General features: G+C 30.4%; 1 protein-coding gene across 1 annotated transcript; it reads right to left on the bottom strand.

Annotated features, from left to right (window-relative positions):
- Nucleotides 1-40,686: 40,686 nt before the first annotated feature.
- On the bottom strand, nt 40,687-47,386 carry LOC112293851 (two-component response regulator-like PRR37). The gene is made up of 9 exons (XM_024543769.3): nt 46,817-47,386; nt 45,666-46,493; nt 45,193-45,354; nt 44,842-44,975; nt 44,409-44,594; nt 44,153-44,258; nt 42,497-42,950; nt 41,320-42,292; nt 40,687-41,057 (listed from the first exon to the last, which is right to left on the bottom strand). Exons 2-9 carry the CDS (start codon nt 46,297-46,299, stop codon nt 40,953-40,955), a joined length of 2,754 nt encoding a protein of 917 aa, XP_024399537.1. The 5' UTR covers nt 46,300-46,493; nt 46,817-47,386; the 3' UTR covers nt 40,687-40,952.
- Between the last annotated feature and the right edge of the window lie 24,703 nt (nt 47,387-72,089).

The following is a 72,089-nucleotide window of genomic DNA, read 5'->3' as shown; positions in this document are numbered from 1 at the left end:
AACTCATCCTATAAAAGTAACAATAGACGGTCATGATAGCTACATAGCTTTTAACATAATTAAATCCCCATCCAATCCAGTTATTTTAGGTTTATCCTGGCTAGAAAAATATAACCCTCGAATAGATTGGAATTCGCGTAAACTTAACTTTTCCCAGAGCGTTATTAATAGTTCTACTAACCAAGTAAAAAATTATAAGTCTAGTATAGTAAAACCCGTACTGATAGGTGCAAAAGTATTTATACACGTAGGAAAAGAAGGATCAACTTTTGCTATTTATGCTGCACCTATTTCTGAAAACGTAAAGACTTCAAGTGGCATTCCAAGTCAATATCAGAAGTATCAAGACGTTTTTGAGAAAAAGAATGCAGATATTCTTCCTAAGCATCGTCCATATGATTGTTCAATCGACCTCAAGGAAGGAACTCAGCCACCATTTGGACCAATTTACAGTTTATCGCAAGATGAGATGGCTGAACTCAAGACATATATTGACGAGAATTTAGCGAAGAATTTCATACGCCATTCAAAATCTCCAGCAGGAGCTCCAATTCTATTCGTAAAGAAAAAAGATAGATCTTTACGAATGTGTGTTGATTATCGAGGACTCAACAAGATCACAATCAAGAACAGGTATCCATTACCTTTGATATCAGGACTCCTTGACCAGTTGAATCAAGCTAAGATCTATACAAAAATAGATCTAAGAGGAGCATATAATCTAGTACGGATCAAAGAAGGAGATGAATGGAAGACTGCGTTTCGAACCAGGTATGGACATTTCAAATATAATGTCATGCCCTTTGGACTCACAAATGCACCAGCTGCTTTTCAACATCTCATGAATGATGTATTTCGTGAATTCTTAGACAATTTTGTCGTCTGCTATCTAGACGATATCCTGATCTATTCTAAGAATGTCGAAGAACATGAAATACATGTTCGTCAAGTATTACAAAAACTTAGAGATGTAGGATTGTACGCCAAGATGGAAAAGTGTGTATTTCATACTACTCAAGTTGACTTTTTAGGATACATCATTTCAAATGATGGTCTCATGATGGATTCTAAGAAAGTCCAAACAATCATGGATTGGAAGATTCCAAGGACAATAAGAGATGTCCAATGTTTCTTGAGATTTGCCAATTACTATCGGATCTTCATCAAAGATTTCTCATGAGTTGTAGCTCCACTTACACGCTTGACTAGTAAAGATAAATTTCAATGGAATAAAGAAGCGGAAGCAGCATTTGAAGCCTTGAAGACATCGTTTGTCTCTGCACTAGTCTTATATCGTGTTGACTTTTCCGAGGCATTTTTTATGGAAACAGATGCATCAGATTTTGCCTTGGGTGCAATTTTATCATAAATAGGAACATATGACAAACTTCATCTGATAGCTTTTCATTCAAGAAAATTCTCAGCAGCCGAGATCAATTATGAGATCCACGATAAAGAACTTCTTGCGATCGTGGATTCCTTTCAAGAATGGCGTCATTATCTAGAAGGTGCTTCTAGTCCAGTCACTGTGTATACAGATCACAAGAACCTCGAGTATTTCATGTCAACACGCGTGTTGAATCGTCGTCAAGCTCGTTGGAGTATGTCTTTGTCAAGATTCGAGTTCATTATCACTTATCGGCCAGGAAAACAACAAGGTTTGTCCGATGCCCTATCTAGACGTTCTTATTTTGCACCAAAAGAAGGAGATGCAGCTTTTGAGCAACAAAGAATGGTCCTCTTGAAACCAGAGCAATTTCATCTCCGAGCAATGAAATCAACATTGACTGTTGATTCAACTTTTCTCAAGCAAATCCAGTCCAGTATGTCCTTAGACCCTCTTGTTCATGATATCGAGAATAATTCTTCCAAGTCTCATGATCCTTCTAAGTTCGAGTTCAAGAATAATCTATTATATTTTGAAGGACACCCATATGTTCCAGAAGGAGAAGCACGTTTACGTGTTCTTCAAGCATGTCATGACTTTCCAGCAGCAGGGCACTTTGGATATAATAAGACTTTGGAACTCATATCAAGAGATTTTTGGTGGCCACAAATGTGGAAGTCAGTCAAAGACTTTGTACAATCATGTGATATTTGTTCAAGATCAAAAATTCCTCGTCATCGACCTTATGGACTTCTTCAGCCATTACCTATACCAGAACAACCATGGTCTTCTGTTTCTATGGATTTCATCACAGATCTTTCAAGCTCAAGATCTTATGATTCTATATTTGTGATAGTAGATCGTTTCACCAAGATGGCACACTTTGTGCCATGTACAAAATCTATCACAGGTGAAGAAACAGCTAAGCTTTTCATTGATAATATCTATCGCTATCATGGATTACCTAAAGATATCATATCGGATAGGAGAACTCAATTTGTGTCAAGATTCTAGAGGACCCTTTTCAAGTTTTTAAAAGTGGACATAAAGCTATCTTCGGCTTTCCATCCTCAAACTGATGGACAAACAGAGCGCGTAAACCAAGTCTTGGAGCAATATTTAAGGTAAACTATCAACTACCAACAAGATGATTGGACAACCCTTCTACCATTGGCAGAGTTTGCTTATAATAATATGGTACATTCTTCCACGCAACAAACACCTTTCTTTGCCAATTATGGCTATCATCCACGACTTGATACTTTTGATTTTTCAAAAGTTGATAATCCTGCAGCAGAAGATATGGCAAATCGGTTGTCAGAGTTACATGCAATAATGAAGACGCAATTGAAGGAAGCTCAAGAACGACAAAAGATAAACGCAGATCTATATCGTAAGGAGCAACCACAACTCATCGTGGGTGATAAGGTATAGCTACTTCATCGCAATATCAAGACTACTCGACCTTGTGACAAGTTGGACTATCGTAGGCTTGGCCCCTTTTCTGTTTCTGAACAGATCAACCCAATTGCATATCGATTACATCTACCGGAGTCAATGAAGATCCATCCTGTATTCCACGTATCTCTTCTTGAACCATATAAGACAGTGGATATACAAGGAAGAAGACAAATGCCATCGCCTCCTATAGAAGTAGATAATAATGAAGAATTTGAGGTGGAAGAGATATTAGACTCAAGGCGGCGCCGAAATAAGCTGGAATATCTTGTTCATTGGCGTGGATATGATATTAGTGAACGCACATGGGAGCCATCCAGGAATCTAGTAAATGCATCAACTAAAGTCAAAGTTTTTCATCAACAACATCCATCAAAACCAAGATGAAAATCTCTCTTATAAAAGAGACAAGATTGAGGCAAGATAACATTCAATTTCCTATCCTTGTTTGTAACTTCTTTGCATTTGTGACGCTAATTAGATGGAGAGCCAACAACCAGCGGATTCAACTCAAGAACCTTCGTTTGCTGACCTGTCGGACGAGACATTACGATTGTCACAACCTTCAAGACGACGCAATCGAGATGAAGATCTTCAAGAACGACATATTTTTCCTCGAATAGATGGTGAGATACAACACGTTTGGTATTATGATTTGGGAAGGGACTCCCGATATTTGGTGATTTTGTTAGAGGTAGGAACAACTCCTGATGGTGTTCCAAATATTCTATTCGAAGGAAGTTACGAAGGCCTCAATAATGATCAAATAACTGGGTGGTCTTCCCGCCTTGGTATGGGACACTATCGATGGTTGAGAGGCCCTATCAATCATCTTCGAAGAGAATAGAGATCAGAGTATGTAGCAAACACAATTCGTTGCATCATAGATTTCCTCAACATATGATGACCACTCCTCGTGGAACTCGTCTCTAGAAGGGGGGGTAATGTCACTGCCATAATCATGTAAGCTAATAATTACATATAGAAATAGATAGAAATAAGTAAAAGTAGATAAAAGTAAATTAATTCTATAATATTTAATATAAAAGCTTCCTAGAAACTTCCTAGACGCTGCTTTGACTTCATAGGTGTCTTTAATTGACTTTTTGGATTAGAAACGTGGTCAACAAGTTGGCCATGTGCCACACATGTTGTTAGCTTGAAGATCAAGCTAACTATATGGCCCACACGTAGAAAAACTTGCCTTATAAGTCAAGGCATGTGTCCTACAAAGTCAACACATATTGGAGGTCCTATAGAACGTCGCCACGTAGCCCCTAGTTAGATAGTATATATAGAGACAAGAGTGAAGGCTTCTTCACTCTTGTCAACTCCTTTCTTGCTTCTGGTCCAGGTTCAAGAGTCTTTAGTTTCTTGTCTTGTGGCAATAGCCATTCCAATTTCCTTTTAATATACCTACTTGTTTACATTTTGACTTATTATATCGAGATAGCCTTTTTGTGTATATTTTCCCTCATCGAGTCTTTGTCTTTGACAGTAGCAGAGATCCAAATCTTATCTTTACGATAAGGATCACGATCAATTATTATATATGCTGCTGAATTCTAAAACCTTGATTGCGATGTGGACTGAAATGACAAAGAACTCATCAATCAATTTTGATATGGATTAAAGGATAGTGCTGAAGATTTGTTATTAAGAATATTAAAAGCAAAATCTTTAGAACGATTTATTGCTCAAGCCATTGCATGCAACAGTCGATTATTTGAAAGGTATCAAGAACAAAGACTTGGCTGGAGAAGAACAAGTCAAGTAATGGTGGTAGCTCCTAAGTTTTCAAAAACATATTCATGAAGGCCGAAATCAATGCAAATTGATATGATACGTTTTAAACCTCTCACGAAGCAGAAAAAGATTTGAAGTTGCTTAGAGGGTTTATATTTATATTATGGAGAAGCTAAGTACATTGTTCAACATTATCCAAAGAAGCAACACAATTATAAATTGAGGAACACAATTACGAAAAAAGATAATGTGTCGGAAAATGAGTTTTTTCAACTATGATAGGGATAGTGTGATTAGAATCATATGCAACATCTAGTAAAGGTCCTATTCTCTCCACAGACCTCTCACCTTATTTTATGATAGATGTGTGTTTAGGACCTAAAAATCACAAAGTCTTTGCCTTATTAGATTCAAGAGCCTCAGCTTCTTTTATAGATGAAGGTTTTGTCAAAAATCAAAAAATAGCTTTAGTCAAGAAAACAAATTCCTTACATATATAAGTCATAGATGGTCGTTTGTTGTCTTCTAGAAATATTATTTATGAAACTGTTATTTTAGATGGAACAATAAAAGATCATAACAATATAGTAGTATTTAATATAATAAGATCTCCTTCTAATCTAATTATTTTAGGATTATCGTGGCTAAAAAAATATAACCCTCAAATAGATTGGATTTCTTGTAATCTTAATTTTTCTAGAAGTATAATCCAAAATCAAGTTAGCAAAGTAGAAATACAAAAATCTAATACTTTTAAATCTTTATCGGTAGGTACGAGAGCTTTCATATGTGCTGCAAAAAAAAAGATCATCTTTAGCAATATATGCTATGTCCATTTCTAATGGTGAAAAAATGTCAAGTGTTATTCTTAGCCAATATGAAGAATTCAAAGACATTTTTGAAAAGAAAAATGCACATATTTTCCTAGAGCATCGATCTTATGATTGTTCAATTGATTTGCAAGAAAGAGCTCAACCACCATTCAGTCCAATCTATAACTTATCGCAAAATGAATTCGTTGTGTTAAAGAAATATATTGTTGAAAACTTCACAAAGAACTTCATACATTTTTCTAAATCCCCAGCTGCAACTCCTATCTTATTTATAAAGAAGAAAGATAGATCTCTTTGAATGTGTGTGGATTATCAAAGACTCAATAAAATCATCATCAATAATAGGTATCCTCTACCTTTGATTTCAAGACTTTTTGACCAACTCAATCAAGCAAAGATCTATACTAAAATAGATCTACGAGGAGCATATAATTTAGTTCGTATCAAAGAAGTAGATGAATCCAAGACTGCTTTTCAAACTAATTATGGACATTTTGAATATAATGTCATGTCTTTTGGACTCACGAATATATCGACTACTTTTCAACATCTTATGAATGATATTTTTTATTAGTTTTTGGATGATTTTATTATTTACTATTTAGAGAATATTTTAACCTATTTTAAGAATACAAAAAAATATGAACTTCATATTCGATGTGTATTACAAAAACTTAAAGATGCAGGATTATATGCCAAATTGAAAAAGTGTATATTCTACACTACTCAAGTTGACTTTTTAGAATACATCATTTTCAGTGAAGACCTTATGATGGATCTAAAGAAGGTCCAAACTATCATAGATTAGAAGATTTCAAAAACAGTACAAGATGTGTTATACTTTTTTAGCTTTGCTAATTACTATCAAATCTTCATCAAGAACTTTTTTCAAATTATAATTCTTTTTACATGTTTGACTTGTAAAGACAAACTTGAGTAGAATAAATAAGCAAAAATATCATTTGGTGCTTTAAAAAAGAGGTATACTTCTACACCAATCTTATACTATATTAATTTTTCTAAGACATTTTTCGTAGAAACAGATGTGTCAGACTTTGCTTTGGATGTTTTATTTTCACAAATGAGAACAGATGATAAATTCTATCAAATAGCTTTCTAGTCCAAGAAATTTTCAACAGTCAAGATTAATTATAAGATCTATGACAAAGAATTCTTTTTAATCATAGATTTATTTTAAGAATGGCATCATTATTTAGAAGGTACCTCAAGTCTAGTCACCATATGTATGGATCATAAGAACCTCGAGTACTCCATGTCAACACATATTTTGAATTGTCATTAAGTCCATTAGAGCATGTCTTTATCTAGATTCAATTTGAAGATTACTTATCAGTCTGAAAAATAATAAGATCTATCAAACACCCTTTCTAAACATTCTTATCTTGCACCAAAAGAAGGAGATGCATCTTTTGATCAAAAAAGAACAATCTTCTTGAAGCCTAAGTATTTTCATCTTCAAGCAATAAAATCAACATTGACTATTGATTCAACTTTTATCAAGCAAATTCAATCAAGTATGTCCTTTGATCTTTTTATTCATGATATCAAGAATACTTCTTCTAAGTCTTATGACACTATAAAATTTGAGTTCAAGAATAACCTACTATATTTTAAGATTGCGTACATATTCCAGAAGGTGAGGCATGATTATGTGTCCTTCAAGCTTGTCATGATTTTCTAGCAGCCAGATATTTTAGATACAACAAGATTTTAGAGCTAATATTAAGAGATTTTTAGTGGCCTCAAATATAAAAAGCAATCAAAGACTTTGTAAAATCATGCGATACTTCTTCAAGATTCAAAACTCCTCACCATCAACCTAATAGACTGCTTCAAGAATTATCAATTCCACAACAACCATGGTCTTCTGTTTCTATAGATTTTATCATGGATCTTTCAGTCTCAAGTTCATAGGATTCCATATTTGTAATCATATATCACTTCACAAAAATGGCACATTTTGTATCATGTACAAAATCTATTTCAAGTGAAAAAACAACTAAGCTTTTTATCAATAATATCTATGTCTATCATGGATTGTCAAAGGATAATATATCAGATAGGGAGACTCAATTTATATTAAGATTCTAGAAAATCTTATTGAAGATTCTAAAGATGGATATAAAGCTTTCTTCGGCTTTTCATCCTCAAACTAATGGACAAATGGAATCGGTGAATCAAATTTTGGAACAGTATTTGAGGTGTACCATCAACTATCATTAAGATGATTAAACTCTTTTGCCATTGATAAAGTTTACATACAATAATTTGATACATTCTTATATTCAATAAATACTTTTTTTTGTTAATTATGATTATCATCAATAACTCCATATTTTTGACTTTACAAAAGTTATTAATCTTATTGCGGAAGATTTAACAAATCATTTATTAAAGCTACATGCAACAATGAAGATACAATTAGATGCCTATTGCAAAGAGCAACCATAATTCAACATAGGTGACAAGGTATGGTTACTTCATCGCAATATCAAGGCTACTTCTCATTGTGATAAGTTGAACTATTGTAGGCTGGGACCTTTATCTATTTGTGAACAAATCAATCTTGTTGCTTATCGATTACATCTACCAAAGTATATGAAGATCTACCATGTATTTCACGTGTCCCTTCTTGAGCCATATAAGATAGTGAATATCTTGGAAAAAAGACAAATGCCACTTCCACCTATAGAACTAGATAATAATCAAGAGTTTGAGGTAGAAGAAGTCTAAGATTTAAGGCGGTGCCAAAATAGGTTGGAATATCTTATTTATTGATATGGATATAATATTAATAAATATACATAGGAGCCATCAAAAAATCTTGTAAATGCAACAAAGAAAGTTGAGGCTTTTCATCAACGAAATCCATCAAAATCAAGATGAAAAATAGCAAATCTTTGCTTTAAAAGAAAAAAGATCAAAAGAAGATAACATTCTACTTTCTATCTTTTTTAGTAGCTTATGAGTATTTGTGATGCTAAAGAGATAGAGAACCAACAACCAATAGATTCAACTCAAGAGCATTTATTTGCAGACTTACCAAATAAGACATTGCGATTGTCACAACCTTCAAGACAATGAAATCAAGATGAAGATCCTCAAGAACAACATGTCTTTCCTCAATTAGATAGCAAGATATAACATGTTTGGTATCACGACCTTGGAAGAGACTCCCACTATTTATTGATTTTATTAGAGGTAGGAACAACTCTTGACAATGTTTCAAATGTTTTATTTGGAAGTTATAAAGGCCTCAACAATGATCAAATTAGAGGGTGGTCTTCTTACCCTAGTATGAGAGACTATCGATGGTTGAGAAGGCCTATCAACTATCTTCAAAGAGAGCAAAGATCAAAGTATGTGACAAATATAATTTGCCGCATCTTAGACTTCATGAACATATAAAGATCGCTCCTCGTGGAACTCGTCCCTAAAAAGAAAGGTAATGTCATAGATATATACATTTACTTCAATAATTACTTATATGATTAGATAAAAGTAGATAAATATAGATTAATTTTATAAAGTCTTTTAGTGAAGCAGCCTAGAAGCTTCATAAAGATGGTTTTGATTTTAGATGTATTTATAGGTTGAAAACTTGGCCAACAAGTTTACCATGTATTGATAGCTTGTAGAACAAGCTAATTCCACATATTAACTTGTAGAATAAGCTAACCATATGGCGCATACATAGATAACTTGCCTTCCAAGTTAAGTCATGTGGCTAGCAAAGTCAACATATTTTGAAGGTCTTATATGACATCGCCACGTAGTTCTTAGTTAAGAGTATATATGGAGGTAAGAGTGAGGCCTTCTTTACTCTTATCAATGTTGTTCTAGTCCATAGTCTTATTTCAAGATTTTCTAATCTTTTTATTTTTGGCAGTAGCCATTCTAATTAATATTGCATTACCTTTTGAGTGACTTTCTTGTTCTCTTTAGTGATACAAGAATATATCAAAGATTCTCTTTTTTTGAGATTCATGTCCATAACAAAAATTGGCTTAATTTTGGAGTAATAATTTTGAAGTTTCACAAAACATTCAATAGAAGATTTTTAAAGTTTATGAGAGCAAGGAAAAAGAATTTTTAATCTTCTAATAGAATATTATTTTTTCTTAATAAATCTATGAAAGATCCTTTAATAGACATGTTCTTTTAAGAGGATTCTTTATATAAAAGTGTGTAAATTAAAAACAAATATTTACTAAAAGTTTCTTGTAATAAAAATTCTATTAAAATATACCTTGATTAAGACCAAAAAATTATATATGATATAATCAATTCAATATATAAATGATGAATATCCAAAAAAAAAAAATCAAATATATTTATTTATTTAAATAATAGTATAAATATATATCAAAATTAATTAAAATATGGATAGCCTCCTTGTAAAATGTATAATTCTATTTAACATAAGAATACTATTAAGTTTTAGATTTCAATGATAATATGCTTAATATGCCAAAATTTTAAAAATCTATATTTAAATTTACAATCCATCTCATTTTTAAAAATAAAAGATCTTAAAAATTTGTAGTACCAAAGGCTTAGATTTGTTTAAATTTCTTAAAAAATTAGATTAAAAGATTCTTTAATTAAGATCTATAGGTGATTGTAATTGCAATTATATTATATTGTAAGATCTTCTAATGGGATCTACTTTAATGATTAAAGTTGCATAATTTTTCTATAGAAGAATCCTCTAATATATTTTTTTTTATGGTAATATAAATATCTTATGATGTTGAGGCTTTTCAATATTTCTAAAGAAGAAATAAAAAATAAATAAAAAAATCCAAAAAATTAAGATAGAAAATAGTAGAATTAAAATCAATAAATAGATAAATATAAAATATTTTAAGTAATAATTTTTTATTATATAGAAGTCTTATATTATTCTTTTTTAATATTTTTAAGAAAAAAAAATACTTAAAAAAATTACAACACAACTTGGTTGTATTGGAATATATGGAACTTTATGAAATGCCTTGATGGTTTTGTAATAAAGCCATGATTGAAGTATTGATTAAAAAGATAATACCTCCAAAGATGGAAAAATCCATTTGATAAAAATCCAACAAGTGAGATCATTTCTCATCTTGTTGGTATATTAATTGAAGAACAAATGAAATAATCAGTTCTCAAGGACCAAAATTTTTTTTTCAAAATAACAACAATCTTTGGAAGAATAATAATGGCCATGTTTCTAATTGGTTATACAAATTATAATAAAAATAATATTTAAAAATTTAGAAGTTGATAAAAATATTAAATTTAAAATACATAAAACTTAAGATTAAAGAATACTGAAAATGTATTAAACATACATTAAAATTCATATTTTTCAATTTATTAAGATATGTGATAATTATAAATATTATTTATCAACCACTTCTAGTATTAAATATATGATTATTTTATAATTATATAAATATTTCTTTAATATGATTTTTTAATTTATATTTTTATTTTATAATAAATTCTATATTAAAAAAAATAATGAAGATTTGTTAGTAAGATAAATCACAAAAGACAAAGTTTTTTCTTTGTAATTAGTTAAAAATTTATTTAAAACAACTAAAAGATATATGTTTTCAATCAAAAAATTTATTGAAGAAATATGATAAATATTTATTTAAGTAATTTATTTATTTAAATTTTAAAAATTATTATAAAAATATATTTTAATTACTATTTTTATAAAAAGATTTATTCATTTTATACATATTATTATATGCATGGGCCAAAAACTCATCAAGAAAAATTTAAACACTATTCATTGAAAGAAATTTAATCATTCTATTTTCTTGAATATACATACTTTCTTATTTTCTTTATGTTATCTTTCTTTGAAACACATTTTATCAATTTAATTATATTTTTTAAGCTCTTGTCCTTGATACATAGCCAAGATACATGTTTAGTGCCAAAGTCAAAACTAAGAGGTTTCTAAGATAATGACTAGATATTAAATTAGTATATATTTATTATTATATTATTTTATTATTTTTTAATCATGTTTTTATTAACCTTCATCTTTTCAACTCTAGTGATAATTTTAGACAAAATTTCTCTTTGACCAACTTAAAACCAAGATATCTACATATATATATATATATATATATATATATATATATATTATAAATTCTTAATTTATAGCTTTAATAATTAATTTTTAAAAGTCACAATTTACACCATTGAGTAATTTAGACTTACAAAAGTCACTTTAATATGTTTTTACAAAAAATTAATGAATATATTTTTTAAAAAATATATTATTTTTTACTATTTTAAAATTATTTCATTTTTACTGCAAGTAGAATAAAAAATTAAACTAAAATAAAGAAAAAAAGAAAGAATGGAAAAAGTTAAAAAGTAATAGAAAAATATTAGAACTTTAGAAATTTTAAATATAGATATATATATACACATATATAGATATGTATACATATATATATATATATATATATATATATATATATATTTCAATTTGCAAACAATTGTAATCAAATAGATAGAAGGTAATATATATTAATTAAAGTTATTATATAAAACATCCAAAATCTTTTTATTATCAAGAGTAAATAAAAATTATATTTGAATTTTAATAAGCTAAAGCTATCTTAGTATAAACACATAACTTCAATAAAATACAAAACATATTAATTTTTATAGTCTATATAAATCTTTTTAAGTTTCTATAAAATTAAGCAACAAAAATTTTAAAAAATAAAATAAAGAGATATTAAATATTTCTAATTATTAGCCAAGATTTAATAAAATATGTATAAATACTATTGAATTGATTTTTTATTTTTTATTTTTAAAATTAATAAAAATAAATTTAGGAATAAAACAAAGTATAAATATTTAAAATTTTATATAATTTTTTTCTGTTTAAATACTATTTGGACTTTTATTAACAAAGATGTGATTCTGTAAAAATAATAGGATGTATTTTTATTTGAGGTACCGAAATATTTTTTTAGAATTAGAAGATATAGGTACTTTTCTCAGAAATTGACACTAAATAAAATATGCATAATGATACTAAATAAAATAAAATTTATCATGGTCTAAAACAAATCACACAAATAAATGGATACTAAATAAATTACCATTTTATTTCAAGGTATACTTAGAAAGTCTTTAAATGAAGGAGAGAAGATGAGAAGTCACATCTTTTATATCCTTCAATTAATTGAAATTATAAAGCCTTGCTTAGTTGACTTTCTTCATAGAAAAATGAAAAAAATGAATTAGAATGTATATTTTTTTATATATCACAAATAAAATTGTTCCCAAAATTTATAATTTTCTCACCTGCAGAGGTAATTTTACAAAAAATTGAGAAATTATTAAAAAAATGCTAAAAATTACTAATAAAATTAAAAGTATTTTAATTTTTAATATTTATAACATATGTTAGAATCGAAGTACGGGTTAAAATGTTTAGGTGTGTAATAGAAGAAAAACTTGGCCTATTTTAATGCTGCATACCTCATAATCCTAATTCTACCACCCCCGAATCTCTTCATTTAATCTGTTTCATCGCAGGCCACCCACAAGTAGTCCATGGTCAGCAGTCTAATAAGGGGAGACTCGAAAGCATGCAGCGATTCTCTTCTCCACCCGAAGGAAGTTGACAAATGTGAGGTGCGTGTTTTTTATTGTCTGTTTTGTGGTGGTGAGTATTTACAACAGTTCCTATCCACAAGTTCTGACGAAGCACATTTTGCAGCTGTCCATCGGACGAGCTACAAAATAGGTTACGCCCAGTACAATCCAGGCACACCTATACCACACTGGCAAGGTGGGGACTTCTAACCCGCATCTTGGAATCAACGACATTTTTATGCGACAAAAAAACAAAAAAAAACTGTAGTCTTGGTGATACAGTGAATGTGAACTTCTTCAGACGCGTTCATGCGCTGTGGTCTTGAACGGATCATCTCGGCATCCAATCCATCACCCAGATTTAGGCCAATTTATGCAAAAGTAATGTTTGAGTTGCTTCTTGTTGTGGGCTTCTCCAGAGCAGATCTCAACTTCTTAAGCCGCACTTTGTTCCTGCCCTGGGCGGTAAAGTCAGTTTCCTGCGTTCGTTTACAAGCATTGACGCTGCCTTAGGAGGTTATTTTGTTGTGCAAGCATCTCGGATACGCTCGCCGGTACCTTTGCAAGGAGGGAGAGAAGCAGCATCACCAATGGCGAGTTTAAAGATGTTTCTACTGGTTTTTATCTTGTTGTCGGTGTTTGTTGCTTTGAGTTCCCAGGGAACTATAAGCAAATCTACATTGAGTAAAGATAAAACCCTTTGCCGTGTAGCAGGTTCATCATATGCCACGTGCTCTTCGACCTCCAGCGTTTACTCAGGGGGATGCTATACTGGCTGTGCAAAAACCGCATGAATCTTCAACATGGAATTGTGTGATCTGCAGGTGTTTGGTCTGTAGATATGCATGTCAGGTTAGTAGACCTGAGGTACGTGCGTGATAGTTCTTGAAACTCAAGATGTGGTTGTGTAAGCACATCGTCCTCGTCACTTGAGGATACTAGTATCGCAGTCCTTGGGTACAGGCGATTGTGATGAAATTGTGACCTCTCTTGAAAGCCATAATGTCAACTTATTCTTATTAGATAAACTCCTGGTTTTAACTTTTGATGGGAAAACTTGTTTCTGGAATACATTTACTTGAGAGTCGTGGAATTTGATAGACTGTGAGGTTTAGTTCGATCCTTCCTGGCATCTGTGATGATGCCAAGTTGATGATCGGATCAGGTGGCCATTAAGCGTGCAAGAGCTCCTGGTAATCTGGAGATAGCGTGCGTGGAAATGAATTGACATTAATCAAAGCCATTGATACACGCAGTTGTTAGTGTATTGTCACAAACCCAAATTATCTTTGAACGCATCCTGTTGATTTAAGTTGATACATGATTTGAAGTCGACTTCAACATCAGTCACCGCAACCTACGAGGTGTAGCCTTCAGAAGTAGGAGCATGTGTAGTCGTGAGTTGCCGTCATGGAACTGGGTTTTGGTTCTTGCTGGCTCTCCTTGCATGTACATCAAAATTACTAAATCATTTTTTTCTTATCTTTATTTTAATTCCATTTCTTAATAAACTATCCTCTTTCAATTTTCTTACAATTTATCAATTAACACTTGTACTTAAAGTGAATAGCATCGTATGCAAAACCCTAATAATGTTTTTAGAATTTTTGAAATAATAGTCTCAACTATCTTCTTATTATCTTTTTTTTTTTTTGACTTTTTACATAAAAAAATGTTTATAGTACAATAACATTCTTTAATTGTCTTATTAAAAATTTGTTGCTTCAAATGAGAGTAATTTAGAAGTAACTACATGCCTGAAAAAGATTAAGATGATATTTTAATGTTGTCACATGTTACATAGTAAAAATTATAATATGTTGAAAGATTTAAATTACAATATTAAAAGAGTTTTTTAAAAAATAATCTAGCTTATAAATTGAGTTTATCTAAAAATGAATGTTCAATAATATTATTTATATTAATAAAACTTTTATTTCCTAAGTAGGGCTTAAAATAAATAAAAATAAATGATATAGGTAGTAAAAAAAATATAATTATCCTAATTACAAAGTAAAGAAAAGGTTTTTTCAAATTTTAAAATTAAATGATTAGATTGATACCAAAAAGTTGACCACTTGTGATATACAATCAAAATCAAATTCTAAATACAAAATCAATAATTTACTATAATCAAAGTTATTTTTACACTGTAAGAAGATGAAGTTTATTAGCTAGTTTTAAGAACATTCACAGAAGATAAAGGATGTTAGATTATAACTAAATTAGGCCTTCAACAAAATAAATAAATCCAAGATTTATGTGTAATAAATGTTTAAACATAAATATATATTAGCCTGAATTTTAGATAGATTTTTCATATTTTAAGCTTAATTTTTATATTTTTATAATTTTATGAGCAAAAAGTGTAATTTATAATTTTTTGTTTCATTTTATCAACGCAATAATAAGATATCAAATTGCATATAAAAGTAATTGCCAATATTGGATAAATTCTTAATTATCTAAAGATTTTTTCAATGTATAACAAAAAATCTTAAAATATTAAAATAAGACATATTAAATTATCAAGGCACAAATAGGAAGAAGATGCATAAAGTCATGGACTCTATATCAAAAAGAAAGTGACAAAATAGAAGAAAGTATGTATATTCAAAGAAGAACTAAAATGGCTATTGCCAAAGACTAGAAAATATAAGACTCTTGAAACTAGACTAAAAACCAAGAAAGGAGTTGACAAGAGTGAAGAAGGCCTCAATCTTGCCTCTATGTATACTACTTAATTAAATAATACGTGGTGACATGCTATATAACCTCTAGTATGCGACCAACTTACAAAATACATGTCTAATTTTTAAAGCAAGTTTCCTAGGTGTGTACCATATGTCCAACTTGTACTACAAGTGGTCAATATGTTGACACATGGCTTCTTTGTTGACCTAGTTTTCAACATATCAATCACATATAGATATTTATAAAAGCAAAGCAGCATCTATGAAGCTTCAGGAAAGCTTTCTATAAGATATTATCATATTTATCTACTTTGATTTACTTCTATCTATTCTTATTATCTAGATAATTATCAGGATAAACATGTATGTCCATGATATTACCTTCTCTTTTAGGAACGAGTTCCATGAAGAGTAGTGATTATATGTAAATAAAGTCGAAGATGCACCAAACTATATTTGTTATGTACTCTAATCTTTGTTTCCTTCAAAGGTAGTTGATAGGTCCCTTCAACCATCAATAATGTTCCATATCAGGGCAAGAAGACCATTCTAATATTTGATCATTATTGAGGCCTTCACAACTTCCTTCAAACAAAATATTAGTAATACCATCAAGAGTGGTTCCTATCTCCAAAAGTATTACTAAACACCAAGAGTTCCTTCCAAAGTCGTGATATCAAATGCATTGTATCTCACCATCTATTCGAGGAAGAATAAGTCGTTCTTGAGGATCTTCATCTCAATTTTGATGTCTCAAAGGTTGTGATAGTCGCAATGTCTCGTCTGGTAGTTCAAAAAATGATAGCTCTTGAATTGAATTTGCTGGTTATTGGTTTTCCATCTCCTAAGTACTAAAAAATCTAAAAAAATTATGACAAAAGATAAAATGAAATTTCCATTGGACTTGCTTTACTTTATAGCAAAGAATTTCTTGACCCTTCATCTTGATTTTGATAGAAGTCTTTAATGAAAAGCTTTAACTTTTGCTGATGTATTTATTAGATTCTTAGATGGCTCCCATGTGCATTCATTAATATCATATCCATGCCAATGTACTAGATATTCTAACCTATTTCGATGCCGCCTTGAATCTAAGTCTTCTTCCACCTTAAATTCTTTATTATTGTCCACTTCTATAGGAGGTAGTAGAATTTGTCTCTTTTCTTATATATCTATTGTCTTGTATGGCTCAAGTAAAGTCACATAGAACATATGATGGATTTTCATAGACTTTGGTAGGTGTAATCGATAAGCAACTGGATTGATCTATTTACAAATGAGAAATGGTCCAAGCCTATGATAATCTAGCTTGTCATAAGAACAAATAGTTTTAATATTATGACAAAGTAATCATATCATATCTTCCATGTAGAATTAAAGTTCTTCCTTGCAATAAACATCTGTGTTGGCTTTTTGTTGTTCTTGAATTTCTTTTAATTATGCCTTTATTGTTGCATGTAGCTTTGACAATCAATTTGCCATATCTTTCGCCATAGGATTATCAACATTTGAAAAGTCAAAAGTGTCAAATCGTAGAAGATAACCGTAATTGGTAAAAAAAAGTATTTGTTGAATAGAAGAATGTACCGAATTATTGTAAGAAAACTTTGCCAATGGCAAAAAAGTTTTCCAATCATCTTATTGATAGTTGATGGTACACCTCAAATAAAACATGATTTATCTGTTCTGTTTGTTGATCAGTTTGAGGGTAGAAAGCCAAAGATTGTTTTATATCCACCTTCAATATCTTGAAAAGAATTTTTCAAAATCTCAAAAAAAACTGTGTTCCTCTGTTAGATATAATATCCTTTAATAATCCATGATAGCAATAAATATTGTCAAAAAAGAGTTTAGTTATTCTTTCACTTGTGATAGATTTTGTACATAGTACAAAATATGCCATCTTAATGAAACAATTTACAATCACGAGTATAGAATTATATGAATTTGAAATTAAAAGATTTGTGATAAAATCCATAGAGACAAAAGACTATGGTTGTTCTGGTATGGATAATGGTTGGAGGAGTGTATAAGGTCGATGACAAGGAGTTTTTGATCTTGAACAAACATCATATGTCTGTACAAATTCTTTAACAACCTTTCACATTTGAAGCCACCAAAAATCTCTAGTTATAAGCTCCAAAGTCTTATTATATCCAAAATATCTTGCTATATGGAAATTGTGATGAGCTTCAAGAGCACGTAATTGTGCTTCTCTTTTTGGAACATATAAGCATCCTTCAAAATAGAATAAGTTCTTCTTAAACTCAAATTTGGAAGTATCTTGAGACTTAGAGGAATTATTTTTAATATCATGAATAAAAAGGTCTGAGGACATACTTGCTTGAATCTGCTTGAAAAAAGTCAAATCAATAGTCAATGTTGATTTCATTGCTCGGAGATGAAATTATTTTGGCTTTAGTAAAATTATCTTTTGTTGGTCAAAAGTTGCTTCTTTTTCTTTTGGTGTAAAATAAGAACGTCTAGAAAGGGCATCAAACAAACATTGTTGTTTTTTTGGCCAATAAGTGATATTAAACTCAAATCCTCATAAAAACATATTCCAACGAGCTTGACAATAATTTGAAACATGTGTTGATATGAAATACTTGAGATTCTTATGATCCATATACATGGTGACTGAACTTGAAGCTCTTTCTAAACAATGATGCTATTCTTAAAAAGAATCCACAATTGCAAGAAGTTCCTTGTCGTGGATTTCATAATTAATCTTGACTACTAAAAATTTTCTAGAATGAAAAGCTACTAGATAAAGTTTGCCATCTACTCCTATTTGTGATAAGATTGCATTCAAGGCAAAGTCAGATGCATTTGTCTCCATAAAAAATATTTTGAAAAAGTCAACGCGATGCAAGATTGCTGCAAAAATAAAAGTTTTCTTCAAAACTTCAAATGATGCTTTTGCTTCTTTATTCTACTTGAGCTTGTCTTTATAAGTTAAACATGTAAGTGACACTACAACTTAAGAAAATTTCTTAATGAAGATCCAATAGTAATTGGTAAATTCCAAAAAGCATTATACATCTCTTATTATTTTTGGAGTCTTCCAGTCCATGATTGTCTGAACTTTTTTAAGATCCATCATAAGACCATTGTTTGAAATGATGTATCCTAAGAAGTCAACTTAGATAGTGTGGAATACACACTTTTCTATCTTGGCATACAATCATGTGTCTCTAAGTTTTTATAACACATGAAGAACATAAACTTCATGTTTTTTTGCATCCTTAGAATAGATTAAAATGTTGTCGAAATAACAGATAACAAAATCATCTAAAAACTCATGAAAAATATCATTCATAAGATGTTAGAAAGTATTTGGTGCATTCGTGAGTCCAAAAGACATGACGCTATATTCAAAGTATCCATACCTTGTTCAAAATATAATCTTCCATTCATCTCCTTCTTTAATGCAGACCAGATTATACACTCTTTATAGATCTATTTTTGTATAGTTCTTAGCTTGATTTAAATGATCAAGAAGTCTAGATATCAAAGGCAAAGGATACTTATTCTTGATAGTAATCTTATTGAATCCTTGATAATCCACACACATTCACAATGATCCATCTTTTTTCTTCACAAATAAGGTAGGAGCTCCTACAAGAGATTTTGAATGGTGTATGAAATTCTTAGCCAAGTTCTCATCAATGTATTTCTTGAGTTCAACCAACTTATTTTGTAATAAACTATAGATTGGACCAAATGGCGACTGAGTTCTTTCTTTAAGATTAATTGAAAAATCATATAAACGATGCTTTGGGAGAATATCTATATATTTTTTTTGAAAAACATCTTAAGAATCTTGATATTGATTTGGAATTTTACTTGAAATCTTTCCATCATTTAAAATGGATGTGGCGTAAATAACAAAAGACAATCCTTTTTTTGCAACATGCAAAAAAGCTTTTGCACCTACAAGTACATGTTTGGCTATACTAGATTCATGGCTTTCTATTGGATTAGAAAAACTCTTAGTAATATTTGAAAAAAAATCAAGTTTACGAGAAATCTAATCTATTACAAGATTATACTTTTTTAGCCACGATGAACCTAAAATGACTAGATTAGAAGGAGATCTAATTATATTAAAAATTATGCAACTATTATGACCATTTATTACTACATCTATAGGAAGTGTTTCATGAGTAACATCTCCAAAAGATAACAGACGACCATCTATGACTTCTACGTGTATTGATTTAGTTTTTTGTAGTAATTATATATTATGTTTTTTAACAAATTCTTCATCTAAAAAACAAGCAGAGGCTTGTGAATCTATTAAGGCAAAGGCTTTGTGGTTATTAGATCTTAAACGCACATCTATTGTAAAACAAGGAGAGGATTTTGAAGAAAGAATAGGGCCTTCATTAGGAATTTTATAAGATTTCAATTGCACGATCCCTATTGTAGTTAGAAAAATTTATTTTTTGACATGTTTTCATCTTTGACAATAATACTCCTTATTTTGTAGTTGTCATTTCTTTAGATAATATTGAGTAGTGTGCTTAGCTTTTCTATAATATAAACATAGTCTTTTTTAACAACGACGAGTCTTTTCTTGTTTGATAAGATGTTTAAAATATATTACATTAATTTACATGTCTTCTACTTTCAAATGCTTAGATTGAAAAGTCGTTGGAGTTATCATTGAATTATAATAACATTGAGGTTTTCTTGTATAATTCTCAGATTGAAGCTCAAAAATCCGATTGTCACATTTCACAACAAAGTCAATTGCTTGATTCAATGTATGAGGATTATATAAATTAAGCATCAATTTCTTTATTTCATATTGTAATCCGTAGAAAAATTGACTGATGAGTACTGCATCATCCTATTTAATATCTATCACTAATTGTTAAAATTATAAAGCGTATAATGTCACTGATCAATTGCTTTGTTACAAGACACGAATCTTGTTGATTGTAATATGGATTGCATCATATTCTCCATGCATAGATCAAAACTCTACTAAGAATGCTTCCAAATTATCCAATATTGGATCACATCATTCATAAAATGATAAAAATCATGATAAAACAGAACCTTAAAATAATATTTCAATAAACTTGACTTGTGATCCTTGAATTGGATAACTTTGAGGTTGTAGTTCAATCACCAATTATACTTGATTGATGAATCCTTGAAACTTAGATCTTGTGCCATCAAACTTCTCAAGTAATCTAATTTTTGGTTCCTTGAAACTTGAACAATGTTCAATTGTAGGAGCAGTAGTATGGCTTAGTGTAGATATTGAAGTACCTCCAATCATCTCTATATCTTCATTGCCTGATAATGTTGTTGCTCCTTGTGGTGGTAGAGTAAGTTGATGCATTGTAAGCATTAATTCTCTCATTTGCTCTTGTATTTGAGCCATTGCATTCTTCATTTCAGCAAGCTCTGCCATGTTAGTATAATAAAAAATAAAAGTGTTTATTTTCACAAAATACAATACTCAAGAATCAAAAAAAAAAAGTTTCTAGAAACAATATCAATTTAGAAGAAGATAATCCGTTACTTCTAATATGCTTATGTTTGGTTAAGAAAAAGAAATAATCCACTCTTAATCAAGAAAAGACAAAGCTTTGATATTGTATGTGTACTCTTGGCAATCTATCAAGCATACAAACTGGAAGAAGATGCATAAAGTTATAGAATCTGTGTAAAAATGAAAGTGAAAAAATAAAAGAAAGTATGTATATTCAAAAAAGAATAGAAATGGCTATTGCCAAAGATTAGAAAACATAAGTATCTTGAAACTAAACTAAAAACCAAGAAAAGAGTTGATAAGAGTGAGTAAGGCCCCACTCTTGCCTCTATGTATACTACTTAACTAAGGAATATGTGGCGACATGCTATAGGACCTCCAAAATGTATCCAACTTCTAGAGCCTATGTCTAATTTGCAAGACAAGTTTCCTAGGTGTGCGCCATATGTCCAACTTGTACTACAAGTGGTCAATATGTCGACATGTGGCCTCCTTGTTGGCCAAGTTTTCAACCTATCAATCACCTATAGACATGTATAAAGGCAAAGTAGTGTCTATAAAGCTTCTAGGAAGCTTTCTATAAGATATTATCATATTTATCTACTTTGATTTACTTCTACATATTCTCATTATCTAGATAATTATTAAGATGAATATTTTTGTCTCTGACATAAATATATCATAAGAATTTTTTTTAATTAAATTAATAGATGAGCTATGAGAATTTGTTATTTTTTTTATTTATATATAACTGAAAAACCATCATGCATTAGTAAATATTTTATAAAAATAAATATTATTTAATAAGTTGGTTTTTTTGTTAAAATAGTTTATTTCATGAATAATCTAGATAGAATATATATAATTTAATATTTTAAGTTAATCCATTAAATTAATAAAAAATTAGATATCTATTAAATTTTATATATTAGAATTTAGAGTTTACTTATGGTCTGTTAGAATTTATTAAGATATATTAAGATTTTTTGAATTTAAGATTTAATAGAATATAGGATTTAGAGTTTAAAAAGATTAAAAATAAAAGATTTTTAAGATGTGGATTTTAGACTTTATAAGATATAGAATATAGGATGTGGGGTTTTTAGATTTAGGATTTTTAAAAAGATCAAAGTTGCTTAGATTTTTCTAAACAACTTATTTTTTTGATTATAAGATAATTATAGGATATAGAAAAATTCATCTACATGTAGATATTTAGTGCAATGTAATATTTAGAATATATTCTAAATCATCAATTATTAGTGCTACTCATTCATGCAGCTTTTGACAGCTTACATTATGCCTTGTTAATAAGATTAATTTAAATAGTAGACTTGGAAGATGGATATTTCTATTAGAAGAATTTAAATATATAATAGAATACAAGCGTAGAAGGATGCATATACAAGCAAAACATCTATTTAGGTTATTAGAACAAATTGGCGAAGCTCCAATCAATAACATGTTGATAAATAAAAGCTTATTTATTTTTTCAAATCACTCCTTTTTGGTATGAATAAATTATCAAGTTTTTGATAATCCAAGCCTTGCCTTCTTATATTTTTAAAATAGAATATAGGACGATAAGAATTAATAATAGATACTTTGCCATAATTGGTGGAAAATTATATAAATATAAAATTGACAGAATATTAAAGATATGTGTAATAGAAGAAAAAGTCCCTACCATTCTATCACCATATTACAATAGTGCATGCGAGGATCATTTTTTAGGAACCTTAATTAACCAAAAAATCCTTAGATTTGAATATTATTGGCCATATTATTCTATAATGAACATAGATATACCATGACATATAATATATGCTAATAATATGCTAAAAATGACTTAAAGATGAATATATCTCTTTATATACCTTTATCTTAGGTTTTTTTTGAAAAATAATGAATTGACTATATCATAGAGGTTTATCTCAATTCCACTAGTGGAATGAAATACATAGTAGGTAAAGAAAAGGTAGTTAAAGCCAATAATGCCAAGTAGGCTGTAAAATTCTTTTATAAGTAAATTATCATTAGATTTGGATATCTAAAGTTCTTGATTAGTGATAAGAGCAAGCAATTTTTAAACAAAGTAATAGAAGATTTAATCTCAAAATTTAAAATTTATCATAGAAAAATTATCTCTTATCACCTTCAAACTAATGGACATACAAAAAGGATAAATTAAACCTCGGTTAATATCCTTAGAAAAACTATAATAATATCTAAGAAAGATTTGAATATCAAGCTTTATGCAGCCTTGTAGACTTATAGATCCACATTTAGGGTGACAATCCAAGCAACTCCATTTTCCTTAGTTTATAGCATAGAAGCCATTTTATCAATTATTTTTGAAATTCCTTCTCTTTAAATTGCATTGACAAAAATAATTTCAAGTAAATAATCTCTAATTGATAGACTAAAATGATTAAAAGGTATAGATGAGGTTAGAAGACAAAGTGCTCAACTTAAAAAAAATTATACAAAGAAGAAAAAAAAAATCCTTTGATAGCTAACATAAGGTTAGAACCTTTAGGCCTTATACGTTGATCTTCTTACAAGATATTAAGAGATTTCATTTTTTGAGCAAATTTAATACTATATAGTTGAGGCCTTATTTAATAAAAGAATTCTTTTCAAATAATTGAGTTTTTATAAGTCATTGAATTGATTCACTTAGATATTTAGTATAAAAAATATACTTGTGGTGCTTAAAATCATAGAGTTTGTGAATTAGTAGTAGATTTTTTAAAAAAAATAGAAAATAGATTTTCAATAGCTGATATGCTGTTTAGAATAGAATTTATTAAGACAAATTTTCATGATGAATAGATTTTTTATAGCTAATATTAGACAATGGCTAATGGAAATAGCCTTCATTTTTAAAAGAAAAAAAATCTATTTTATTAATAATTCTTAAAACATATATGTATATATATATATAATTAAAAAAAATCATAAGAAGTAAAAAAAAGAATAGAAAAGAAGAGAGAAGGAGGAAGAAGAAAAAAAGACAAAAGAAGAAAAGAAAGACAAAAGAAAAGATAAAAAAAAGGAAGGTCGGATTTATTAGCAAGGATGTTGCCACCATTTAGGGAAAACCTCTTGCCTTCTTAATCACCCTTCTATTTTTATTTTATACAATATATATATATATATTGTTTTCTTTTCTATTGTCCTTGTTTTCTTCTTTTGTCATCTTTTTTCTTTCTTCTTCCTTCTTTTCTCTTCTTCCCTATTCTTCTTTTAATTTCTTTTTATCTTTTTATTTTATTTTTAATTATATGTATATATATATATATATATCTTTATATATAGATATATATATATATTAAAGAATTATTAATAAAATATTTTTTTTAAAAAAATGAGGACTATTTCTATTTGCCATCATTAAATGTTAGCTACAAAAAACCTATTTATCATAGAAATTTGTCTTAATAAATTCTATCTTATGTTGTATATCTGCTACTAGCAATCTATTTTCTATTTTTCCTAAATATTCTACTACTAATTCACAAAATTTGTGATTTTAAATACCATAAGTGTATTCATTATATTAAATATTTAAATGAATCAATTTAATGACTCACAATTTGATTGCAAATCTTTAATGGAGAAGATTTTTCTACTAAAACTTCTTATGATTTTTATCAATGCAAGAAATATTAAGTGTGACTTTTATCACATATATGGTCAAATTTTCCATCTATATATTCACTCTTATTTAATTCCTTAAAATGTCAAAATTATCAATATTGGATGGAGTTTAAGAAGTTAAACATAAGAAATCAAGACATGCAATAAAAATATTCTTTAATCTTATCATCTTTTTAATTTAGTTCTCCTCACCAAAAAATCATAAAAAATTCTCTCAACTAGATTTATTCAACATATAAAGATTATAGATTGAATTTCATCCATGTTTCTAATAAAAAAGAAGAATGGAAATCTTTGAGTATACACGGATTATAAGAATTTCAATAATTGCACTCAAAAGGTTCATTTTTCTTTTCTCTTTATTAATACCATTTCAAAAGAAGTAGCTAGTTATAAATTATATACATTCATGGATGGATATTTGGAGTATAATCAAATATCCATAGTCCTAAAGAACTACCATAAAACCACTTTCATTATATATTAGAGCACCTTCATTTATAGAGTGATGCCTTTTAGACTTTGTAATGTTCTTGTGGCATTTCTAAAGGCCATATCATATGCCTTCTCTGACCTTATATACTAGTCAATGACAATGTTCATTGACAACTTTAGCATCTAATCTTCTAAGTCAATACATTTGGAATGTATCTGAACTAGTCTTGAACAGTGTAAGAAGCTGGAATTGCACTAAATCTTAAAAAAAGATTTCTAGAAATTCTAAAAAGAATTCTATTAGAATATGTCGTTTCAAAAAAGAATATGGAACTTGATCCAAAGACGCTCAAAGTTATAATAGAATTAAAGTCTCTTTCAATGGTCAAAGGAGTGTAAAGAATCTTAGAATATATATGATAGTATTAAAAAGTCATATAAGATTATATTACACTATTTATGTCTATAATTCAACTAATACAGAAAGAAGTGAAGTTTGAGTAGAATAAAAAATACTAAGAGGCATTTGATATTCTTAAAAAAAAATTAGTACTTTTTCAATCTTAAGACCATCCAATTGGTCTTTGTCCCTCCATATGCTTTTTGATACTTTATTTGTTGTAGTAGAAAGTGCATTGTATCAAGCAAATATAAAAAAAAAAAAAAAAAAAAAAAAAAAACAAAGATTATCTTATAATATTTGTCAATAGGCAATTAAATCCTACAGAGAAAAATTATACAACCACAAAAAGGGACTATCTTGCAATGGTTTTTTTTGTTAAGAAGTTTGGACACTACTTCCTTTTGAATCTAGTAGTATTTTTTGTAGACAACGTGGTAATTAAGTACCTTATGAATAAGGCTGATTTGAGTAGTAGATTAGAAGGTGGATGCTTCTACTAAAAGAATTTGATTATATGATAGAATATAAGCCTAGAAAGATATACAAGCAAGCAAATCATTGATGTAGTTTATCAAAATAAATTGATGAAGCTCCAATTAACAATATCTTAATAGATAAAAGTTTATTTCTTGTTAATTATCAATTTTTTGACAATCCATGCCTTACCTTCTCACCTTTGTAAAATAATACATAGAAAGGTGAGAATTTATACTAGATACTTTGCCATAATTGATAGAAAATTAAATAGAAAATGAGTCAATGGAATGTCCATAAATATACCAAAACATGTAATGCATGTCAACAATATATTAGGAATGACATAAGAATGAGTTTGCCTCTTCATGTGTCTTTACTTTTAGTCCTCTTTAAAAAGTAGAAAATTGATTATATTAAGAAGATTCATTATAATTCCACTAGTAGCTTGAAACATATAATAGTAGTGACTAAATATTTAACAAAGAGGGCTGACAAATATTTAATAAAGTGATGAAGTACAAAGGCAATTAAAGCAAATGATGCCAAGCAAGCTTCTAAATTCTTTTACAAATAAATCATCACTAGGTTTGAATGCCTAAAAATCTTGATTAGTAACAAGGATCAATATTTTTTTAATGAGATAATAGAAGACTTAATCTCATAATTTAAAATTGATCATAGAAAGATTTTTCTTTATTACTTTCAAATCAATGGACATACAAAGAGGATCAACTAAACTTTGATAAATATTCTTAAGAAAATAGTGACAACATCCAAACAAAATTGAGATGCAAAGCTCTTTGAAATCTTGTGGGCTTACAAGACAAAACTTAAAGTAAAAACCAAAGCAATTTCATTTTTTTTTTTTTTTTTATGGCATAAAAGCCATTTTAGAAATTATGTTTGAAATTTTATTCTTTCATATTACCTTGATAGAAAGATTATCAAAATGATATATTTTGATATATTTTAGATTATCAAGTGATTTTTATTACATACAAAGCTAAACTTTTTATTTTAAAATTTATCTTTATTTAATTACTTAACCTTAAAAATCAAGATAAGCAATAGAATTATTCATTAGTCTTATTGTCTTTTCAATTTTTTTTTCTTTTCCTAACAATATTAGAAATTCTAAGTATAAAAGTAGAGGTCTAAAAAAATAAAAATAAAAATAAAAAAAATTTCTTATATATATTAGGAATTATCTATATAGGTCTTATTTAACCATCTAATAAGTATAGAAATGTTGGTGAAATGAGAGATTGTTAATTAGGTGTATTAGATTTGAATCCTATTGAAAAAAATGGACTATCTCAATGACCTAGTATTTGTATAGAAAACACCAACATTAAACATCCAATAGAAATGTAAGCCTTATAAGGCTTGATGTCATAATCTTTTCAAGTTCAAACGATTCCAAAGTCTAGTCTTTTGAAAGTTTTTAATTTTTTTCTTTTATTTAAAATCTTAGTCAAGATAAATTTTATTATTCTTTGTCTTCTTTGCATAGTGCTTCAAAATAAAAAAAACCTCAATTTCTTATATTAAATAGCAATAACTCACTTAGTCTAGACTAACAAAAATTTGATAATTTTATAATCAAGTTATTTTTTAATCAATAGCTTTTAGATAGTCAATATTAGATTCTTCTCCTTTATAAGTTATATTACATCATCACCATATATAAGTCACTAAATCAACTCACATCTAGTATTAGAACAAAAACTTGTAATAGAAGTATCAATTGTCAAGTATTAGTTGAAGAAAAATGGAGAAAATAATAAATACAAAGATAAATGCCTTACAAAAAATCTCAGAACTAAGTCATGTTTCATAACTTTGGACTTTTTTAGGAATGACAAAATATTTTTGAAGGTTTGTCAAAAACTTCAATTTATTTTTTAAGCCTTTATTTGTTCTTACAAGTAAGGATCAACTATAGATTTAGGATCATGAAAAAAAAATATGCATTTGACATGTTGAAGCAAAAGTTGGATTCAATTCTAATGCTTTTATATTCAGATACCATTAAACCTTTCCAACTATACATAGATTGAAGTATAATAGGAGTGGAAGTAGTTTTAATATAAAAAGTTGGTGTAAAATAAGAATATATCATTGTATTTTCTTCTAGAAGCAACAATAATACAAAGTCTAATTACTCATCTTATAAAGAAGAAGCTTTGGTAGTAGTTTAAGTCATTATTCAGTTCTGACCTTATTTATATGGTCAATGATTACATTAAAAATTGACCATCAATATTTGAAATGGCTTATAGAATTGGACAAGCTAATTGATAAGCTTAAAAAATGGACTTTGTTGCTTCAAACATACAATTTTGAGGGTGTATATTGAACAAGAAATATCAATTAGTATGCCAACAAATTTTCTTATAATCCAAGTCTTTTGAAAGAAGACTTAATCAGAGCTTGGTGGCATAGAAATTACAATAGAGAGGTAATTCTTAGATGGCATGCAACCACATACATGACTTTGATGTCAAGTTCTAGAACTATGGTTTTTGATTAAAATTCATCTGAAGAATTGGAGAAGAATAAAAAAAATTAGCAATACATAGAAAGATCTTATAGTCTTACATAATATTCAACAAGGAACATTTCTTTTAGCTATCTCTAATATAGAAAGAAATAAGAATAATTACCGAATAATAAGATTTTATTGGAAGAACAATTTGTTATTTTGTATATGGCTTAATAGAGCTAGAAGCATAGTTCAAAGACCAAATCAAAGAACATCATTGATACATCAAGTATATAAGAAGCTTTGATATTTTAGGATGTACAAAACATATTCTATATTGTCTAGCCAATATTGGTAGAGTAGTATGTATCAATAAGTGGCTATATGTGTTTCTTGGTGTAAAGTGTGTAATTGGGTCAGATCAAGCTTTAACACCTTATTACCTAAGTTGAAGCTTTTATTTATTATAGATTTGGATTATTATTGATTTTTGGACTTTTGTAGATTACTTATTATTATTTCATATGGAGCTATATATATATTGATAATAATATGGCATTTTAGAAAGTAAATTAAACTTATGGCTTTACTACAAAATTCTTGAAAATTGGCAATTATGGCTTTTTTTCATCGTATATTAACATGTTTTGGAACACTTGCTAAAGTCTTAATGGATGAAGGGAGAGAATTTTTTGAAGTATTTTAAACTTTATATATTAAAGCTTTGATAGATTATTATACAATCTCTAGATATCATCTTAAATGAGATAGCTTAGTTGAACAATTTTTTTAGATTGTCAAACATGGTTTATAGAAGTATGGATTATTTCATAGCAAGCATTATAATTGAGATTTGATATTGCCATGGATTATTATAGATTATTGCTTGAATGGACAAACAACTTTGGCATCTTATAATTCTTATTAATTGTTATATACAAATGAGCCAATCCTATTAAGCTCAATATGTAAAAATCTAGCTCCAATTATAGACTTAAATGATCCTAATATTTGAGCTTAATGTCTATATGACCAAGTAAAGTTTTTAAACTAAGATATAAATATAACTATAGAAAAGTTAATTATTGCTTAACATTGTGATATCTTATAATATACTTACATTTGTAGTGGAGCTTATCAACCTCAATTGATGAGATTTTTTAGAAGAGATTTTTCATATTTGTAACATAAGATATCTACAATACTTGATGTAAAAACAAGGCACACAATTATATATGTAAAGGATTTATTGTCTAGAGATATTTGTTATAAGAAGGCAAGAATAGATAAAAGTATGAAAAGCATTTAAAGAAATGAGCTCCTTGTCATCTTCCTATTGATGATTCGATATATCTTGAATTGGCAATTATGAAAATTCATCTTCATTCAATTATATATAAATTAATAAATAAAAAAAACAACTATTATGCTTTAATGTGACCAATGCCAATGTGCATGGCATAAGGCATGTTGACACCATTTCATCAACTCTCTCTTCAAAAAATTAGATTTGTATTTTTTGTAAGAAGTCCATTTGTCATGCATCACCTATTCATAATCATTCAAGATTTCTTCAACCATATTTGTATCACAAACATGCATATTTGTCTTGATAATTATCAAGATAATAAGAAAAGGTAGAAATGAGTCAAAGTAGATAAATATGATAATATCTTATAGAAAGCTTCCTAAAAGCTTCATAGACACTACTTTGCCTTTATACATGTCTATAGGTGATTGATAGGTTGAAAACTTGGCCAACAAGGAGGCCACATGTCGACATATTGACCACTTGTAGTACAAGTTGGACATATGGCGCACACCTAGGAAACTTGTCTTGCAAATTAGACATAGGCTCTAGAAGTTAGATACATTTTGGAGGTCCTATAGCATGTCGCCACATATTCCTTAGTTAAGTAGTATACATAGAGGCAAGAGTGGGGCCTTACTCACTCTTATCAACTCTTTTCTTGGTTTTTAGTTTAGTTTCAAGAGACTTATGTTTTCTAGTCTTTGGCAATAGCCATTTCTATTCTTTTTTGAATATACATACTTTCTTTTATTTTTTCGCTTTCATTTTTACACAGATTCTATAACTTTATGCATCTTCTTCCAGTTTGTATGCTTGATAGATTGCCAAGAGTACACATACAATATCAAAGCTTTGTCTTTTCTTGATTAAGAGTGAATTATTTCTTTTTCTTAACCAAACATAAGCATATTAGAAGTAACGGATTATCTTCTTCTAAATTGATATTGTTTCTAGAAACTTTTTTTTTTTGATTCTTGAGTATTGTATTTTGTGAAAATAAACACTTTTATTTTTTATTATACTAACATGGCAGAGCTTGCTGAAATGAAGAATGCAATGGCTCAAATACAAGAGCAAATGAGAGAATTAATGCTTACAATGCATCAACTTACTCTACCACCACAAGGAGCAACAACATTATCAGGCAATGAAGATATAGAGATGATTGGAGGTACTTCAATATCTACACTAAGCCATACTACTGCTCCTACAATTGAACATTGTTCAAGTTTCAAAGAACCAAAAATTAGATTACTTGAGAAGTTTGATGGCACAAGATCTAAGTTTCAAGGATTCATCAATCAAGTATAATTGGTGATTGAACTACAACCTCAAAGTTATCCAATTCAAGGATCACAAGTCAAGTTTATTGAAATATTATTTTAAGGTTCTGTTTTATCATGATTTTTATCATTTTATGAATGATGTGATCCAATATTGGATAATTTGGAAGCATTCTTAGTAGAGTTTTGATCTATGCATGGAGAATATGATGCAATCCATATTACAATCAACAAGATTCGTGTCTTGTAACAAAGCAATTGATCAGTGACATTATACGCTTTATAATTTTAACAATTAGTGATAGATATTAAATAGGATGATGCAGTACTCATCAGTCAATTTTTCTACGGATTACAATATGAAATAAAGAAATTGATGCTTAATTTATATAATCCTCATACATTGAATCAAGCAATTGACTTTGTTGTGAAATGTGACAATCGGATTTTTGAGCTTCAATCTGAGAATTATACAAGAAAACCTCAATGTTATTATAATTCAATGATAACTCCAACGACTTTTCAATCTAAGCATTTGAAAGTAGAAGACATGCAAATTAATGTAATATATTTTAAACATCTTATCAAACAAGAAAAGACTCGTCGTTGTTAAAAAAGACTATGTTTATATTATAGAAAAGCTAAGCACACTACTCAATATTATCTAAAGAAATGACAACTACAAAATAAGGAGTATTATTGTCAAAGATGAAAACATGTCAAAAAATAAATTTTTCTAACTACAATAGGGATCGTGCAATTGAAATCTTATAAAATTCCTAATGAAGGCCCTATTCTTTCTTCAAAATCCTCTCCTTGTTTTACAATAGATGTGCGTTTAAGATCTAATAACCACAAAGCCTTTGCCTTAATAGATTCACAAGCCTCTGCTTGTTTTTTAGATGAAGAATTTGTTAAAAAACATAATATATAATTACTACAAAAAACTAAATCAATACACGTAGAAGTCATAGATGGTCGTCTGTTATCTTTTGGAGATGTTACTCATGAAACACTTCCTATAGATGTAGTAATAAATGGTCATAATAGTTGCATAATTTTTAATATAATTAGATCTCCTTCTAATCTAGTCATTTTAGGTTCATCGTGGCTAAAAAAGTATAATCTTGTAATAGATTAGATTTCTCGTAAACTTGATTTTTTTTCAAATATTACTAAGAGTTTTTCTAATCCAATAGAAAGCCATGAATCTAGTATAGCCAAACATGTACTTGTAGGTGCAAAAGCTTTTTTGCATGTTGCAAAAAAAGGATTGTCTTTTGTTATTTACGCCACATCCATTTTAAATGATGGAAAGATTTCAAGTAAAATTCCAAATCAATATCAAGATTCTTAAGATGTTTTTCAAAAAAAATATATAGATATTCTCCCAAAGCATCGTTTATATGATTTTTCAATTAATCTTAAAGAAAGAACTCAGTCGCCATTTGGTCCAATCTATAGTTTATTACAAAATAAGTTGGTTGAACTCAAGAAATACATTGATGAGAACTTGGCTAAGAATTTCATACACCATTCAAAATCTCTTGTAGGAGCTCCTACCTTATTTGTGAAGAAAAAAGATGGATCATTGTGAATGTGTGTGGATTATCAAGGATTCAATAAGATTACTATCAAGAATAAGTATCCTTTGCCTTTGATATCTAGACTTCTTGATCATTTAAATCAAGCTAAGAACTATACAAAAATAGATCTATAAAGAGTGTATAATCTGGTCTGCATTAAAGAAGGAGATGAATGGAAGATTATATTTTGAACAAGGTATGGATACTTTGAATATAGCGTCATGTCTTTTGGACTCACGAATGCACCAAATACTTTCTAACATCTTATGAATGATATTTTTCATGAGTTTTTAGATGATTTTGTTATCTGTTATTTCGACAACATTTTAATCTATTCTAAGGATGCAAAAAAACATGAAGTTTATGTTCTTCATGTGTTATAAAAACTTAGAGACACATGATTGTATGCCAAGATAGAAAAGTGTGTATTCCACACTATCTAAGTTGACTTCTTAGGATACATCATTTCAAACAATGGTCTTATGATGGATCTTAAAAAAGTTCAGACAATCATGGACTGGAAGACTCCAAAAATAATAAGAGATGTATAATGCTTTTTGGAATTTACCAATTACTATTGGATCTTCATTAAGAAATTTTCTTAAGTTGTAGTGTCACTTACATGTTTAACTTATAAAGACAAGCTCAAGTAGAATAAAGAAGCAAAAGCATCATTTGAAGTTTTGAAGAAAACTTTTATTTTTGCAGCAATCTTGCATCGCGTTGACTTTTTCAAAATATTTTTTATGGAGACAAATGCATCTGACTTTGCCTTGAATGCAATCTTATCACAAATAGGAGTAGATGGCAAACTTTATCTAGTAGCTTTTCATTCTAGAAAATTTTTAGTAGTCAAGATTAATTATGAAATCCACGACAAGGAACTTCTTGCAATTGTGGATTCTTTTTAAGAATAGCATCATTGTTTAGAAAGAGCTTCAAGTTCAGTCACCATGTATATGGATCATAAGAATCTCAAGTATTTCATATCAACACATGTTTCAAATTGTTGTCAAGCTCGTTGGAATATGTTTTTATGAGGATTTGAGTTTAATATCACTTATTGGCCAAAAAAACAACAATGTTTGTTTGATGCCCTTTCTAGACGTTCTTATTTTACACCAAAAGAAAAAGAAGCAACTTTTGACCAACAAAAGATAATTTTACTAAAGCCAAAATAATTTCATCTCCGAGCAATGAAATCAACATTGACTATTGATTTGACTTTTTTCAAGCAGATTCAAGCAAGTATGTCCTCAGACCTTTTTATTCATGATATTAAAAATAATTCCTCTAAGTCTCAAGATACTTCCAAATTTGAGTTTAAGAAGAACTTATTCTATTTTGAAGGATGCTTATATGTTCCAAAAAGAGAAGCACAATTACGTGCTCTTGAAGCTCATCACAATTTCCATATAGCAAGATATTTTGGATATAATAAGACTTTGGAGCTTATAACTAGAGATTTTTGGTGGCTTCAAATGTGAAAGGTTGTTAAAGAATTTTTACAGACATATGATGTTTGTTCAAGATCAAAAACTCCTTGTCATCGACCTTATACACTCCTCCAACCATTATCCATACCAGAACAACCATAGTCTTTTGTCTCTATGGATTTTATCACAAATCTTTTAATTTCAAATTCATATAATTCTATACTCGTGATTGTAAATTGTTTCATTAAGATGGCATATTTTGTACTATGTACAAAATCTATCACAAGTGAAAGAATAACTAAACTCTTTTTTGACAATATTTATTGCTATCATGGATTATTAAAGGATATTATATCTAACAGAGGAACACAGTTTTTTTTGAGATTTTGAAAAATTCTTTTCAAGATATTGAAGGTGGATATAAAACAATCTTTGGCTTTCTACCCTCAAACTGATCAACAAACAGAACAGATAAATCATGTTTTATTTGAGGTGTACCATCAACTATCAATAAGATGATTGGAAAACTTTTTTGCCATTGGCAAAGTTTTCTTACAATAATTCGGTACATTCTTCTATTCAACAAATACTTTTTTTTACCAATTACGGTTATCTTCTACGATTTGACACTTTTGACTTTTCAAATGTTGATAATCCTATGGCGAAAGATATGGCAAATTGATTGTCAAAGCTACATGCAACAATAAAGGCATAATTAAAAGAAATTCAAGAACAACAAAAAGCCAACACAGATGTTTATTGCAAGGAAGAACTTTAATTCTACATGGAAGATATGATATGATTACTTTGTCATAATATTAAAACTATTTGTTCTTATGACAAGCTAGATTATCATAGGCTTGGACCATTTCTCATTTGTAAATAGATCAATCCAGTTGCTTATCGATTACACCTACCAAAGTCTATGAAAATCCATCATATGTTCTATGTGACTTTACTTGAGCCATACAAGACAATAGATATATAAGAAAAGAGACAAATTCTACTACCTCCTATAGAAGTGGACAATAATAAAGAATTTAAGGTGGAAGAAGACTTAGATTCAAGGCGGCATCGAAATAGGTTAGAATATCTAGTACATTGGCATGGATATGATATTAATGAATGCACATGGGAGCCATCTAAGAATCTAATAAATACATCAGCAAAAGTTAAAGCTTTTCATTAAAGACTTCTATCAAAATCAAGATGAAGGGTCAAGAAATTCTTTGCTATAAAGTAAAGCAAGTCCAATGGAAATTTCATTTTATCTTTTGTCATAATTTTTTTAGATTTTTTAGTACTTAGGAGATGGAAAACCAATAACCAGCAAATTCAATTCAAGAGCTATCATTTTTTGAACTACCAGACGAGACATTGCGACTATCACAACCTTTGAGACATCAAAATTGAGATGAAGATCCTCAAGAACGACTTATTCTTCCTCGAATAGATGGTGAGATACAATGCATTTGATATCACGACTTTGGAAGGAACTCTTGGTGTTTAGTAATACTTTTGGAGATAGGAACCACTCTTGATGGTATTACTAATATTTTGTTTGAAGGAAGTTGTGAAGGCCTCAATAATGATCAAATATTAGAATGGTCTTCTTGCCCTGATATGGAACATTATTGATGGTTGAAGGGACCTATCAACTACCTTTGAAGGAAACAAAGATTAGAGTACATAACAAATATAGTTTGGTGCATCTTCGACTTTATTTACATATAATCACTACTCTTCATGGAACTCGTTCCTAAAAGGGAAGGTAATGTCATGGACATACATGTTTATCCTGATAATTATCTAGATAATAAGAATAGATAGAAGTAAATCAAAGTAGATAAATATGATAATATCTTATAGAAAGCTTTCCTGAAGCTTCATAGATGCTGCTTTGCTTTTATAAATATCTATATGTGATTGATATGTTGAAAACTAGGTCAACAAAGAAGCCATGTGTCAACATATTGACCACTTGTAGTACAAGTTGGACATATGGTACACACCTAGGAAACTTGCTTTAAAAATTAGACATGTATTTTGTAAGTTGGTCGCATACTAGAGGTTATATAGCATGTCACCACGTATTATTTAATTAAGTAGTATACATAGAGGTAAGAGTGAAGCCTTCTTCACTCTTGTCAACTCCTTTCTTGGTTTTTAGTCTAGTTTCAATAGTCTTATATTTTCTAGTCTTTGACAATAGCCATTTCAGTTCTTCTTTGAATATACATACTTTCTTTTATTTTATCACTCTCCTTTGGACATATATTCCTCGACTTTATGCATCTTCTTTTAGTTTGTGTCCTTTACAATTTGTCACATACTTTGGTGGTTTAGCTGCTATAACACTAAATTAGATGAGTATAGTTTGTTAACATTATTGTAACATTCATCTTCAACTATATATATTTTGTAGTCTTAGCTAATTGAAAGGATTGCTTGTTAGCTAGAGAAGAGGAGGGGGAAGAACATGAGGTTAAGAATAGATGCACTTAAAAAATTTGTTAGTTATGCATTTGTATTTGATTTAGATTATATAGTTTGTAATTGATATATAGTACTTAATAAGTTGTGTATAACAATCTATATTTACATAATAAGTATTACATAATATGACATCAAGTACCAAATCATATTAAATATATATAATTTAATTTGATTAGTGATTTTTTATCCAATGATATTTTTTATTAATTTATTTTATTAATATCAACTAAGATTTCATTAATTAGGTGTAGAAAAATCTTTAACTTATATTCTTATCAAATCAAGTCTTGTGAGTGATTTTGAAAAAAAATAAAAATAAAAATAAAAATAACTTGTTATAAGAATTTGGTTGGTATGAACTCTCAATTATACTCAAAACTTTAAATTTTCTTATTTTCTTATTTTATGATAATTTAACATATTAAATTATGATTTATATAAATAGAATTTATTTTTATATAATTTTTAGGATTTTAATCTTTGATGGTATAAATCATAGCCTAATTCTTTGAGTTAAGCTTATTAGGACCAAAATAATAAGAGTCAAAAAATTAGAGTAATAATTTAGTTAGTTTTAATAATTTAGAGGTCATTTGTCATAACTATGAGAGTTGACTAAAAACCTATGAGTTTACCTACAATCATTTCATTAGAGTGAATTAGAATTATAATTTTTTAAAAGATCTAGTGAAGTTTAACAATGACGATTTTGAAGATTTTTTCTAAATTCAAAAAATCTAAGTGGTAAAGTGGTACTTTTAATTAATAAAAGCCATTCAAATGCAATAACAACATCAGATTTATCCTGTGGAGTAAAAAAAACAAGATTATCACCCTCTCCTTCAAAATACAAGTAGAGCAATGAAATTCTCATTTTTGAAGAATTTTACAAGAATTGCTAAAATCCTTGTAGGTAAAAACCTTTATAAAAATTGCAAACGAGCATGGATTGATGCATGTAAATAGTTGATCTTAGCATAAAAAGGTGTTTTGAATACAATGGTGAAGTTAGATTTATCAAAAAAATCTTTTTTGACTACTTACAAGAGCCATCAGCCTTCGTAACGAAATTAGCTCTTAGATAAATGAAGGCCATAGATCTACATTAGGGATCTTAGAAATCAAGGGTGGAGGTGTGGCCGCCTTCTTACAAGCCACCACTCAATTGTATAAGAATGGCTTGGTTTCCCAAGCCCTCTCTCTCTCTTTTTGGTGAAGGGTGAAGCCATACAAAATTTTTGCTTTAAATCCTAATTTTAACTTTATTTTTTATTTTAAATCTCAATGTGAACTTTGTGGATGTTTGTGCATGGATCTTGAGTAGTGAATGATGGTTGTTGGATTTTAAAACATAATTTATTGTAGTAGATTGCTCCCTTGGGCTTCCAAATATTCCAAGGATTCTAAGAGCCTCAAATTTCTCTCAATTAGTCATTCAATTTTTTTTTCAATATGATTTTTTTTTTTTTTTTTTTGGTTGTAGCTTTTGGTGTTAAATTTCTATTAAGATAAGGCTCACTCAGTTCGGAGTAAAAACAAATTTTTGAAGAAATTTTGAGTGCAAAGAAGTCGGCTGTCTTAGCAGTTTAGATCAACCACCTTTAAAACGATATTTCTCAGTGCCTTACGATTGGATTATTGTGAATTTTTGGAATTAAGTGCATCTTTACACTGAGCTTCTAATGGCACAAATTTTGCTGAATTTAAAGACGAATTTAATTTTTGATGAATTTCCAAGTGGAAGGAGGTTGCATGCCGTGGCAGTTTTGGTCATTCAACTTTGAAGGAGAATTTCTCGCGGTTTAGGTAATGGATTGAATTGAAAATCATTGGAGTAGGCTCATCTTTAAGTTAACCTTGCAACTAAATAAAAATCATTCACTTTGGAGCTAATCACGACTTTTTGTGAACTTTGGAATGGAAGGGGGTTTGCTGCCCTCAATTCTTGGACATTATCAAGGTACCTTTGCTTTTATCTTCGCTTTTATCTCTCTTTAGTTCCATTTTTACTTTTATTCTTTTAGTAACTTGTAACTTTCATATTTTACTTTGGCTTTTAATTTTTAATCTTTAACTTTTAATCTTTAATCTTCTTCTTTTACTTTTTACTTTTACTTTTAACTTAACCATTAAGATTTTATTTTTATTATGTATTAATAATAATAATTTGATCAATTACTTTTACCATCAGTTATTTAAAGAATGATAATTTATAAATTTAAAATAATTATTTATTTATTTACTCTAATTAATTATAATTTTGTAATCACATAAAATTTAGTAGTTAAGTAAAGACCATGTAAATGATTTTGAACAAACCATTGATACTTAAGTGGAAATCATGCAGATAGCCTTGAAAGACCATAATAAATTTCATTAAATATTTTTATTAATATTGATGACCATTGCTTGAAGGGCTTAAAAATAATTGAACTGCAAACACCAAGATTTAAATTAACTTAGCAATTATACAATTGAGGGTTCTTCCATTCCACGTCTTGAACTTGTTGTGTGGCATCAATTTCATTGAGTGGTGAAATTTGGGCTCACAGTTGGCTATGGTGATTTAGCCATTTTAGTAAAGCTTTAGGATTTTCTCTATTCTTCACATTCGCACTTATGGATTTCTCCTTTGTGATATGACAGATAACTTGACTTGATTGTATATAAGTTTATAATCTTTTCTTGAGAGTGTGTTGGTTGTGCATTTGCATTTGGTTTAGATTACATACTTTGTGATTGATTTATAGCACTCAATGTGTTGTATGTAACATTTTTTTTTTTTGTACAACAAATATCTCAAACTTGAAAGGAATGAATTATATTTTTGTAGTTTGACTACTTCTACTTTGGAACTTTAATATTGTCAATCCAAACACTACTTTATACACAAAATTTATTAACTTATTTTTAAGTTAATAAAAGTATACCTACCAATCATTATCTTGATCTAAGACTCCAACTATAATTTACACTATGACAATCATTCCTTTAATTGGCTACTAGTTAAAAGAAAAATTTAAATACTTCTTCTCTATACAATTTATAGATCCAACTTTCTTCTAAATATTCTATTAATTACACAAACATACATCAAAAAATTATAATATACTATAAATCTAAGTTAATTTTTAAATAGTGTATTAAATATAATAGCCCTATGAATAGAACAAAACTAAGATTGGTATTAATAATCATATTTTAATAACTATAATGAACAATTGAAAACATTGATCTTAGTAGTATAAGAATACTTTGGCAATACACTACTTTGGAATCAATGCAAGGATCCATTTTGATTGCCAATGTTAAAAAAAATTATATGTTCAATACAATTTTTGAGCATATATTTGTGTTACCATTCTAATTTTTAAGCATATATTTGTATTACCATTCTAATCCTTTGCTGTAGTCCTTTCTTCGCTCTAGCTAAAGCTTTCTTGTATGCCCCTCTCTTAGCCACTACGTTCCAATCTTAACAAAAGGGTGTGATTAAAAGCAAGCATATATAATATTTGTTAAGATAATTCAAAATCTATTTAAGGAAATAATAAATAAATAGAGATTACCATAACACTAGTTAAACACCTTTTCTGACCTAGCTATGAATAAGGTGAGCTGGTGGGCAACATAGTTAAATAGATTTATAAAAGTTTGTAGACGATGATGGGACAAGTATTGAAAATTACAGTAAAACCTAAAATTTCTTAGCAGCACAACAGACTAATTAATATGTGATGTTTGATTCGTTAATACTAAATCAAACGCATGCACTAAAGCTCGCAAGTTGCAGTTTTCCACGACGAGATACAAGCGCACGTACGACAGGTCACAGAATACAAGAACGATATATTCCGTTTACAACAGTTTACTATTTTTCAAGTGATGCAATGTCCTGGGATTCAAAAAACCCTCCATTCAATCTTCAGAATGAAAACCATGGTACTAAAAAGGAGGAGCAGAAGCCTCATGCGTACGAGTCAGAATCAAACAACGTAAGCAAACAAGATTTGGAACCCAAGTAGAGTATTCCCATCATTGGAGTCCACTTAGAGGATGAAAGAACAAAGAGAAACAAATCTAATGAAATGAAACATATCCTATTCGGCGTCACCAGCAGACGGATCATGTACCGCTTGCCGCACAAACTGACCGCGGACTCGTGGTCTTTGTTCTGCAAGCCGTTTCCTGCTTTGGTATCGCACCTGATCAAAGCACGTATATTGCTGTTAAAACACAATCAAAATGCAATACCGCCCCTACTTTACACTGTTATCACATTTTCTGTACCTGTCCCCGCATCATGTCCAATCACAGAGGAAATACGACCATTCTGCAAATTACACCGATATCCAATCACGCCAACAGCAGTCTGGACAAATCCAGGCGTGACACTACACCTGACAATCGACATCCAACTCCAACGACCGAAGAGAACGTCAACAGCCACAGCACGACCGTCCGTACCTTCTTCTCAAAGCATCGCTCCTTTCTCTTCTGCCTAAACTTATTCAAGGCAGCCTCTCGTCTGGCGAAACGCATTTGCTCTGTGCACAGCCCATTGCCCCCACTCACCCCATCCATGGCTGCATCCGTTCCACCGACGCCGTTACTCCCACTGTTGTCAGTTAACATCGGCGTCGCACCAAATCCACTCTGACCGTTGTTCACGCCAGTATTACTTCCCGAAGCACTTCCGTTCATGGACCCATTCCCATTCCCGGTGCTCCCGTAGCCGTTGCTGCTACCACTTCGACCATCCACACCGGTCGAGCCGCAGCGAGGAGCACTCGACCCAGGCGGTACCACTGATTGCTGTTGTTCATCTTGCACCCCTGCATTTCCAGAAGGCTGGGCGCCACTCCCATGGTGGTGATGGTGATGATGATGGTGGTGCTGGTTGCCTTGGTGGTGGTGCATGTGCTGGTGAGTCTGCCCCGCTTGAGAATGATTCCCAGACCCAGAATCCTGCTCTTGAAATGCAGGAGATTGATTGTAGACATCTCCCCGCTCTCCCATGTGACGAGACGGAGCTGCCATCCACGCGCTAGGGTGAGCATAATACATCGGGTGCATCGCCGGACCATACGTTCCAATAACGCCATCATATGCAAGCATCCCAGGTGGTGGGAGAGGAATAGCCATGGGCATTCCAGGTACGATCATTGCATCCTCCGTAGTCTGTCTTGCATTGCCGTACCCATCTTGCCCACCCACTTTCTCCATGCTCTGAGGATGCGAGGGTGGGGGTGTAGTCCCCTCTACACTTCCTTTCGATGACCCACTTCGATCCATTCCCATTCCCAGACGAAGAGATCCTCCAGGGCTACCGCCGGACATGCCATATACACCATATCCACCAGACACAGGATAACCACTGAGAGGGAGTGAACCTCCAGTCTGATGGTATTGCTGTATAATGGTTCCTCCGCTGCCATACCTGGAATGAATTGGTCAAAACACATAGGAGCAAGGATGGTAAACTGAGTGAAGCCAGAAAAAAGAATTTAATCTTCTCAATACGTAAAGTCTGACGATAATGCAGAAGCAGAGAACACGACAACACTTTCCATACAACAGGAAATTAACGGCATTCAAATCAAAATTTTCAACGCTGAAATCGTAGCATGTGTCTGAGCTGCACCTAGAAAAGGCCGAGCCTCCTGAATGTCGCAGTGGTTGACGCTCTTCTAATTCTCCGCCGTTACCAACCGCCGATCGTGGCCGTTTCAAACTTAACTCCAGCGAAGTACCGGAATCTGAAGCGGAGTTGTTTTTAGGGCTGCTCCTTCCCCGCGGATCCAATTCTTCGTCATCGTTCTCACTTTCTTGAGGTTCTGCATCCTGGGTCTGTGGCTGACACGCTATGACGTTTATCAGGTCAATGATCTTTGGAGAAGACTCCTCTGCGGCATCATTCCGACCGCTAGATGATGGGCTCTCGGCATTAGCCCCATCAGGTGATGGCCCCGCATCTTGCAAGATACATACAGCATCCTCATCTTGCTTCTGGGCATCCTCTGGTTGCTGATCTTTTCCGGTGGTAACACAAGCAGACCTTCGAGTTGCCATCTCCAGATCATGCCCCATCTCTCCATCTGCCAGGCATGTAACATGTGAGCAATCTAAAATCATCCCCGACAGCTGTTTGCTTGAAATGAACCTGATCGAAGGCAGGACTAACAAATCAAAAATTTCACAAATGCTGACCGTAAAAAACCATAACTTACTAATTCCCAGGCATTCCAGCATAAATGACCACCTTCCACTGTACATGTTCAAAATCCAGAAAAGAGCAAACGAGGAAGGTTCACCAGGATTCAATAAATATAAGCAGACATACTACAAAGTGGTTTCTCACACATACAAAGTGCACAGCGGTAGCAGCTCATCAGAAGAATGCATTTCTCTACATCCACAAAAACCAAAAACAAAAAACAAAACTAATACAACCAACAAGAAAATCTGTAAAAAAAAATGGTAGAAAAAAGGAGAAAAAAGGGTAGCATTTTGTTCAAGGTTTCGAAGAACTCTGAACCAAGAATAGATCGATAATACTAAGTGCTTAACTTCCGAAAGATTCTGAAGTACAATAAATGAACACATGTACTCAAGATAACATTATCTTTCCAATCTGCATTGTCTTCCGTGCACTCGACTATAGATACTGCCTAGCAATTACCAGCTAAAACCCACTTTTCGTCTCTATCTACCAGGGTACGATAGGCCAGCGCACAGAATTAGCTTAAGTTGATTAACGGCTTCAAGCGTTGCATTTGGACAAACCAAATAGATTCAACGCGAGCGCCCAGCTTGTTCCAAATCCGTAGGTATCCTCTACAATACGTGTAAAGATTGTGCAGTGTATGCAATTAAATGCCTCCAAACTACTGCAACCTATAAAAATCTACTTATCGAATTACCTTAACATATTAGACACAATCAAAACATCAGGAGAGCATTCATGCCTTCAGATTCATGATCATGCACACTTCCAAGCCAAGTTAATTCAGCACAAGGCGTTCACTACGTCCACACACCAGAAAGCACAGTTTTAGTTCTATCACCTAATTTATGAATCCGAGCCAAGCAATTCTCCTACTCAATTCATTTCCCAATCCAACCACAACTAGACACAGTTCAGCCAAACAGAGGATTCATCTTGCACATGTAGAGAAAACATAAAGATAGAAATTGTCAAGTTGGCACATCCTTCTCACGGCGATCCCCACATCCTGTATCTTGACGTATTTGCAGCATACAACCGCTCGCTGTGCTTAATCACAGCTCGATAACTTACCCAAGTCAGCACCCTTATCTTGCGATGTCGCCTGCCCCTCCTCATCCCCGTCTACTGCTTCTGGAATTGCGCTGTTCCTCAGAACCTGTACAGGTTGCATGCAAGCCTGCACCCAATGCGCAGATCTGAGATTCTCCAGATGTTTTGAAGCCTCACATTTAACAGAGCCACGGCACCCAAAGGACCATCAAATTTTCCATGCATAAAGAAGCACGCACATGGTACAGGGAACACTTAAAATTACACGACTACTTACTTGATTGCCACTACCATTGTCGCTTCCACCCTGGGCATTTACCCGGCTGCTCCCATTATCACTCCCATCACTGCTGCCATTCCCATCATTGCTTCCACTAGGATTGTCAGCGGCTGCTACACCACGACTCCGAGGCTTAGCTACTTCCCCAGTCTGGCTTCCGCTTCCACTTCTGCTCCCACTCGACTGTTCAAAACCACGGACCCTCGTTAACCATCCAGACAACTTCAACTCTCCTCAACTCATATCTCATCCCGTTGTGACTAACGCTAAGTGCGCAACTTTGGTTAGAATGGAAACCCTCAAATCAGATAATTTTGACCAGAAAACAAGGTTCTAACCATCCACCACTGAGTGGCAGACCCATCAGTCGCACGTTAAGCATTCAACCTAACTAATCAGGAAATGGCAGGCGATTAGAATCAACACTTACACTGTGGCACTTCCTCCATACGTGCTGCCACAGATTCTTCAACTCGTTTTTCCTAACTGGTTTCACGAGATAGTCGCAAGCTCCTTTCGAGAGGCAGCGGAACACGATGCCAAGACTGTCGTACGATGACATGACTGCATCCAAGACGAAGCTCAGTTTATCGATGCAAAGGTACAGGATCTGTGTATGGATATAAAAGTCGTAGTTGAATCTGAGACGCCAGATACACTCATACTCGCAGACGAGACCACAAAGATATTACGGAATATAAACAGCAATGACTATGTTGGCACTAAGAGAGCACCAATCAGGGATGGGAAAGGGGTAGAAGCAGCGTGTGTCAAGACTTACTGACAATAGGCACTCTCTTGCATGCTTCCCGCTTCATCATCTTCGACAGAAGCCCAACTCCGGACAGATATGGCATCACTACGTCCGTCAACACCAAGTCGAAGTTGCTGTTCGCTTCTTCCAATAGCCCCCACGCCAAGGACCCATTCGCAACCGGGGTGACTGGGACAGGCACAAACCTTCCAGTTCAGGTCTAGACTCACATGGAGAACGGAAAATAACATGCAATAATTTCGGAATCCCAAAGGTACAACACACCAAACTTCCTGCAGGGTTTCTACTTAGAATTCTAATTCCAAGACTTTATCCTCGACTTTATCCTCTCTGTCGGAGGAGGAAGTAGTAAGTGGGTCGCTACCGAAATTGGAGTCCCACATACCATTTCAACCATACACACTCAGGGACTCTAAATCCATTAAGGCACAAAGATGGAGGAGACAGAAAGGATAGTTGGAATTAGGAAGAATAACGACCTTCATAGTTGCAGTTCCGAAGGAGAGCTCCAACCACGTGCCGTGTTGCATCGTCATCCTCCACAAGCAGAACCTTCAAATTCCGTTTCAGCAAAAAGCTTTCCCAACCACCTCCACCCTGAGTTCCAGCAGCGGCGGCAGCCGCATTACCCCCTTGCTGCTGCTCTCTCGTCTGAGCTATCTCTCGTGGCCTCTGCTTTTCAAATACTACAGCGGCAACCGCATCTCCTTCTTCATAGTGGTCCTCAGCACTATCCTCCCTCCGTCCGTCCTCATCCGACTCCGATGTTCTCAGCACATCATTGACTGGAAACTGGTGATCTAACTCCCGCCTAATCTGCTCCGCAATATCCTTCGGATCCTCCCGGGCCTTCAGGACCGCACCTCCTGTACGGTCTGCAAACCTGCATCCATTCTCCAGCCTCCCGCTGTTCTTTTCCCTATCGTCTACACGTTTGCTACCTACTTGTTCTCTACTTCTATCTACTTCCTTGTGCGCCTTGAAGCCACCCTTGATCCTCCATTCTGCCCCCACCGGGGTCCCCACAATAGGCTCAACCCATGCTCTTCCCACAGCCGATAACGGCTGCAGCGGATCGGACTCCGACTCAAACTCACACAAATCTGCAGTCATAAAGCGAACTCCACGTCTCCCGCACCTGCCTTCCGCACACCCACGCTTCCGCCTGCAACTCCGAAGGAGCTATCCTTCAGATCCTTGACCAACACTTAATCTATGTCTGGGAACTCCGGGGGGTCTGCGTCGTAGTTCGCAAGACATTCGCTAAGACGCGTGATGAAGTAGTATGATTCCTTGCTCGCCACAAGCTGTTAAACCATTCAAGTCCAGGCGGAATCTATATGTTAACACTTCATTCCATAATTGGTCGACACCAGGGCATTTTAAGTACGTTACTATCTACACAATTAACTCTATGGAAGAGATTGAGAAACTATCAGGTGTTCAGACTATGTGAGGGATAGTGTAAAAGTCACTTGTTAGATTTAGTAGTGAGGAATACAGAGAGCTCTTTTTTTCTCAAACCCCAATAGTGACACAGGCTACAGCCGCACTGAGGAAGAAAACATGAAAAACTACATCTAAATCCACAATTTCAGATGCAACAATAGTACAAGGTGATGATTCTCACTTAAGTCCAAGCGATACGGTGCAATAGCGTGAATCACTTCAGCTTGCTAGGAGTATGGTGTAAGATGCAAACTTGAAGACGAAACCACGTCGATACGCATCATAGGGACATCGACGAATGCAGTTCACGAATAATTAATCAAACAGCATGGACATGTAAAAATCGGAAGAGACGAGAGCGAACGCGCATGTCTTTTCCGCTTGAGCAAACTGTATTCACACAACTCCACAGAGCTAATCACTAAAACCACTACCCGACATACGAGGACACATTAAACCGGGCAGCCAATCCCAAATTCTCTCCAACAAATGCCGCTCTAGCAACCTCAGAAAGATTCGGAAACAGAGGACCTCCAGTCAACAGCGAAAACTACCCCCACACACTCGGAACGCTCCCACGACATTAGGTCCAGGTTTCAACGATGCAAAGCACGACAAGAACCTGTGCACGAGAAAAAGGGGGGCTTACACTACAACGACGAGAAAACCTACAGAAGCACGAGAAGCAGGGTGTGGTGCAGGAGGACTCGGCTATGGCGGCACTGCGGGGACAGGGGGGAGCAACCGCAAAGTTCACAAAAACGGATCCCAGAGCAGACAGAAGGCGGTTGTAGGGACCGGAATGACGTGGCACACTGGAGTGCGCGAATTCGATAGGGCACCTCACATTGCGTCCATAGATGCGAGTAGATTAGATTTTCCTAGGAGGGGACCTAAATCCGTCCCTGAAGGAAATATCTCCCATTCTCGGCGGCGTCAACCAGAGGAGCAATTGATTTGCCCAGCTGGCTCATGGTTTTCGGATTGGGCCAATCGTGGCTCCTGTTTAGGTCCGAGCCTGGCGTCGTGGATGAATTATTTTCCATTATCATCCATCGCCCTTTGAGGTTCGTGAGACTTGGACTGGACTGGACTGGACTCCCATCCCAAGCTCACTTCGCACGACTTGCCCTTTCCCTTGTTCCCACCCCTTGTTCCCACGCTTGTCCTTTTCTGGTCCTTGGGAGCACTCCCCATATTCTGATCGCCGATGATTACAGGCCTTTGTGCTCCTGCGCCACCCCCATACACTGATGCAATTTGCTCTTCGTGAAATGCTTGCTGAGTTGTGTTGATGTTCTCGTTGAGTCCATCCATTGGATTCTTATCTAGAAATTTATTGCCTAAACTATGCTTTTCCCAATCAACTATGTGTCTTCTGGAGACATACCCCTTTTAAAACCATTGGTCTCTTTTTAGTTGTTTGAAACATCCATGAACATTATTTTGCAATGTGGAATATTTAATATCATATTATGTGTATATTCATGTTGTTTTGGAGTGGGGGTGTGAAGAATATTTTGCAATGCTCACACATGAACTTATTATATGTATATTTGAAATGATGGAAGATAAACAAATTATCGTTTTATCATTATGCATTGTTTTTCAAAATGAAGAAAATTGTTTACATTCAACATTTTTTAGCTTTTTAAATTTCTTGGAGTACAATCTACCTGTATGCTCATTCAGATGCTTTCAATAGAAGCGTCATTGTTATTGTTGCTATCATTCAATCTATGCATGGAGCCCCTGTGTAATTGATTCATTACAATAGCACTCTTACCAGATGTGATAGTTGAATTGTAGCAACCATTCAAGTTTCACCTTCCATGTGTATACATTAATATATCCCTTCTCAGTCCTAGTTTGGGAACCAAGCTGGAAAACTAGAACAAACCTCCAAATTAGGATATTCCTAGAAAACAACTATCACAATGCACTATTTTATTCTACTATCACATTGAAAAAAAAGGGAAAAAAGAAGAAGTTAAATCCAAAAAACATATATACGTATGTACACAAGTGAATATGTATTCATGCATTAATAGAGACCTTTTTCAAGAGCCCAGCAACTTTACCAACAAAGGCAGTATATATATCTACATGAGAAAGAATTGGTGCACGATACAGCTTAAGATATTTTTGCAAAATATCATAATGTCTGGTTTTATTTCCCAAAAAAAGCATATCAACCCTCCCCCCCCGGGCAGCGCGGGGGGGCAACCCCCTGGAAAAGCGCGGGGAAAGGACACCCCACGAACCAGAAGGCTTGGATTTAGCCGCGCCATTAGGGCCCCACCAGTGGGATCTCTGGGACCCTCCACCAACTTGCCTCTATGGCACATCCAGTCGGGTAGGGTCCGACGTGGATCTCTTGCCGACCGCTCATTGGCTCACTGGAAATGGATGCATGGCCATGATACGCATCGATGTGCCATCGGTCTCTCCCCCATTGACCCATGCCCGTGCCTGTGCCCATTCCCGCCTATTGGCCTGGCTTCCTGTTGATAAGGCGGCGAGGCTGAGTGATCTTGCTTGGAACGCCAACTGGTCTTGTACTGTTCATTCTTTTTCCATTGTTATATATATATATATATATATATTCTTAGTTATATTTATACACACATTAATAAGGATTGGATTTTTAGAATTATTATGAAGTTCTAAGTTTCGATGATTAATTATTTTTTCTCTTCTACTTTGTAAATTAAGTACAAACTGTAAAGAATCATTTGTTAGCAATTTGGCCAGATTCTGTTTGTCTTATGTCATTTGTTTTTTTAATAATATTAAAAAAACATTGGAAACGCCCTTTAAATTTGGTTTGAAGTTCCGACTTGTACACATTTCTTATCATCCTCTTTGCATTTACTTTAAATTCTTCAAAAATATTTCTCTAATTTTAGTAAAGCTCTCATGGTAGCAATCTCATATCTATATTTAAAAATAAAAATAAAATTATGGTATTTTTATGTTCTAAATTTACTATTTAAATTTATTTAAGCTAAAAAATATATTTATATACACACACACATTATAAGTTTACATTAACATTATCTTGTTGAAGATCTAATTGCACTTAATAGCATGGTTAACTATATTTTTCTATCTTTAGAAAACATATGGTATTTTCAGTCTTACAAAAATATCTTTACATGAGTAATTTTTATTTTTTTAATATATTAATTTATATTAAATTTTAGTCCAAAATCTTTAGATCTATAATATTCTATCAATCATTAAACTTTATATGTAACTTTCAAACATGATAAAAAGCTAAGCCATCTTTAACTTTGTAAAAGTCTACAAAATCTTTTTTAATTTTTTTTTAGGAATATTTATACATTGTTGTTCTAATAATCTTTCAAAAATTCTTCAAAACAAATCTATATAATTAATATTATTTTTGTAATATATAGCTGGTAGATACCTTTTGTGTTTTTATTACTTTTATATATGTGTTTATTTCAAAAGATATATTAAAATTTACCTATATCAGATAATCTATTTGTATAGTTTTCATGAAATATATATATATATATATATATATATATATATAAACTAATTAATATGATTTGAAGATAGATATTTTTTTTTCAATAAATAGATTCCAATGTGTTAAAAAAATATTAAATTTAAATAACATTTTGCTTCTCATACACTTTATTTACAATTAATATTAAAGATAATTGTACAATTTAAGTGAATAGAATTCAATCAAAGAAAATAAAAATAAATAAAAATATATTACAGAAATAGTGTTTTTTATGAAAAAATAGTATAGAAGCTTTTATGAATGTGGATGTGATTTACAAGAGATTTTAGGCTTGCCATGTTTTTGTTGAGATTACTCTTTAATATCTTGAAATCCAAGAAGTTATTATAGAGGCATCATTGTTTTGATGAATGTGCTTTTGGTTTTGAGGTTTAAATTCCTATAGTTTTATTATTTAAAGAAAAAAAGAACTAATATACATTCAAATTCACTTCTATTATTTATGTACAATACTTTAAACCATACTACTTGGTTTTTTTTTTTTTTTTTTTTTTTTTTTTTTTACAAGAATTTGAAATTGATTGGAAAAAACTAATAACTTGTTTTAAAATATTTCTTTCATATAAGTATGTTTATTTTAAAATATAATGAATAATATTTTTCACACATCAAGTTTTTCTTTTAAATCTAATTTTTATTGACCTACATACAAATTAATGTGTCTTTTTTTTGAAATTAATAAATCTCATAGTTACTACGTTTTTATTCAGAAGCTTTGTAGTTTTTTCATATTAATTTTTTTTAAAATTTATTTATTATTGATACTTCTTTTTAATATATAGATATATATATCTAAACATAATTTTCTTAAATTTTATGTGTTGCTATAATTTCCAAAACAAGAAAAACCATTCTAACAACTCTTGCCATGCTATGGTCTTTTTATAAGTGCTGTTGTTATTAGAATATAATCACCACTATCAAATAACTACTTCAATGGTATAATGTGTTTAGAAGTACTTGAATTTGCAATATATTTAGATGTGACACTCATGGTACATCCTTTAATTCCAATTAATGCATATTTATATCTTCTAAATTCATGTTTTTGAATGTTAGTGTTTTGTTTTGTTTTGTTTTTCTTTTTTCTGCTTGCTTTTTTTTTTTCTTTATTTTATATTTTCTTTAATATATATATATATATATATATATATATGTATGTATGTATGTATGTATGTATGTAATTTTAAATAACTTCTCATATTAAATAATATATTAGAAATAAAATTAAAATAATTCTTTTATTATTTCTATACTCAATTATGATTTTATATATTTTATAATATTTTTTTTATTTTTGGACATTTAATATTGATGGATTTTATAATTATAATATATTTAGTAAAATAATTTAGCAAATCCAACAATAAAACCATTACCAACTTTGATTCTTCTAAAGCCTTATTTACAAAAGTAAGTTGGTTTCAGAAAGCCTACAACTTATTCACATATGTAATCAAGTATTTACTTAATATAAAATTATATTTTAATAACTTGTGTTGTATGAACATGATGTTAAAGATATTTTTGGCCTCGTGTATTTCAGAGTGTATTCTATATTTCTATTTTATTCATTTTAAATAAAAATAAAGATTATATATTTTAAAAAAAATTAGAGAATACTCTATACAATATAGTTTACAATGTTTTATTTTAATCTACAAATAATTAAATTTACCTTGAAATAATTTCAAACAATATAAATCTGAAATTAGCTTTGGAGACAATTTAGTTTTTAAGTAGTAATCCATAATCTTTCTTTAAATTAATCAAAAATTTCTTTGCAATAAGATGTCATCCTTATATACTTCTTAATTCCAAAAATATAAAGTATAATATATTTATAAAAAATCCAAAAATAAAATATTTTTTCTATTTGAGAATTTTAAAGTTATCATTACATATACATTTAAGGATACATTATAGAAAGAAACTTAAATAAAAATAAAATTATAATTATAAAAATAAAATATTTATGAAAGATTCATACTTAAAACATCCTTTACTTGTGAATAAGCAATGCTCATTAAGACGCCTTGTAATGGATCATCACAAGATTATATCTAAATAAGATCAATCAGTTTATATTTTATATTCTAGCCACAACTAACCTTAGATTTTGTGTTGTTTCTATGTGCCACTTGCTATGTATGCTATTAGTCCTTGCTTATTTATTTTTATTACATTGTCTTGAATTCATATATTATTGCAGTAACTAAAAGTATAAAAATTAAATTATTTGGATAATATATGTTTTAGAAATATTAAGTATGTTTTTTAAATACCAATTAAATCAAAACGTGTTTGAAAATATGTTATGTGGTTATAATTGCTTATCATATGAGATTTCCATATCTAACAGGCCAACATAGAAGCTACTACATGGTTCTTAGAAAGCTTCTACAAAGCCTTCTTGTTATTTAGAATGTACAAAAACAAAACTCATGTCATTTTTAGTCTTGCCAATGTTTCTGTTATTCTATAATTATGCTACAAAGCTGTCTTGTTTCTTATGTTTGAAAATGATTTTTTAGTAATTTTATATTATATAAATGACTATATTTATTCTTTATCAATTTACTTAATCATTTAATTTATTTTCTTGGATTTTTTTATAAAATTAATAAAAAATAAAAACTTAATATTTTTTTAATGAATAGTAATTTTTTTTTCTCTTAAAGACATCAAAACTTATACAGAGTATATAATCTTATTTGGTATTATTAAAAAATATTATTAAAATTAATATAAAATTATTACACTTTTTTAAAAAAATACATGTTTTTAATTAAAATCACATAATTATCTAATTCTTTATTTCAATTTAATGCAAGGGCTTTATTACCTCATTGCATTTTTTTTTAATTATATTCAAAGAGAAGAACTCATTAAAATTACTATTGAATTTACAAAAAAAAGTATAATGCTGAAAATACTTTTTTGCATTTAGAAGATTTAGAATATTTTGTACTTCAAATAATGAATAATTCTAATTATTTTTTCTAAATAAGTGGTTTTTTTATTAGTTTAACATTGAATTATTCTAATTCTCTTAATCTTCTATTTAAATTTAATAATGATTAAATATGATACCAATAATATTAATAATAAACATAATTATTACTAGCTATAAAGCCATCATTTATTAATAAATACAAATTGTAAAGCATAGATTTTTAAGTCGTTACTGAATTTTAATTCTTTATATCAATGTAGACAATTATACTTATATTAATAATAATAATTTTTTATTTCAATTTGTGTGTGTGTGAAATTTTACATTTATTTTGAGCACAACAAATGCTCATGAATTCAATTACATGCATTTAGACATAACAAATCTTACAATTTTATTATAATATTTTTCATGATTTATGACATAAAAAAATATTAAATAAATTATATATATATATATATATATATATATATATATATATAAATGGAATATTTGATTGTAGCAAATATTTTATATTATCATTAATATAGAATTTTTATAATCATATCTTAATTAAGATTCTAAATATCTCTTAATTTTCAATCATATTTTCATATTTTTAATCCTCTAAAAAATTAGTTTGAAATAATATTCATAATAATGAAAATTAATTATCCTTAAACCAAATTGGTTTTAAAATTTTATATTTAATAATATATTTAATTAAAGATTCTATATACTATCAAATATTTAGAAGATATCCTAAGCAAAACTAAATTTAAAGATAAATATGTGTCATCTTTTTTTCATTAGAACTAACTAAAAACCAAACTCATAAATGAAATAGTTAAAAATATCTGTGCTTTATTCTTAATTAATGATAAGTTTTAAAATATTTAACAAATATTTTACCATTATATAAAAAAAATAAAACTAAATAATTGAACTAGTTAAATACGAATATTAGTTAATAATATTAAATATCAATAATTTGATAATTTTTGTAGTTTATAATAATTGATTTAATTTATTAAAAGACTTGGAAATTATCATGTTAAAAAATTAGACCACAAGAAATAATGTGGTTAAAAATTTTTTGAACGCAACAAATACTACAAAAAATATATTTATGATAACATCATCTCCATTTACATTTTGTGTAGAATTTACATTTTTTAGTGTAAAGATTAAAAAGATGTATCAAAATTAAATTATCAAGTTTAGTATATTTGATATTTGAATGAGTTAACTTTATATAATATTTATCAAAATAAATTATTATAAAATTATTTTTAGTATTATATTTTATCTTTGATAAAAAAGATAATAAAATAAATATCATGGTGGTAATAATAATATATCATTGATTTTAATTGAAATAGATAATAATTAAGAATATTTCTAAAACGAAATTAAAGTCTTATTTGTATCAAAAAAATATTTTAGAATATTTTACATACTTTGATAATATTGTTCTTTAAATTGATAATAAATACTTTGATAATATTGTTCTTTAAATTGATAATAAGTTAGAATGTATTTAGCATAATAATATTAGAATACATGTATCATATTTAGTATTAACTCTAAATTTGGATATCATTCTTAAAAATATATTTAAATTATCATTATTGATGAATTATCTAATATCATTAAAAATATGTTTGTTAATTCAAAAGAATTAGGTTTAGAAATCTTGGTGAGTATTTAATTTCTATACGAAAAAAATTATCTTTATTATAAAATAATATTTTTAAAGATAAAGATAAATTATATGTATATATATATATATATATATATATATATATATATAAATGAATTCAAAACTTTTGCATTTTAAAGATGATAGCCAATTGTTTTGAAGATGAATAAAAAATGGTATATATGTTTATTATGTTATTACAAGTAGCTAAAAATAATTGTGTTGTTATTTTAATTATCTTCTAAAGACTAAATTGAAACCTTTTATATTTTTGGAATGAAAGTTTTCAGTTTAGAAGAAGCAATTAAGTTAATATACACTATTTATTTGGTAATTAAGTTAATATATTTTTGGAATGAAAGTTTTCAGTTTAGAAGAAGCAATTAAGTTAATATACACTATTTATTTGGTAATTAAGTTAATATACAGTATTTATTTGTTAATTAAGTTTATACACGGATTATACTTAGCAAGTAATAAATAGATCAAAATGATAATTAATGATCTATAATATCTGCTTCATGACTTTTTGGACAGTATTTAATATGTCAACCAAATTATAATTAATTACTTGTGAGTTTTAGGTGTTGTATAGAAACCTATACTTTCAAAATAGAAGATTTAAATTCAATTTACTTTTTGACTTTTATGGTTTCAATAGTTATATTCTTCAAAATTTGGGATTAAATTGTTTTTATTATAGAATTATTTATTATGAAATTTAATATAATAAACTTGATTTTTTACAACATGATTTTATTATTATATATATATATATATATATATATATATAGAGAGAGAGAGAGAGAGAGAGAGAGAGAGAGAGACAGAGAGACAGAGAGAATTAATTTTTTCTTTTCAAAACATTGTGTTGTGAATTTCTCAAACATGTTTGAATTACAAGTAGAACTAAAATGGTTTTTAAAGTTTTAAGTTAAATCGCATTTCATAATAAATATTTTACATACTAATTTAGTATTTTAGATTTCTTGTTTATGATGAAATATAATTTTACTAGAATACCAAAATTTTAATGATTAGGTAATAAATGATTTATGTAAAAAATATTTTATATTCTGGAATCTGTAACTTTTAATTTAAACCCTTTTTTTTGGTTAAATTTTTCATGTAATCTTTATTTTTATTTGTCTAGAGTATGCTATAGAAATTTTCTATCGATCTAATTAATATGAAGTTATTTAATATGAGGTAGGGATGGTAGATTAGTGTATAAATATAAGAAAATAAATTATTTCAAGTTTCATCAAGAATATTGTAATGTATTCTAAAAGAATTTATTTATTTAATTCTGAATGTAAGATTGAATGATGGTTTTTTAAAATAGTGTATTTTGATACGTAAGGTTTCTTTTTAATAATAAGATAGTTATATAAATATTTTACTGAAATAATTTAATTTAAGTAATAAACAATAAATTTCAAATTAGTATGTTACTATTTTTAAAGTTTCTGTTGCTTATATTTATGTTTTATTGGAAATTATTTACTGTTTTTTAATGAAAGAATGATGATCTAGATTCAAAATTCAAAATCTAAAAATATATTTACATAAAATAAAATAAAAGAAAATAATTTAGATTAATAATAAAGAGCTTTTAAGATGTGTTTAAGAATAAACTAAAACTTGTATCATAAGATCTCTTAAAAAAATTATTGCAATTTTCAAATATAACAACTTACAGGTTTTGTTTTCTTTTTTCCAGCCTTGAAACACACTTATTTAGTGCCACATTTTAAATTTTATGCTCTAAAACTTTTTAAAGTATGCAATGCATCTAAAGTCCCATATGTTTACGAAATGCAAGGTTTCTTTTTATTGTACTCAACACTTCTTTTGTTTCCATATACTTAAAATTACTTCAAAAATATTATGTTTACACAATAAGTTACCATCTATTTTAATATAAAGTTACTACTATTTTCTAAGCTTGGTTTTATTTTATCTTCTTATTAGATTTTTTTATTTTATTAAAATATATTTCAATATTAAGTATCTTCTGATTTTATTTTTAAAGTTGAAGTTTTTATTTTTTAAACAACTATCACAAAAAAAATTAAATTATGAAAACAAAACACACATGTGTAATTTTTTTATTAGGCCACAGAGATTTAAATACATAATTTCTAAGAATTTTTTTGCATACATCAATCTTTCTTCAAACATTTACATTACCCAAATAATTAAAAATAAATAGAGATAGATAGAAATAAATTAGGTTGATAGTGTCTTCTTCAATAAAATTTGATCAAATCTTATACACATGTTAGATTCACAAGTGTCTTTCAATGCCCTGTGTGGCTAAGTATTATGTTTTGCAAGTTTTCTACATCTAATAGTTATTTAATAAGCATTTTGCAACCTGAACATTTGGCTTGTAATTAAAGAAAACTATGGTGTGTCTAAAATGCATTGGGTATTTTTTATTGTGATAATTATTTTTATGAATGTAAGAAATCACTTCTTTTTGCACCCCTTTTAATACACCTCCCTTCTAAAGTTTATTGTAAAAATATTTGCATATATGGCTTGTATTTTGAATCGAATTCATTGATTCATCCAACATTTTATTATTGCACAAATGTAAACACAATGTAGATCAATGTGGATGTCATTAAAAAATAACCTACTCCAATAATTTAAAAATCAAAAATAATAACTTTGTGATAAAACCAATCAATCAATCAACCAATTCTTAAAAAAACTTATACTTTTTAAGATTAGAGATTTTTATTATTCAATAATAAATAAATCTAATTACATCTTTATTGTACACTTAAATTAATAATTATATATCTTATTTTTCATATTTTTCTTATGAAAACTAATTAAATAGTCAACACACCAATAATAAACGACCTTTATTTTCTTTTTGTTAAAAAATATTAAATAAAAATTATATTTAGTAACTAAGTCTGTTATAAGTTTTTTTTTTTTTTTTTTTTTTTTTTTTTTCTTACAAATTATATGCACAGAAAAATAAAACACTTCATAAACTTTAAAATAAGTATATTATAAAAAATAATACCAATATGTATGAGATGTGAAATTCTTATTCATTAAGATGTACAAATATTAAATTTATTTTAAAATAAATTTCCAGCATTTTTTAAAATTAAAAAAATTAAAAAATAATGGATAACTATCACATTACCCATTTTGGTAATATATTGAATATTAAAAATTTGAAGAAGTATGTCACAAGCATGTTTCTATATTCAAAATAAATGTACGATGTGCAGAAAAGGGGGAGCGATTTCGACACAACTCTGATTAATCGAAAAAAGTGTGTAAATTAACTATCGACAATTTATCAAACACAACATTAGTATGCCCAATCAAAAAAGAATAATTGAAACAGAATTTAGACAGATGAATAGTGATTATCGGTTCTCGTGCAACCAGATCCAATTCTATTCATCATCCTCAAGGCATCCTCAAGGCATCCATCCATATATCCATATATTTATTGATCTATCCATCCATCCTATTTTATGTCCTTCCACGTGTTATGCAATGGACGATTCGGACTTTTCGAGAAACTTCTCCAAGTTTTCTTTCGGGATCGGATCTTGAGGCGGGAGCTGACGTGGACGAGTGCCCTCACGGCAGCAGGTGGGTAGCCTTCAGGTATTGGTGGACTGAGCATCAGATACCATGGCACATGGACCAGGGGATTTGGGCCTGTTATCGCCGTCCATGTGGCGACTCCAGGGTGGCTAAGAACCCTCACGATCCAGCTTGACACTCCCCCGTTTATGGCTGGGACGCTGACAGGGCAGTGCCGTGGGTGAGGTGGATTTTAATGCCGCGTCACCCATCTCGTTACTTGCGCTGGTTGGTCATTGAGGGCTCATGCTTCAAGTTTATTTGACTCATGATCCATTAGTTTAAATTCATACAGTATTATGTTTAAAAAATATTTGAACGGTTGGATTTTATTGCTACAAAATTTTCAATAGAGCGTATTTTCTTCATATACACTTATGTATATTCAAAAATAATATTTTTATCCAAAAAAACACTTCCTTATATATGTAGATTTAGATAAAGAAGTTTCAAGTTTATGAAAAACAATTAAGTCCAAATCTTAAGACCATTTGGAAAATATTCCCTATTCTTAAATTGCCTCTATGAAATATTAGAAAATTTAAAAATATAAAAATATCTATATAGATATTAGAAATTGATTTATAGAATTTAATTATATTACATAATATTTTAAAATAATCTATCGTAAAAATAACTTAATGTAAAAATCATATATTTTCTATAATTAAAAAAATATGATTCTAAAAATATTAAAAATTTAATTAAAATATACTTAAAAAATTCAAATCATTGTAAAGAATCAATATTATTCTTATTGGATATAACAAGAGTCTTACTTAATGTAGACCTAATAATTAAATTTACATTAGTAAAATTTCATACCATATCTATTGTTATTAAAATCTTAAGATCTATTTTAATTAATAAATAAAATATCATAATATAATTTATATTAAAGTATATTACATCTTTTATTATAATATAAAATATAATATATAAACTTATTTCTTACATTATGAAATGGATATTTAATTTAATTTTGTATTTAGAATTTTTAAATATAAAAATCATAATTTTATTTATTTATTTCATATATATCATAAATATTTAAATCTTCTAACCTATTTTGGAGCTGCTTTGAATTGAAGATTTCTTCTATGTTAAATTCTTGATTCTTATTTATTTCTATACAATGATGTTGGATTTGTATTCTTTTTAACATATCCATTTTTAAGTATGGTTCAAAAAAATATATGTGAGATACATGATGAATTTTCATAGATTCTAGTAGATGTATCCAATATGCAACTAGATTAATTAATTTATAAATAAAAATTATTTAAAATCTACATATGAACTATAATAAACCCCTATTTGTTGAGAGTCTGTTCTAATTCACAATGATTTGACTATCTAATAATTCTAATGATTCTTCTTAAGCTTTTTATTTATATCCAAATAATCTAGTAACTTTTCAATTGTGAGCTAAACAAATCCATAGTTTAGGTGATTTATTCTAGTTTACAACTATTAATTAACATATGAGTTGATTACGTAAAATTTTCTCCTACTTCTTCATAAGGAACTTAAGTTATTTGGCTAATTAAACTCACATTCAAACAACTATAAACAACAATATTAATACTTAAACAATTCAACAATACTACAATTGAAAGAATTTTTTTTTATATGAATTTTTTTTTTTTTTTTAGTTTTTAGTATTAATTATCATTTAAATTTAAAACTTCATTTAAGAAAAAAATTCTCATTGACTAATAAGTTTTTATCCAAACACAATTTTTTATCTACAAATAAAAATTCATCTACTTAAATTATTTTTTTATTCATTAAAATTCATCTAATTTAACATAATTTCATCCATATAATTTTTTTATCTAATAGAATTTAATTTCATCATCAGTTTTTGTCCACATAATTTATCCAAAATAGCTAATTAATGGACTTATAAGATCATCTATGTAAGAATTAAAAGTGGTTGGTACTTCTAAACCTATTGCTACATCATTCTTTATAATTTAATATACTACAATTGATTGCAAGCTTTGAATTGAATCCAACTAGGCTTAATAATAATAATAAAAAAACTATAAGACATATCTATCTTCAAAACTTTGCCTTCAAATTTAATTATGTGACTCTAATATTGCCATTAAAAATTGATGTTAAATTTGACAATGCAACAGATTGTCATGGACATACTATCACAAATATACATACTTATTCTAATAATTATCTATATGATTAAGTAGAAATAAGTAAAAATAGATAAAAATAGATTAATTTCATAATATCTTTTCAAATAGCTTTGTAAAACTTTCATAGATATGGTTTTGACTTTATATGTATTTATAGTTGACTTTTAGGTTAGAAACTTGGTCAACAAATTAGCCACATATTGCATGTGTGGTTAACTTATAGAATAAGCTAAATATGTGGCATATACATAAAAAATTTGCCTTGCAAGTTAAGACATGTGGCTTGCAAAGTCAACACATATTGAAGGTCCTATAGAATGTTGCTATGTAATTCTTAGGTGGATAATATATAGAGGTAAGAATGAAGCTTTCTTCATTTTTGTCAATTCTTATCTTGCTTTAGTGTTAGGGACATAATCCTTAGAACCTTCTAGAGACAAGTTTTTAGAACCTTCTAGAAGCAAGTCTCTAGAACCTTCTAGAAGCTTCTTAGTTGGTAGAAGATGTTAGGGACATAGTCCTTAGAACCTTCTAGAGATAAGTTTCTAGAACCTTCTAGAAACAAGTCTCTGGAACCTTCTAGAAGCTTCCTAGTTGGTAGAAGTTGCTTGAGAAGCTTCTTAAATAGGAGTATATATTGGAATCGAGGCTGAAGAGTTCTTCAGTCTCGACAACACATCTCTTGGAGCTCTAGCTCACCTCTCTGGTGTTGTTCTTGTATTCATCTGATTAATCTAGTTCTTGCCAATTCTTATTAAACTTCTTGTTAGATCTCGAATCTGTATTTCTGTGTCCATGACATTTTGTCGAGACTTCACTCACCTCAGATATCAGAGTTAGTTTCTTCCTCGTTAGAGTGAGGATTACCCCTCTGCTTGGAAGTGTACTAGCATTTTAGAGGTTGTGGATTACCCTCCTCTAAACTGATACTTCTTTTGTTACAATATTGGAGTCTTATTCTTCTTGGAGAGAGTGGATTACTCCTTTTCTTGAAGCTCTTAAGGCATTTTAGAGGTTGCAGAGTACCTTCTTCTAAACCAATATTGTCTTCTTATAGAGTAATTTCTGTCCTTCTCTTAGAATGGCCGGAGGTCAAGACATTAGTATGACGGAAAGTTTGGAGTCGAAGTTGGATGCTATCATGAATGCCCTCGCTACGTTATCGCGAAGAACTGTAGAGATTGAAGGAGTCGTGGCAAGGCTTCATAATGATGGAGCATCTGGGATGGCATAATCTAGGTTGCACCAGCCTCAAACTTTTGTACTTGGAGAAGCAATTTTGCCTCAGGTTCGATAAGTACCATTGGTTCTACAACATAAGGAGCCCCGAGTTAGCCTTTTGAACAAGTTCGATATTACGCGTTCCAAGTTTTGAGGATTCGTCAATCAAATCAGGTTGATAACAGTTTTACAGTCCAAACGCTATCCAACAGAGGAGTCACGTGTTGGGCTTGTTGGAACCTTACTTACAGGACAAGTTCTATCATGGTTTGCTCCTTTTTTTGAGAAATGATCGTCCATATTGAACAACTTTGAAATCTTTTTGGAGGCGTTTGCGGAAGCATTTGGTGAATATGATAAGGTTGGATGGGCTACAACAAAGATCCGGTCACTACGACAAGGGATGCGCTCTACATCAGTCTATGCATCGGACTTTAGGCAATTAGCATGCGACATCAATTGGGACGAAGAAGTGTTGATGAGTCAATTCTATTGGGGTTTAAGGGATGATGTGAAAGATTTCCTGTTAACTCTTCCTGATCCACAAACGCTCAACAAAACTATTAGCCAAGCTGTGAAATGCGATAATCACCTATTTCAACGCCACCAAGACCAACGTTTAAGACAAGATACGATTTGTCACGCTTCAACTATGTCGGCAAGTAGCGTGAATACACATTCAGAGGTAGAAGACATGCAAATTGATGCGGTACATGTCAAATCCCTTATCCTAGAAGAAAAAAAGCAGCGTATGGAGGAAGGTCTATGCTTGTATTGCAGTGAAGAAGGCTACAAAGTTGGAAACTGCCGCAAGAAGCAAAATCGACGTATTGTCAGGACTAGGGGTGCGTTTGTTCAGGAAAACGAGGATGCCCAGCCACAATAGGAACCATGTGGTTGGATAGTGAAATATCGCAACAATAACCAGGTTCCTTTCTTTCCGCTCAACCTGCCCTTTGCTTTACAATCCCTTTACTTATTGGCCCTTAGAAATTGAGAACCTTAGCATTATTAGATTCAAGAATATTTGTTTGTTTCTTAGACGAAGAATTTGCGAAGTGTCATAAGATCTCTTTAGTACAAAAATCCAAACCTGTTCATGTTGAGGTCATAGATGGGCGACCTTTATTGTCTGGTAGTGTCACCTATGAATCAAAACCTATAGAAGTGACGTTTAAGGGCCATAGTAGTCATATTATTTTCAATATTATTAGAACTCTATGAAATCTTGTTATTCTTGGTCTTTCCTGGTTGGAAAAGCATAACCCATCCATAGATTGGAGGTTGTGAAAGATGACCTTTCCCACAAAACCACCCAAGAGCAAGCCTAATAGAAAACCCCGAATAGAGAAATCTTTATTCATTGGAGCAAGAGCGTTTATAAGATTGTCCAAGGAAGGCACACCGTTTCTCATTTATGCACCTCCAACTATCGGGGAAAAGATCTCGACAACAAGTATACCTGAGCAATATAAAGATTTTAAAGACGTGTTTCAAAAGAAGAATGCCGACATGCTATCAGAACACCAACCATATGATTGTGCCATAGACTTGCATGAAGGAGCACAACCACCTTTTGGCCCAATCTATAATCTATCACAGATGGAGTTGGTGGAGTTGCGGAAGTACATCGACGAGAATCTAGCCTAGAACTTCATTCATCATTTAAAATCGTCAACTGGAGCACCCATCTTATTTGTGAAGAAAAAAGATGGCTCATTGTGGATGTACGTGGACTATCGAGGCCTCAATAAGGTAACAAAGAAGAATTGTTATCCGTTATCCTTGATTTCTGGTCTCTTAGAATAACTTGGACGTGCAAGGATCTTTACAAAAATTGATCTAAAGGGAGCTTACAACCTCGTACAAATCAAGGAAGGAGATGAGTGGAAGACAGCGTTCCATACAAGGTATGGCCATTTTGAATATAATGTCATGCCCTTTGGTCTTACCAATGCTCCAGCGGTCTTTCAACATATGATGAATGACATCTTCCGAGAGCACCTTGACGATTTTGTTGTCATCTATTTGGATGATATTTTGATATTCTCCAAAAATGAGGAAGAGCATGAAAAGTACGTTCATTTGATCTTGAAGAAACTATGCGAGCGAGGACTATATGTGAAGTTGGAGAAGTGTTTATTTCACCAAATAAAGATGGACTTTCTGGGGTTCTTTGTGACTACGGAAGGCTTGAAGTTGGACCCCAAGAAGGTGGAAGCAATCATGTCTTGGGAGGTTCCGAAGACGATTAGAGACTTACAATGCTTTCTTGATTTTGCCAATTTCTATCGGATCTTCATCAAGAATTATTCTCAAGTTGCTGCTCCTCTCACTTAGTTGACATGCAAGGATAAGTTGGAATATGGACCTCTAGCGGAGAAGGCGTTTCAAGACCTGAAGACCGCATTTATTATGGCTCCAATCTTGGTACATCCAGACTTTACAAAGGCCTTTTATTTAGAAACTGATGCTTTGGATTTTGCTTTGGGAGCTGTACTTTCACAAATGAGAGAAGATAAGAAGCTCCATTTGGTTGCATTCTATTCTCAAAAGTTCTCCGCTGCTAAAATCAATTATGAGATCCATGATAAGGAACTTCTTGCTATAGTAGATTCTTTCTAAGAATGGCGTCACTTTCTTGAAGGAGCTACACACCCAGTGACCATATACATAGATCACAAGAATTTGGAGTATTTCATGTTGGCTCGAGTTCTAAATCGACGTCAAGCTCGGTGGAGTATGTTGCTATATAGGTTCGATTTTGTTATCACTTATCGACTTGGAAAGTAGCAAGGACTATCTGATGCCTTATCGAGGAGATCATATCTTGTACCAAAGGTTGGAGAAGCAACGTTTGATCAACAATGTACGACATTGTTGAAGCTAGAGCAATTTCAGCTTTGCACTACTATTGTGCCAATTGATGTTGACTTCCTGAATCAAGTACGTACCGTGACCATTGAAGATTCAGTAGCCATTGATATTAAGCTGCATGCCAATGACGACAAGTTCAAGGTGGAGGGAGATCTTTTATACTTTGAGGAGCGATTATATATCCCAAAAGGACCAGCACAACTCCGAGTTCTTCAATCTCGCCACGATTTTCCAGCTATGGGACATTTTGGATTCAACAAGACCTTAGAGCTTATTTCTCGAGATTTTTGGTGGCCCCAAATGTAAAAGGATGTGAAAGATTTTGTCATCTCCTGTGACATCTATTCAAGATCCAAGAATCTTGGGCATTGCCCTTATGGACTCCTACAGCCACTGCCGATTCCATGTCGACCATGGTCTTCAATTTCCATGGACTTCATCACAGACCTGCCATCATCGAACTCATTTGATAGCATCTTTGTCAAGGTAGATCGGCTTACAAAGATAGCGCACTTTGTTCCTTGTAAGAAGACATCGTCCAGTGAAGTCACAACAAGGCCCTTTCTCGATAATGTGTATCGATATCATAGACTACCAGATGATATCGTATCAGATCGAGGAACCTAGTTCATATCAAAGTTTTGGAGATCTTTCTTTGAGATACTGAAGGTGGATATCAAGCTTTCTTGGGCTTTTCATCCTCAAACTGATGGCCGAACGGAACGGGTGAACCAAGTCTTGGAACAATACTTACGATGTAGCATCAACTATCAGCAAGACAATTGGACCACATATTTGTCGCTAGCCGAGTTTGCATATAACAACACCCTCCATGCATCGGCTAAATACAAACCATTCTTTTTCAACTATGGGTATCATCTGAAGCTTGATTTATTGAGTCCGTCAACGAATAACAATCCAGCAGCTGAAAGATTTGCGAAACAACTATCAGAGCTTCAAAATACATTGAAGCTTCAATTACAATCCGCTTAAGATTCCTATAAGGCGTTTGCAGATAGATTTCAGAATCAAGCATCTACTTTCAAAATTGGAGATAAAGCATGGCTTCTTCGACAAAATATCAAGACTAAGCGATCATGTGATAAGTTGGACTATCGCAGATTGGGACCATTTATCATCCAGAAGCAAATCAATCCAGTGGCGTACCGTCTGAAATTACCGGCTTCTATGAAGGTACATCCAGTCTTTCATGTTTCTCTGTTGGAGCCTTATCGAGAGTCGTCTTTTCTTGGAAGAGTGCAATGTCCACCACCTAGTATTGAGATCGAGAACCACAAAGAATACGTGGTTGAAAAAATGCTTGATTCACAACGAAGGTGGGGCAAGTTGGAGTATCATGTTCATTGGTACGGCTAGGACATTAATGAGCGAATGTAGGAGCCAGCTGAAAATCTCGCTAATGCGCCACAAAAGGTACAAGAGTTTCATCAACAACATCTTCATAAATTTAAGCCGGTTCGACGATAGTTTCCTTCTGAAGCTTGCTCACCCAAGAATATAAGAAAGGGGGAGAGCACCACCAAAATTCGTAGTTGATGTAGTTATTTTCTCCAAAATAAAATAGAATTTTTTTAGTAGCCGTAGTTTGGTCTTCTGATATGGATAGCCAAGAGATAGATACTATGCCAATCAGATTATCTCAACTGACTAGCTCACGAAGGCGACCCCGAGGTGAAGAACTGCCTACACCATGATGACGACGGAGGATACCGAGTAACTGATCACTGGTGATTGTATTTGAGTCCGAGCCTGCTTACGATGGTCAGCCAGAAGGCATGTTTGCAGGACAATTTCACAATGAAGACACGGAAGTTCATGCTTGGTCAGAAGTTGAAGGAGTGGGCCACTACCCATGGTTTCAAGGGTCGATGAACCACTTGCCTCGTGAACAACAGTTGGAGTTCATAGCAAACGTTATGCGACAGATCTTCATTTTCTTGTGTTGGTACTGATTAACAACAACATTGCTTCTCAGAGACCTCGAAGCTAAAGGAGGGGGTGATATTAGGGACATTATCCTTAGAACCTTCTAGAGACAAGTTTTTAGAACCTTCTAGAAGCAAGTCTCTAGAATCTTCTAGAAGCTTCTTAGTTGGTAGAAGATGTTAGGAACATAGTCTTTAGAACCTTCTAGAGATAAGTTTCTAGAACCTTCTAGAAGCAAGTCTCTGGAACCTTTTAGAAGCTTCCTAGTTGGTAGAAGTTGCTTGAGAAGCTTCCTAAATAGGAGTATATATTGGAATCGAGGCTGAAGAGTTCTTCAATCTCGATAACACATCTCTTGGAGCTCTAGCTCACCTCTCTGGTGTTGTTCTTGTATTCATCTGATTAATCTAGTTCTTGCTAATTCTTGTTGAACTTCTTATTAGATCTCGTGTCTGTATATCTGTGTCCGTGACATTTAGTCAAAATTCAAGAGTCTTTAGCTTTCTTGTCTTTTGGCAATAGCTATTCTAATTTTTTTTTAATATACAAGTTTTCTTATTTTATTTTGTCATACTTCTTTGAAAAAAGTCTCATTTGGTTATTTGCTTTCATTAAGTTCTTGTCCTTCATAGATTGACAAGAGTATACTTACAATATTAGAACTTTGTGTTTTCTTGATTAAAAGTAGATTATCTCTTTCTCTTATGTGAATCACTAATTCAACTCATTAGTTGTTTTAGGACAAAAAGATGTATTTAAAGTGCTTAAAATCGTAATATATATTAAATACTATAGAAATATTTAGACAAATAGAAAATTAGAATATTAGTTGTAGAAATGGAGTCTGAATAAGTCTTGGAGGCAATTATCTTAGTTAGTTTATTTTTTTTTTTACTTATTATTGAGTATTAAGGATTATTTATTAAGGTCAATATTTATATTGACCTTCTATCTATATGTTGTCATGATGTAAAATGACTAATAGGTGAAAGGATGAAAAAAATATCATATTTTTGAAGATTTTATTTCAAATATATTATAAAAAATTATCTTGGAAAAATAGATAATAGTTAAGAGATAGAAAAATTAAAGGTGCTAATACTGTCTTTTTATAAAATAGGCTTCTATTCACTTTGTAGGACCACAAATAGAGCAAAATAAGATAGATTAGAAAAATAAACAATATAGTCACCTTTGAAAAGAAATTAAGAGTATTTTGTAGCAAGAATTACCTATGAAACTCAAGAATTGATACTTGGAGAGGACCAATTATCAGTTAGAATTGAAATCAGATCCTAAGGCACAAAACCAAACCTTGATGATAATTCTAGGGTTTTTTTGGAGATCAAAGAATAAGATCTAGAAGCTGACTTGATGAGGTTTTTTGAGCATTTATTTGGAGTGATTTGAGTGTGTATTGACATTCTAAGAGCTTTGCAAAGTCGGGGTTTGTTTTAGATGACTCTAGATTTATGAAATAAAATAGGTGTTATGTTTTAGAGAATTTTGTAAGTTTGGAAATAGATCTATAAATAAAATTTTAAGAGTTTGTAGATACATATGTGCTCAATATATATTGTAATTTTGAGCTTGATCAGAGAGTTGAATTGAAGGTTATTGAGATTTAAGTGAATTAGGGTCCCAAAAAGTAGAATTTTAGGTCTAGTCAGGGGTTTTAAGATTTCTGCCAATCTATTGGTTGGATTGGAGTGAAAGCTATGTGCATGGGTAGTAGAATTGATTTTCTACACACATGTGAAATTTGAAAATGATCGAATGGTTTAATAGGGAGATTTTGGCACAAGAGTTTTATCATTTAGATTGGAATAAGAGAGTGGCCGACACTTGAGCAAATTTTAGGATTGATCTTCTTATTGGTGAGTTTGATCTTCTTTAATTTTTTTGTGCTTGTTTTCAACTTAATTGTTAAGAGGTGTACAAATTTTGAGTTAAAATAAATAGTTCATTCATTAGTTATTGAGATCTAAATTTGTTGTATGAATTACTTAGAATTGTTTATGGTTTGGTTAGGATTTGTTTAAGATTTGATTAGGATTCAATTAGGATTTTATTAGGATTTGTTTATAATTTGATTAGGACTTATTTAAGGTTTGTCTAGGATTTATTTAAAATTTGATTAGGATTTGATTAAGGCTTGACTAGGATTTGTATAAGATTTGGTTAAGATTTATTTAGAGTTTGATTAGGATTTGACTAGGGCTTGTATAGGATTTGTTTAGGATTTTTTTTTAGAATTTGATTAGGATTCAATGAGGATTTTAGTAGGATTTGTTTAGGATTTAGTTAGGATTTGGTTAGGATTTGATTAGGATTTGTCTAGGATTTTTCTAAGATTTGGTTAGGATTTGTTTAGGATTTGCTTAAGGTTTGATTAGGATTTATTTAGGATTTGTTTAGAATTTGGTTAGGGCTTATTTAGGATTTGACTAAGTTTTGACTTGATTTTGACTAGAATTTAATTAATATTTTTATTATAATCTTTTATTAAGATTTCTATTTTAATCTATATTTTTTTGAATTTCTATGTTATTTTTTTATGAATTCTTAAAAGGACCTCTAAGAATTCTTTGTATTTCTTGTATAATTCCTTTGAAATTTTAGTTGAATTTGATTGATGTTTGATTATATTTGCTACTCTTTAATTATAATTTAATTAAAAATCTATTAGAGTTGTTAAGAATTGTTATTGTAATTTTCTTTTTATCTTCTACAAGCAAGTGCCCAATGCATTCTCAAGTCAAATATCATGTACTACAACAACGTATTATTCATAAAAAATTATAAATGTTAATAAGTAGCTAGAAGAAGCACAAAAAAGAACCTCATGTCTTTTTAATTATTTATACAAAAATAGGATTTATAGTAGATTTAAATTGATTTTATTACTATAAAAATTATCAAGATAGGAAATTCTAGTCTTAAATTGATGTTGGTATTATAAAACTATTATAAATTTTTTTAGAATTCATCTAGAATTTATTTAAAATTAAATTTAGAATTTTTAGGGCAATATTTAAGACTTTGGTAAAAATGAATTTTACTACTTTAAAAGCTTTTATGATGAAATGGAGCAAGATTTGAAGGCCAAGCAAGATTCTTAGGCCAATTGGATATTTTTGAATACCATGGTGAAGTAAAAATTGCAAAAATATTGGATCTATAGAATGACTAGCAGTTAGTAAAGTCCTTATAAGAAAGGAGGTGCACAAGTCCCATATGAGTTGTAGCACCTTGATGGTAGTTAAGAAGATAAGACTAAGACCTCGTGGCCTCTGTTAGACATCCATATATACTACATATGAGTCTTGGTGAGGTTCAAATCTTTGATCTATAAACAAGTTATCCTAGAACAACTCTTAATTTAGGCCATCTTATAACTTGGATTGATGAGTGAATTTTACACTCACAATTAGGTGCATTTGCTAGAAGATGGTGCTTCTAATGGTGTGTGTGAATATGAAGTTGCTTATTATAATTATCTTGCTTGATTTAATTCAATAAAAAATTGAAATAGGCCATCATTAGTGACTATTCTACATCTCTTTCTAATTATTGTAAACAATATAATTCAAATTCCTACTTTATAAGATAGTCAAGAATTTTATTGTTGAGTTGAATGTTGATTTTTCTTGGGTTTTCATCAATCATTTTTTTACTTGTTACATCTTTTAGATTGAAACTTTTTAAGGTTATGTATCTTCTTTTTAGCTTTCCAAAAAACTATTATACATTCAAATTAGAACTGATTTGAATTTATAGTGAGTTTTAGATTAGAAAGAGGTTTATTGCCTTCGTAGTTTCATGTACCCTATGCTTAAAAAGGCATTTTTTCGTGCGTAGTGATTATTTAATAGTACAAATTTTTGAATACAAAAAACTTAAAGTTAAGTTTGTAGTAGTGAAAAATTCAATACTATTGAATCAAAACTGAATTTGTAGAGGATTTTGGAGTAGAGAGAGGTTGCTGCCATGAGCGGAATACAATTGAGGTTAGTGATTTCTATTTCTTCAATTATTTATATTTTTGATATAATGTTATATTTTAAAGATTTTTTTAAAAATATTTTTACCTATATTAAATTATAATAAATAATAAATAATAAATAAAAATTAAAATAAAATCAAATCAAAAGAAAATTAAACTTGAATTAATAATAATAATAAATAAAATTAATTTTTTAATATAATAATATTAAATTAAGATAATTATTTTAGTAAATTAATAAAAATTAATCTTAGTTAATAATTTAAACTTAATTTTAATTTTAATTTATATTTATATTTTTACTTTTATTTTTATTTTTATTTATCTTTTTATCTTTTATTATTTTATTTAATTTTTATTCTTACCATGACTTATTAATATTATTTATTTATTTTTATTTTTTACATATATAATAATTTTATATATTTAATAAGTTTAATATATATTTTTATTTTTCCATTAATTGATTTTTATACAATATTTTTATTTCTAATCTTAAGTATTTAGTGAATAGTCTAATATTAGTATTAGTATTAATTGGTGGTTCTCTTAAGTTAGTTGTCATTTTCAAACCATAAAGAGTGGAGCTCGCCTTTAAGGTTTCATCACTCTCTTTCTTATAATTTTTCTAATCGAGGATCCATCTCTAATAGAAGGGGGATTTAATCACTTCTTACATCCCTTGTATCATTTCTTTTCATCTTTTGTGAATTTTTAGTTAGGAATTTTTTTCTACTGATAGAAAGATTTAATCACTTCCTCTATTGATCATATCTCTTTTATTCATAGGAAGTAGTGTAGAAGGAACTTTACAAGAATTTAAGAGAATTCTTCTTTAACACAAGAAGAAGAAGAAATTTAAGACAAAGAAATAAATAGAAAAGTTAGATAGTAGGAATTTGGAAGGAAGAAGAAAAAAGAAGAAAAGAAAAAAAGAGAAGATCAATAAGTTCAAATCATAATTTAGGATGTGTATTTTTTCAAAAAAATTCATTGAATTTTATTTTATTTTGCTAATATAGATTGTGGTTTGAAGAGAAGGAGCATAAATAGAAGAAGTAAGTCGTACTAATAGCTTGCAAATAAATTAGTTCCTAAAATTTTATTAATTATTTTTTTCTTTGAAATTTTAGCAAATTGCTTAAACAGAAGGAGCAGAAGCTAGGAGTTGGAGGATAGAATTTAAGAGAAAGACACAAGAAGAGTTAACCTTTTAAACCTTCTTATAGATTTTTTTCCTAGAAACAATAGAGCCTTAGAATCTTTTACTATCCCAATTCAAAAATAATTTATAAAATCATTTAATTCAAATCAAATAGAAAAAAGGTCACATTAGAATTTTTTTAACACGTGCTAAGTTGGCTAACAATGTTGCAAGGTGAGTTCTCCTTCAATTTAGATTGATGCATGTAAAGAATCCT

This window comes from Physcomitrium patens, chromosome 16, assembly GCF_059467195.1.
Source record: "Physcomitrium patens ecotype Gransden chromosome 16, ASM5946719v1, whole genome shotgun sequence".
NCBI lineage: Eukaryota > Viridiplantae > Streptophyta > Bryopsida > Funariales > Funariaceae > Physcomitrium > Physcomitrium patens.
This window is presented reverse-complemented; position numbering and strand designations above follow the sequence as displayed.

Bases quoted from the DNA above. Each gene is read 5' to 3' on its own strand.
- LOC112293851 (XM_024543769.3), bottom strand. From the start codon at position 46,299: ATGACTGCAGATTTGTGTGAGTTTGAGTCGGAGTCCGATCCGCTGCAG. The intron at 44,976-45,192 runs GTAAGTCTTGAC...TCTTGGATGCAG, and splicing joins CAAGAGAGTGCCTATTGTCA to TCATGTCATCGTACGACAGT. The intron at 42,951-44,152 runs GTAAGTTATCGA...CATGCCTGGCAG, and splicing joins AGATAAGGGTGCTGACTTGG to ATGGAGAGATGGGGCATGAT.